Source organism: Megascapheus bottae, chromosome 5 (genome assembly GCF_031878675.1).
Source record: "Megascapheus bottae isolate mThoBot1 chromosome 5, mThoBot2.hap1, whole genome shotgun sequence".
Taxonomy (NCBI): Eukaryota; Metazoa; Chordata; class Mammalia; order Rodentia; family Geomyidae; genus Megascapheus; species Megascapheus bottae.
The window spans coordinates 81,280,302-81,351,160 of NC_143513.1; the positions used below are offsets into that span (position 1 = coordinate 81,280,302).

The following is a 70,859-nucleotide window of genomic DNA, read 5'->3' on the forward strand; positions in this document are numbered from 1 at the left end:
GTGGAGCACCGGCGCACGCACACCGGGGAGAAGCCCTTCCCGTGCGCGCAGTGTGACAAGCGCTTCACGCGCCTGGCCAACCTGACGGTGCACCAGAGCGTGCACGCGGGCGAGCGCGCCTTCCAGTGCGCGCAGTGCGGCGCCTGCTTTGCGCACAAGCCCAGCTTCCTGCGGCACCTGCGGGGCCACTCGCAGGAGAAGCGCTTCGCCTGCGGCCAGTGCGGCAAGAGCTTCACCTGCCGCTCCTGGCTCGTGCGCCATCAAGGCAGCCATGCCAGCCGGGCGGCCGCCACTTACGTGGCTTGCGAGAAGGGCGCTCCCAGCCACGAGGCCACAGGCCTCCTTCCAGAAGCCGCCACGGCCTGGGGAAGGCCCCCCAGCGAACCGCCCGCCACACCCCGGGCCGCGGGGACGGGGACACAGGACCACCGAGCACCTCCGGGTGGCGGGCAGCCCGGCGGCCAGGACCAGCAAGGACCCGGGCGGTCTCTGCACAGTTTCCTTTCTCGGGTGAAGATGGAGAACGCGGGCTAGCACCTGCAGAACGCGCTAGGGGAGTTGGTTCCGCTTGAATGGAGGCCGCCTCTCCTGCAGCCACTACTTAAGGAAGGTCAGGGGGCCCGGCAGGGTCCTCTAGGCTTCCGAGGGGAGGGCTGTTCTCAAGGACAACATGCCTAGGGCCTTCTTGCCGCATGGAGGCTCTGCAGGCCGGACCCAGGCACACTGGAGGGAGGGGAAGAATCCAGGGGGACTGGATTTCGCCTCTGTTCATCAAGAGACACCTCCTCAAGTGTCTGGAGTTTTTTGTTTTTTTTCGTCTTTCTTTTTTGCAGTTGTGGAGCTTGAACTCAGGACCTGGGCAGTGGCCCTGTGCTCTTTTGCTCAAGGCTAGTGCTCTGCTATGTTGAGCCACAGCACCACTTCCTGTTTCCCGATGGCTAATTGGAGATAAGTCTCACAGACTTTCCTGTCCAGGTTGACTTTGAACGTCCATCATCAGATCTCAGCCTCCTGAATAGCTAGGATTATAGGCATGAGCCACCAGCACCCAGCTGGGAGTTGATTTTATTAGACAATTCAGTGGGTTGAGAGTAGGCTTGCTCCCCTCTAGCCATGCGTGTGCTTCCAGCATGCCAAATGCATAGCTTCTGACGTGGACTCACATTGTGCCTCTCGGTAATAGCCAAGTCCATGCACCCATTAGGCACAGCCTTGGTGAGTTGTGACAAGATTCATGGGAACTCTCCCTGATCCCCCCTTCCCATTCATCAGGAGCTGGGGAAGGCAGTTTTGTGGGCACATCGTTCTAGAGAGCCTGACTGACTGGCCCAGCACGAGAAGCACTAGCCACCTTTTCCCTATGAGCCACCATCTTGTGAGTGTAACACTTGCCTTCTAGCTGTGGTTGGGGTAGGCAGGCAAAAGGTCCACCCAATGCCTCACCCTATACTGCTCATGGAAGTGAAAACAAAACCAAAGCCTGCTTCTATCTGGGTTGAGAGTGGCTATCTCCTTTCTCCTGGGGGCACTCGGAAACATGGGCCAGGGGCACGGGAACACCAAATATGGAGGGGAAGGAAGTGTGGGTGTTGTGTGCCAGCAGTTGAGTCCCCTGGGATACTTGGTGGCCCCTGTCACCATCTCAGTAGTTTAAGCTGTTGATCCAGAACAACTGGGCTGGTCAATTGAAACCCTACTATTTTGATAAACCTGAGCTCCTTCTTATCTACCAGATAAGATCCCCTAGGATTTCAGGGAAGTCTCCTGTCTCACTCTGGTACCTGGAGTGTGTGCCTGTGTGTTCCCAGGGGCTTGCTGGAGTGCCTGGCTCTGGACCTCCCGTTTCCTCCTGTGCCCTCACGGGGCACAGGTGCAGATGAGGGGAGCTGGGCTGTGCTCAGGGCACGTGAGATGGCTCCTCAGTGCCACCCGGCTTCCATGTCTGTTGGTTTTATTGAAATCCGTAATTTGCCACAACTCGAAACTTCTGTAAATAAGAAAATGCGTGTGAAGAATTGTAAACTCCCTCCTCCTGTGGTCGCCTTGGAGATTGCTCTTGTTTTGAAGCCATGACTACATTTGACTCTGGATTCTATTGTTTCGTTTTGTTCTTTTGGTCCATTGTGGGATTTGAACTCTGGGCCTGGGTGCTGTCCCTGAGCTCCTCAGCTAAGGCTACCACCCTACCCTTGGAGCCACAGTGCCACTTCTGGTTTATGGTGATTAACTGGAGATAAGAGTCACACTGTCTTTAGTGCCCAGGCTGACCTTGAACCGCGTCCTCAGATCTCAGCCTTCTGAGTGGGATTACAGGCGTGAGCCACAGTGCCCGCTGATTCTGGATTCTGAATTATTTTCAGCTCAGTTTGCTTTACAGTTAACTTTTTTTAAAGATGTACTGCATGGCTTGAAGCCCAGGGCAGGGTCCCAAAGGAAGGTGGGGTCTGGCTGGGCATGGGGTCAGGCTTTGGTGCATAGAGGACAGCGGCCTTCGTCTCTCACTGTGACCAACCTTGAGAAGTCACCTTGTGTGTATGGACTGAATAAAAACATTTTAATAAGTGGTGCCTTGCCCAGTTGTTGATGGGATGATGTCAGTTTCACCAGTGTTTCTTTTTTTTTCTTTTGCCAGTCCTTGGGCTTGAACTCAGGGCCTGAGCACTGTCCTTGGGCTTTCCTCAATGCTAGAGCTCTGCCACTTGAGCCACAGCACCCCTCCCATTTTTATAGTGGTTGACTGGAGATAAGAGTATCATGGTATTTAGTGCCTGGGCTGGCTTTGAACTGAGATCCTCAGATCTCAGCCTGCATGGTAGTTAGGATTACTTTCCTCTCCCCTGACCCCACTATGTTGCCCAGGCTGGCCTGAAATTCCTGGGCTCAACGATTCCCTCCCACCCCGCTCCCCTGGAGTTCTGGGAACAGCACACATCACTGATGCAGCTTAGATGTTTATTTCTTGGAAATGGATTCCCAGATGTAGATGACTGGGTCATTATGGCAAAGACAGATTGCCAGATTGCTTTCCAGAAGGGGTGTGCAGGACTGAGTATGTGGAGAGGTACTCTTACCAGTCTTGCTGTTTCACAGTGTCAGTGCTAGATGACTCACAAAAATGACAAACGCAGAAAACCGTGACAGCAAGCATCAACTCTCCATCTGAAGAGGTGTCCAAAGAGGAGCCTGTATTTTATTAACAGCCCGTCTCTCTCTCTCTCTCTCTCCCTCTCTCTCTCTCTCTCTCTCTCTCTCTCTCTCTCTCTCTCTCTCATCTCTCTCTCTGTCTCTCTGTCTCTGTCTGTCTGTCTCTCTGTCTCTTTTTCTCTGTCTCCCCTCCCTCCCTCCCTCCCTCTCTCCCTCTTTCTATGGTATTACTGTGTTGTCCTGGCTGGTCTTGAACTCCTGGGCTCAACTGATTTCCCATCTAAGGCTCCAAGTAGCTGGGAGCATAGCATGGTCATGTGCCTCATGACTGCTTCAGTGCCCAACAGAGAATTTCCATGGCGTTTGAACTCCTGGAAGGCAGCTTCTCTGATGTATTTATTTTGTATGGGATGAAATTTAATGTCTGCCACTCATAGCCAAGGTCAGTACAGCCTGGTGTAAAGGTAAACCTCTTAGAACTGGAGACATGGCTCAGTGCCAGTGGAGTCTCTTTTGGGAGATGGCAGTATTTGGAGGCAAAGGGGACCACAATCAGGAAACAATGGGAAAGTCTAGGAGCTTGACAAATGGATGCTGAGAAAACAGAATCCACAGCTGTCCACCAGAGGGAGCGATGTGATCAGATGGGGATAGACAAAAAGCTTTGCTCCACGATGTTTGAGTTGGAGGATGTGACAAGAGGCGGAGTATCCCGCCTCACCTGCAGGTCTAGCGTCCCCCCCCCCCCGCCCAGCTCCTGCAGATGTCTCTCCTGTTGCCCTTGATGCATCAAGAAAATCGTGTTTGGCTGGGTGTTAGCGGCTCACGCCTGTAATCCTAGCCATTCAGTTGGATGAAACCGGAGGCTCTCACGTGGAGATGGACAAATTAAAGAAACTCTTAATGCCAACTAGCCAGTTAAAAGGCCTAGGTTGGAGGTATCGCTCAAGTTCAGTGCACCAGTGTTGAACAATAAAGCCAAGCAAGAGCAAGAGACCCTAAGTTCAACCCTGGTACTGGTACATGTGCGCATGCATGAACACACAAAAACACATACAACCCAATAACCGCTGTAGATTCTGGATTTTGTCTCCACCTCTAATCCTGGACAGTGGAACTGTTGCTACCAATGCCCTCAAAGAGGACTCTGGGAGTGGACTGGTTCTGTCCAGTGTTCAAAGCACTCAACCACAGGGGTGGTGGTCAAGAGCTGCCTAGCATTCTCCTGGAGGGGCCTAAGAATGAGCTGTAAGGAAGTAAAACTTGATTCATCATCAACTCAGCTGAGGGAGGGAAATATGTCTTTGAAAGGGGGCACCCGGATTTGAACCAGGGACCTCTTAATCTGCAGTCCAATGCTCTACCCCTGAGCTATACCCCTTTTACTGACACCAATATGTAATTAGTAGTATATATGTGAACTCACATACGTACAGCTGCTCATTCTGGCCCTGCAGACAGTGGCTTGTTCTGTTTAACATGGTGTTATAACTAGCCCCGTTTTCCGAGACACCACTGGCTTTAGGCCAGCAGCTTGGAAGGTCAACACTGAGATAACCAAATCTGTCCCTGCATGCAAGCAGAAGATGAGACTCAGAAGACATTGCTCTGTTTTTATTTTTGTTCTCGCCTCCTCCTCTTCCATCTTTTTTGAGACAGGGTCTTACTAATGTAGTCCAGGCTAGCCTGTACTATGAGCTCTTACCATGCAGCCCAAGCTACAGTGCCCGGATCTCACAATAATCCTGCCTCGACGCCTGAGTGCAGGGATTACAAGCATGTACCACCACAGCAGGCTGACTGGGCCCTGTCCCTGAGCTCTTCAGCTCAAGGCTACTGCCCTACCCCTTGAGCCACAGCCCCACTTCCGGTTGTCTAGTAGTTAATTGGAGATAAGAGGCTCACAGACTTTAGAGCCTGGGTTGGCTTTGAACTGTGATCCTCAGATCTCAGCCTCCTGAGTAGCTAGGATTACAGGTGTGAGCCACTGCGTCCGGCCAAGACCGAGCCTCTTATTGCCAGCTTTGCAGCTGAGGTCATGTCACCGCCCACCTCTCCTTCAAATCCCACAGCTGCTTAAGACACTTGAACTTTCCGATTTCATTTTGTCTCCCTGTTATGTATTTGCTTCTTTCAGAGCAGGTTCACAGTGCCCGCTCACCAGGGGAGCCCACGCATGTCAGGCTGCATGTTAACCACTTGCCAAAGTCCAATGAGAAAGCGCACAACTACACAAAGCAGATTTACTATTTATACACGTGCTGCAAGGAACCACCCGAGCCTAGAACTGTGACGAGCTGGCTCCTCAAGACTCAGGAAAGCTGCTTAGGAATCTTAACTACACACATCTGCTTGCTCCACAACTGAGCTTCGTATCCCAGGGGTCACATGAGCTGAGAAGCTAAAGACCAAAGCATATGCCAGGCAGCGGTGGCTGACACCTGTAATCCTCAATCCTCAGGAGGCTGAGACCTGAGGACTGAGGTGCTAAGCCATCCCAGAAAGGAAAGTCTGTGAAACTGTCTCCAATTAACCCCAGAAGACCAGAAGTGGAGCTGTGGCTCAAAGTGGTAGAGTGCTAGCCTTGAGCAGATTAGCTCAGGGACAGTGCCCAGGTCTTGAGTTCAGGCCTCACAACCTATGAGGGGTGTTGCGAGGGAGGGCAAGAGAGGGGGGGGGGCGGGGAGAGAGAAGCACCTGGCCACTGGGAGTGTGAGATCAGGAGCGTGAGGCAGAGTTGGTGTACTTTATGACCTCGAGTGATAAAATGGCACAACGGTCTATTCACTGGAAGTGTTACTAAGTCCAGCACACATCCGAAGGAATTTGAGCCTCACATCTTTAAAGGAGAAATATCAAAGATTTGTAGATCTATTTTTAAATCATCATGGTCAGATCAATGTTGAAGAAATATACCTTAAACCGGGCTGAAACTTACTGAAATGGACTTGCCAAGCTGAGATTTCCAGAACTTGCTCTGTTGGTGGCAGGAGTGGGGCTAACTCTGAGGCTTCCAAGGGGAGTCTGCATGAACTGAATCTGCTTCTGTGTGCAGGGTAGACTGAAATGCAGACCAAAGGTAAACCACGGCTGGACCTCAGTAGCTCACATCTGTAATCCTAGCTACACAGGAGGCTGAGATCTGATGGTTTGAAGCTAGTCTAGATAGGAAAGCGTTGGGCCTACAGACCAAGTGAGAGTGCGGGAGGCCCTGAGTTCAAACCCTAGAGCTGGCACTGGAAAAAGAAAACGCGAAGCATGTTCAGCGAAGTTGAAATGCCGTTCTTCCTTGGCACGTGGGTGAAGATGCTTAGAGGACTCGGCCCCATACTAGGACTACAGGCGTTAGCCACCTCACCCGCCCCCCCCCTTTTTTTTTTTTGCAGTGGTAGCATGCTACCACTGGGCCAAACCAGGCCTCATGACTGTTATAGACATGGACTATCTCCTGGAGATGTCTTGAAGGCTTTGATGCTATTGGAAGCTAGCAGAACTCTAAGAAACAGGGCCTTGTGGGAGGCCCTAGGTCTTCGAGAATGTCTCTTCAGAGCAGATAGTGAGCCCCGTCCTTGTCTTATTTCTGTTCTGAGCTATGAGTCACTTCACAGCCAAGAATAGGTTTCTCCATGATGAGTTCTCACTGTGATCTGCTGTCTCTAAGACAATGGACTGAAAATGCTAAAACAGGGAGCCACCCCTGAACGGCTCTCTAACACTGGGGAGGCTCAAGCAAGCAACCCCCATTTCAGACCTCCACCATTTAGCTCTGCACAGAACACCCCAGGTCCCTAGAGGTGTGAAGTACTCACTAGGGCCAGAGTCTAGTCCGAGTTCTTCTTCCACTGAGTCACGTGCTCCCCACGGGTATGGCTGCTCCTCCTGCTTGATCCAGGACAAAATGTCATGTGCTGAGATCAGAGATTCTGCTGCTAGGAAAGAAGGCGGTCTTAGACGGTCACTTTCCCAGCATCCCACTGAGGGCTAAAACCCCTGCATGCAGAGGCTGCAGCTCAGCGGCGGTGTAGTCTGCAAATCTCTATGTGAGGAAATCCATCGTGCCTTTTTCAGTGAGTGAGTGTGTGTGTGTGTGTGTGTGTGTGTGTGTGTGTGTGTGTGTGTGTGTGTGTGCTTGGACTTGAACTCAAGGCCTCTCACTCTTCCTTGTCTTTTTTGCACACGGCTGGTGCTCTACCTCTTGAGCCACCCTCACATCCAGTTATTTTGCCATTACTCCCTTTTGGAAGGTGTTTATTCTGGCATTGTACCTTGAAAGTATATCACTTCCTTTCTTATTTTTCTAGGAGCCTGCAGCAAGAATTGGCCTTGAATCTCAGAAGAGACTGAGCTCTTGAGCACCGCTGGAAGTGATTCTGGGGAGATTTGGAGATGGACTACATTAGGACATGACCCTGAGCATCTGGGGGCCAGGAGTGGAATGATAGCATTTGAGTATGAAGTATTCCTCACAGGCTGTGTTTACGGGTCCCTGCCTGGTGATGGTCTGTGGGGCGGTAGAGCACCTGGCCGTGTCTCTGAAGCACACAGTTGACCTGGTCCCTGCCTGCTGTGAAGAGCTTTCTCCACCATGTGCTTCTCGCTGCCAGGGTGTTGTGTCCAAAAGCAAACCACAGTACTGCCACCAAAAAGGTCAAGTCAGATTTGAAAAAGAGACAAATAGAAGTTCTAAAAGAAGTAAGCCAGCCCAGGTGGTTCACACCTGCAATCCTAGCAGGAGTCTGAGGTCTGAGGATCATAGCTCAAAGACAGCCTGAGCGGGAGGCTTAATCACCAAAAAGCTGGAAGTGAATCTGTGGCTAAAGTGGTATAGTGCTTTCCTTGAGCAAAAAAGCTAAGAACAGTGCCCAGGCTCTGAGTTCAAGTCCCAGAAAACACACACTACACACACACACACACACACACACACACACGTATACATTAGTTAGAATTTAGTATGTAGATGAATTCAACAGTAGAAAAGTGAGCTAAGGAAACAATTCAGAGCCTCACGCCTGTAATCCTAGCTACTCAGGAGGCTGAGATCTGAGGAGCGTGGTTCAAAGCCAGCCCAGGCATGCAAGTCCATGAGACTCTGATCTCCAATTAACCACCAGAAAACCAGAAGTGGCTTGGTGGCTCAAGTGGTAGAATACTAGCATTGAGCTGAAGGGCTCAGGGACAGTGCTCAGGCCCAGAGTTCAAGCCCCACAATTGACAAAAAAAGAAAAGAAAAGAAACCATTAGATAAGAAATAACAGGGGCTGGGAGTTTGGCCTAGTGTTAGAGTGCTTGCCTGGCATACACGAAGGCCTAGGTTCAATTCCTCGGTACCACATACATAGCAAAAGGCCGGAAGTGATGCTGAGGCTCAAGTGGTAGAGTTCTAGCCTTGAGAAATCCAAGGACAGTGCTCAGGCCCTGAGCTCAAGCCCAGGACTGGGGAAAAAAAATTATAGGGGCTGGGAGTTTGGCCCAGTAGTAGAGTGCTTGCCTAGCATGCATGAAGACTCGGGTTCGATTCCTCAGTACCACATACATAGAAAAGCTGGAAGTGGTACTATGGCTCAAGTGGCAAAGCGCCAGCCTTGAGGAAAAAGCTCAAAGACAGTGAGGACCTGAGTTCAAGTTCCAGGATTGACAAAAAAAATTACAATGAAGGAAGGACAGAGAAATAAAGCAATAGACACAGGAGAGAGCGGGTAAGGAGCATGGAGAAGGGGTAAAGCTGTGTGAAGGTCTCGGCTGGAGTGTAGCTCAGTGGTAGAGTAGCTTCCTGGCATGCTCAAAGCCCTGGCTTCATCCCCATCACCACAAGGAAATAAACAAAAATGCATTTGTGCTTTTATTATTTATTTACTTATCGTCGGTCGTGGGCCTTGAACTCTGGGCCTGGGAGTTGGCCCTGAGCTCTCAGTTCAAGACTTAACATTACCACGTTGAGCCAGAGTGCTACTTCTGCTTTTTCTTTTTTCCCCCAGTGGTTAATTGGAGATAAGAGTCTCATGGGCTTTCTGCGCCTGTGCTAGCTTTGAACTTCGATCCTCAGATCTTAGCCTCCTGAGTGGCGTGAGCCACCATGCCTGTCTTAATTTGTGCTCTTAAGATGTGCACTTTGCGCTTTTAAGATGCTCCTGCTAGGCAAGGTGGCTCACACCTCTAATCCTAGCTACTCAGGAGGCTCAGATCTGAGGACCTGAGACTCTTATCTCCATTTAACCTCTAGAAAATGGGAAGTGGGGCTTGGCTCAAGGGTAGGGCGGTAGCCTTGAGCTGAAGAGGTCAAGGACAGCGCCTAGGCCAAGTTCAAGCCCTATGACCCCCCCACCCTGCTCCCGCCACACACAAAATGCTCCTAACAGAAGTCCCAGAAGAAGAGACCAGAGAAACACAACTGGGGTTCAGACACAAATCTTTAGATCCACAAAGCATTATTTTATCAGGACACAAAGACAATAAAGACAATCTTTTTTTTTTTTCCAATCCTGGGACTTGAACTCAGGATTAGGTCACTGTCCTTGGATTTTTCTCAAGGCTAGTGCTCTACCACTTGAGCCACGGCACCACTTCCAGCCTTTTCTGTTTATGTGGTTCCAAGAATTGAACTCAGGGATCATGCACAATAGGTAAGCACTGTACCATTAGGCCATACTCCTGGCCCCCAAAGACAATCTTAAGACCAATCAGAAAGTATGGTGTGGGGGTACATACTTATAATCCCAGTACTTGGGAGGCAGAGGTAGAGAGCTCATAAGTTCAAGAACAGCTTAAAAGACATAGTGAGACCTTGTCTCAAAACAATAACAAAACCAAAACAACCACGAAGAAAAGACAACCTCACAGGGGTATGTTAGATTGACAGCAGATTTTTGAACCCAACACTGGAAACCAGAAGAGAGTGGAGTATTTATAATTGTTCATCTCCATGCTCAGCACAGACTAGCACATCCAGCTGTGATGGTTACTTCGTTGTGTCAACTAGAATGGGCCATAGCTTGTTCAGCTGTGTGGTCACACATTATTCTTGTTATATCTCTGAGCGCACTGGATCAAATTAACAGTTAGATGGATTTCTCTAATATGGGTCTCCTATGGGATTGCTTCATCTAATCAGTGGAAGGTCTAAAGAAGACAAAGCTGGTTTTCTATTGCAGTAAGAAAAATTTCTCCTGTCTGATTGCTCATAGTGGGACACTGCTTTCCCCCCGGCCCCTTTCTGGACATAAATTGAAGTATTGGATTTTTCTGGATCTCATATTTGCTGGACCTTGGACTTAAAACCGAAATGAATCATTGGCCTTGCTGGGATGTTGTCTTGCCAAGTTACCTCATGGAACTTTCCAGCCTCCAAAATCTAACAAAGCATCTCCTCAAACCCATATCTTTATAGCAGGCAGATATTACAGATAAATGACTAGATGGCCAGATAGACTCTAGACAGACAGACAGATAGACCCAGCCATATCCTATTAGCTCTGTTTTTCTGGAAAACCTTTTTATTTTGGTCTTTTTTTCGGGGGGTGGGGGAACGGGCGGGAGCTTGGACTGAGGGCCTTAGCACAGTCCCTGAGCTTTTTGACTCAAGGCACCAATGATTTATGCCAGTCACTTGAAGGTAGAGATGATGATGATGATGATGATGATGGTGGTGGTGGTGGTGGTGATGATGATGATGATGATATGATGCTGGTAGGTTAGGATAGCTCCCCCTAGCATTTGAGTATGTGCCCTCCCCCGAGCTGAAGACAGAATTCAGGGCCCTGCTCTTCCACTGTGCTACACCCCCAAGCCCAGGACTACGTTCTTCTAGGAAGAGGAAAGTGGGACACTAACAGAGAGGCATGACTACACGAAGGCCTGGGAAAATGGCTGTCCACAAGCCAAGGAAGGAGCCTGTCCTGGCAACACCTTGCTCTCTGACTTCCAGCTTCCAGAGTTGTAAGGCAATAAATTGGTGTTGTTGGAGCCTGCTAGTCTGTGCTCCTTGCCTGGTGGAATGGGCTGCCCTCGGGTGACTGCTTCGCCTCCAGTCACGTGCACGTGCTTGAGTTTTCTCCTGAAGTTAAGCGTGTGATTGGGTTTGGCACAAATTGAGTTTTGCCCAACTAGGACAAAGAGAAAGAGAGCCAAGGAAGTAAGGGAAGAGCTTGGCCAGCAGATGACTGCTGCACGTTCATCCACTGCACTAACGAGCGTGGTGGGTTCCTGAGGCCGACTCGGACAAGTGACAGCATCTGCGTCCCAGGACCCTGCTCACAAATGGGGCTCCCAGCTGACACAGTTGGTCCCCAGTGCTTCAGGTCGGCCCTCCCTCCGCTCGGCTCCCTGGCTGGGTATGACATTCCCTCTGCTCTTCACCCTCTCTAGAGGGCCCTTAGCTTCAGAAAGGCCTCTGGCAGTCATCAAGGTATGGATGGAGGCCTCATGTCTGAAGCACCAGACCCCTCCATTTGCGCAAGCAACTGGATCTGACCTGGCTTTCGAAAACGGCCTAATTAGCTTCTCAGAGACTGATGCAGACCAAGCGACGATGCCCTGCCAGTTACCTGGGAAACCAAATTAGCCAACAGAAGGTTGCTTAGCGAGGCTGCAATCACAGTAAATAGAATTGGATGCTCTTGAGACTATTTTCTCCGGCTGTGGAAAATTATTATGAATTATTCTTGTTCCAAAATATTGTGCCCTCTCCAGAGGCCAAAATCACTCCCTAAACACACGAACTAGAAATTCCCTGGCTGCTCACTGTACCCTCAGTAGACCAGGGCTAGCATCCTGGTTCTGACCTGTTAAGTTTGTCCAAATGGAGGCGGGGGCAGAGGTCATGTAACTTTGTTTTTGGTTGTTATTGTTGGTCGTGAGGCTTGAACTCTGGGCCTGGGCCCTGTCCCTGAGCGCTTCAACTCTAGGCTACTGCTCTACCGCTGGAGCCACAGCCTCACTTCCTGTTTTCTAGTGATTAATTGGAGATGAATCTCCCATTCTTTAGTACCTGGGCTGGCTTTGAACTACGATCCTCAGATCTCAGCCTCCCAAGTAGTTAGGATTATAGGCATGAGCCACCGTGCCCGGCTTTGTTTTTTATTTTGTTTTTAATGAAGTAATATTTTCTTGTGCGCTAGCATCAGGGCTTGAATCATATTCTGGGTGCTGTCGCTTTTTTTTTTTTTTTTGCCGGTCCTGGGGCTTGAATTCAGGATCTGGGCATTGTCCTTGGGCTTTCTCAAGGCTAGTGCTCTACCACTTGAGCCACAGTACCACTTCTGGCTTCTTCTGTGTATGTGGTACTGGGGAATTGAACTCTGGTTTTCATGCATACTAGGCAAGCACTCTACCACTAGGCCAGGCCCCCCGGTCTCTCTTAGCTTTTTCACTCAAGGCTGGTTTTCTATCACTTGAGCCACATACACCTCAACTTCCAACTTTTTTTTGGGGGGGGGCAGAAAACATCAGTTTATTTTAATGATTTGCTTCCAGAACAAATCAGTTTCATGAATGCATTCTGCTTAAAAAGCACATTAGTACTCTCTTGTTAGTTCCAAATAAGCTGTTGGGGATCCAAACATTTCAGAAGAAAACAGTCAAGCTCTCATTATCAAATATATATATGACAAATATTTTTACATCTCAAATGAGATAAAAACAGTTTGCAGACAACCAATGTACTGTGAAGTCACAGCCCATTCCTCCTAGTCTGTACAGCACTGGTTTCCAATAGAATCAAGTCCCATCCACTTTTGTGTGATATTAACATCAATACTGGCATCCAGACAGTTTGCCAGGTAAATCAAATCCTTGTATTCTTTCGCAGGTTTACTTACAAACAATATAATTGGCAGATGTCTAAAAATGACATTCAGTGTATACCTGACAACTGAGTAAAGAAGAGACTAAAATCAAATAAATTGCCTACCCAAGCCAGTCTTCCATTTCTTGGGATATACACAAAATTTCCATATGAGAAAATAGGATACCACATCCAAAAGGCATTGCAAAGTCTTTATGTCCTCTGAAAATTTACTGTTACAATGTGTAAATAGCAAATTATCATATATTCATGCTTTTCAAAATTCATATAAGAAAGTTAACAAATTATCTGATACCAATAGCAGCAAATAACTGATTTACAAGTAAATTATTATGGTTCCTGTGTTAAATCACTGCTATTATTTAGTAATTATATCTCAATAAATTCTTTTGGAACTCATTTGGACTTGAGACAAAGGGCAGTCAATACAGAGGATTATGGCCTTGACAGAAATGAATAATTATCAATAATCAAGCTAATATTCATGGATACTATTGAAGAAAAAGGGCTGTCAACTTTAGAAACTATCACTGCTCTATACAACTTCCAACTTTTTGAGGGTTAAATGGAGATGGGAGTCTCACAACAGTTGCTCTCCCAGGCTGGTTTGGAACAGAATCCTCAGATCTCAGCCTCCTGGGTCCCTAGGATTACAGGTGCAAGCCACTAGTGCTTTATTCTGTCTGCTAGACTACAGAAGCCAAGTGTTTTCTTTGTTTCTCTTTCTCTCTCTCTCGATTAGGGTTAGAAGCCAGTCCCGAGAGATTCTTACCTCCATTAACCACCCAAACACACACACACACACACACACACACTTTTCAGCTCAAGGATACCACCCCACCTGGAGCCACCGTCCCACTTCCCATTTTCTAGTGATTAACTGGAGCTAAGTCTCCCATTCTTTACTGTCCAGGCTGATCCTCGGATCTCGGCCTCCTGAGTAGCTAGGGTGACAGCTGTGAGCCACTGCGTCCGGCTCCACAAAATGTATTTTCGAGACAGAGCTGAAAATATTGCATCAGAGTGACAACGTTTCTCTCTGCACATATATTTGGAAGTAGACTATCTGGAACTCTTTCACAGGTCTACAAATGTGGTAGAAGACAAATTAATTGGAAAATAATCATCTTTAAAAAGTATAAAATTAACTTTCCAAAGCATCCTTATGGGAACTGGAGACCCACTGTGAGGTAGTTAGGAAGTCTGGGCTCCGCTGGCCTCGGCCAGCTCAGGCGACTGGGTACGAGGTGCCCGCAAAGACATTAGGCCCACTGAAATGCTGGAATCTGGGTGTACCCGAATCTCTCAGCTCCTCGGGGTTCCTGAGCCAGCCTCCTCCTTTAATGCCTCTCTAGGCCTGACTTAGCCTCTAGCTAGTAAAAAAAAAAATAAATAACCCAAAAGAACGGAAGAAAAGGCGTAGGGGGCACCCGGATTTGAACCGGGGACCTCTTGATCTGCAGTCAAATGCTCTACCCCTGAGCTATACCCCCGCTGGGGCTGGCCCCGCCCTCTCGGCCCTTTATCTTCAAGTGGTCACCGGCCGGCGGCCTCGCACCCGGGCCTCCCGGCGCCGCCCAGGCCCCGCTCCGCGCCTCCCCCGGAAGTCGGACACGGAGAGCCCTGGCCTCCGCCATCTTCTGCCCGGAGCAGGGCTTCCCGGGGGCCTGGGCCTTCGGATCCTCGCCGGGCCGTGGGGAGGAAGCCCCGGCCGGACCAGCGGCTTCCGAGGACGGACGCCATGCTGGGCGCCAACGAACCCGAGTCCGAGGCCTTGGCGCAGCCCCGCGGGCCCAGGCCCCGCACCATGGCGGCCTGTGCGCACGGACAGGAGGCGGGCACAGCTTCAGGAGGTCAAGACGGATCCAGATGAGCCCCGCGGGGCGGGAGGAGCGGCTCAGGGGGTAGAGCACCCCACGGGCCTGGGGGCCGGGGCCTGAACCCCAGTGTCCCAGAGAAAACACTGGTAAAAATCCACCCACCCTCCAGCCGAACCCACCAACCACACACAGGCCACGTTTCGAGCCGGGGCACCAGCTCATGTCGCTGGAACCGGTGGTTCTTCCCCTTGAACCGCAGCCCAGTCCTGGCTCCTGGGTTTGTCTCCCCGGCTGCCTCCGGGCTGGCTTTCAAATGTGAGCCCTCAGCTCCAGGCCTCGGCCTTCGTAAGCCTCTCCCGGCTGTCGTTCAGGGGCGGGGAACTTGCTTACTAGGTGCTGTCTGGCGCTGGGTTTTACCCCCAACTCACCTGTAATGCTAGCACTCAAGAAGGCTGAGAGTTCCCTAGTGAAATCCTATCTCCAGGTATCTAAACAGACCTGGGGATGTGGCTCCATGGCGAGGCCCAGCCCAGAACACACAGATCCAGGCTTTGATCCCAGCCAGCACTGTGAAATTAAACAACTGAGATGCCTAATATTTAAGATTAGTGGCTAAGGAGTGCCTGGCACATCCACATGCCTATAAACTATGTGAAAAAGATCTGATACAATCCATAAAAAATGACGATTTACAGACTGAGAGTTTGGCCTAGTGGTAGAGTGCTTGCCTAGCATTCAGGAAGACCCAGGTTCGATTCCTTGGTACCACACACATAGAAAAAGCCGGAACTGGGGAGTGGGGAGCATAGCCTAGTGGTAGCCCTGTATGCCCTGAAGCTCTGGGTTTGATTCCCTGGAACTACACACAGAGAAAAAGCTGGAAGTGGCGCTGTGGCTCAAGTGGCAGAGCTCTAGCCTTGAGAAAGCTCAAGAACAGTGCTCAGGCCCTGAGTTCAAACCCCAGTACTGACAAAAAAAAGTTGTAATTTACATATCAAGTTAGGTTTCAGCTCTGTACATTAGAACTGTCCAGGAGAGCAGTGGAGAAGGAGTGAAGAGCTGGTTAATTAGCCCAGAAAATCTGGGACTGATACCCATTTTTAAGAAAAAAATGTCAGGAGGGGGCAGGAGTGTGGTTCATCATAAAGTGCCTGCCTAGCATGCACAAAGCCCTGGGTTTGATTCCTTGGTACCACATACACAGAAAAAGCCAGAAGTGGTGCTGTGGCTCAAGTGGTAGAGTAGTAACCCAGAGAAGGCTCAAGAACAGTGCCCAGGCCCTGAATTCAAGCCCAAGATTGGCAAAAAGGAAAATAAAAATCAGTTGAACTTAATGTGTAGCAATGATTGGAAAGCATGTTAAGTGATTCAGTGCTATCCCAAATGTAAAGACCGAGTACCAAGCAAAAAGCTTACAGGAAAACACTGGAATCTTTTTCTTTTTTTGCCAGTCCTGGAGCTTGAGCTCAGGGCCTGAGCACTGGGGGTAACCACGAGGCCAAACTCCAGGCCCCCAAATTTGGAATCTTAACAGCATGATTATTAGTGATTATGACTTCTGTACGCTTTCTGCATTTTCGCTGCTTATATGATTTCCCCAAACCCATGTGATTAAAGATCATTTTGTGGTAACACCAGGGTCGAGCTCAGGAGTTCACGCCTGCCAATCACTCTGCCCCCGGCCTCAGCCTTTGCCTTTGTTTTTCGTGCTGCCTTTCACACTTGCACATCGGTAGCCCTAGTTCCTCGGGAGGCTGAGAGCTGAGCCCGGGCAGGACAGTCCCCGAGACCAGCATCTCCAACGAGCCACCCCAAGGCCCGAAGCCGAGCTGCGGCTCAGGCGGTGGAGCACCCGCCTTGAGCCACAGGGCTGGGGAGGCTGGGAACCCGGGGGCCTCCACACACCCGGCCGGCCCGGCGGGCTCCGGGACTCCCGACGGGGTCTGCGCGGGACGAGCCCGGGATGGGGATCCCAGGCCGGGGCGCCGGGGCCGGCCTCGGGGGGCGGCAGGCCTGCGGGCTCCACGCGGGCTCCGGGCGCGCGGATCGGCCCCGCTCCACCACCGAGCGGCCCCGCGCCTGCCTAGAGCGCCGGCGGCGGCCCGGGGCCGGCGCGGGCCTCCCGGGCGGCCGCCAGGGGGCAGCGGTGTGGCCGCCGGCCCGGAGCCCCGGCCCTGGCCGGGCGCGGACGCCGACGCCTGCGCGGGGGAATGCTTAGAGCTCGCGTGCGTGTGTGAGCGGGGCGCGGGGGGCGCGGGGCGCGCGGCCGGGCTGAGGCTCCAGCTCGCCCCCCGCGGCTCCTCTTCCGGCCTTTCGACGGCTCCCTGGAGCGCGGGCTCCCGAGCTTGCGGCCCGGATCGCTCAGCCTCGCGAGGCCCCGGACTGGCGTGAGCCCGGGGGCCGGGAAGGCTCGTCTGCGGCGGGGACGGCGGCCCCGCGGGAGGTGCGAGTGCGGAGCCTTGCCGGGAGACGGGAGGCGCCATCCCGAGGGCCGAGGCCCCGAACCCGCCGGGCAGGGAAGGACTCCAGGGACGCTCGGGACCCCGGGACGCGGGCTCGGCTCCGGGCAGCGCCGGGCCAGCGTTCAGGCCCCGCGACCCGCACAACACAGACCCAAACCCAGCTTAGGAAGTAAAGCCGCTTCGCGGGGCCCGGTCCCCCCGTCTTGCGACCCCGCTTTGGCCCGGGCAGATGTAGTTAGTTACACGGGTACTGAGAGGCTAGGGGCCGGGGGCCCGGAGGTCGGGAGGCCGGGGTCGGGGGACCCGGGGTCGGCGGGGTCGAGGGGCCCGGGGGTCGGCAGGTCGGGAGGCCCGGGGGTCGGGAGGCCCGGGGTTGGGGGGTCGGGGGACCTATGGGTCGGGGGGCCCGGGGGTCGGGAGGTCGGGAGGCCCGGGAGGCCCGGGGGTCGGGAGGCCCGGGGTTGGGGGGTCGGGGGACCTAGGGGTCGGGGGGTCGGGGGGCCCGGGGGTCGGGAGGTCCGGGGGTCGGGAGGTCCGGGGGTCGGGAGGCCCGGGGTCGGGGGGTTGGGGGGTCAGGGGGTCGGGAGGCCCGGGGTCGGGGGCTTGGGGTTCCTGGGGGTCGGAGGCCCGGAGGTTGGGGGGTCGGAAGGTCCGGGGGTCGGGAGGCCCGAGGTCGGGGGGTTGGGGGGTCGGGGTTCCCGGGGGTCGGGAGGCCCGGGGTCGGGGGATTGGGGGGTCGGGGGATTGGGGGGTCGGGGCTCCCGGGGGTCGGGAGGTTGGGGGGTCGGGGGGTTAGGGGGTCTGGGGGCCCGGGGGTCGGGGTTCCCGGGGGTCGGGGTTCCAGGGGGTCGGGAGGCCCGGGGTCGGGGGATTGGGAGGTCGGGGGCCCGGGGGTCGGGAGGTTGGGGGGTCGGGGGACCCGGGGGTCGGGGTTCCCGGGGGTCGGGGGGTCGGGAGGCCCGGAGGTGGGGAGGCCCGGCGGTCCCGAGGCAGCCGGGCTCTGGGGCAGGCTGCGCGCCACTGCCTGGCCGGCGAGCAGGCACCTTGGCCGTCTCCTAGCCCCTCTCTAAGCCCAGCCAGAACATCAGGACCACGACGAGCTCCCTTCGGTGTGGCCGGGACTTTCTCACCATTTCATTCCGCACTCCACTCACGTGCAGCCCTGCTCCTCAGGTTCCTGGGGCCTCCTCGGTGGCAAAGGGAAGTCGGCAGCCCACCTGGAGCCAACAGGGAGCCAACCGGCAGCCAGGCCCGGTCAGGGCAGCCCGGCTTGGACCCCGAGGTTGGGCTGGGTTGGCCAGAACTGTCTGACCTTAGCCGCGTCCTGACGCAGAAGAGCACCAAATCAGAGAGAAATAGGACTGTGTGGCCTTTCAGAAAAGTTTTATTAAGGATCCAGGTTGCAATGGGAGGCAGAATTTAACAGCAGGTAACAGCGAAGCACTTTGGTTTCACACACTCAGGGTTAAATTCTGGCCATGTGACCTTAAACTTCTGCTAAAGCGGACAGAGATACCAATTCTGTGCAAAATAGAATGGAAACATTAACTTTGCTCAGTGCCTGGCACATAGTTAAGACTTGAAGGATCATAATGCTTATTGTCATTTACCTTAACAAAATTCAAAGCCAGGCACTGGTGGCTCACGACTATTCCTAGCCACTCAGGAGGCTGAGAGCTGAGGACCAGAATTCAAAGCCTTATTTCCATTTAACCAGCAGAAAGCTGGAAGTAGAAAAGGATGGCTCAAGCAATTGAGTGCCAATCTTGAGTGAAAAAGCTCAGGGGCGCCACCCAGGCCTCGAGTTCAAGCCCCGGTAATGGCACAAAAATAAATAAATAAATAAAATTCAGAGGTCTGCTTTCCAACCAGAAGTTTGCATGGACGATTACTATTGATAATACTAGTTCAAGTTTTTTCTGTTTCCCCTTTCCTTCCTTGTTTGCTTCCTTGCTTCCTGTTTGTTTGTTTTTTCCTGTTTAATTTTTTTTGGGGGAGGGGGCTTGGAAGTTATCCTTTTTAGAAATAAAAGAGCTGAGTTCTAGTTCTTATTTAAAAATACTCATTGGAAGAAACTCAACTAGAAATGATCAATGCAAAAGTAAAATACGTTAAAATATTTTAAGCCATTTTAATCGAGACTGGAACCAAAGAAGAACCTTCTACAGATGAATTGCTTCACCAGAAAGCAGAGGCCCTGGCCCGACTAGGCGTTGCCCTGGCAACAGTAGGGGCTGGAGGGCCTCAGTCCCTGAGCCCTTAATCTAAGTCGCTGCCATACAGGGCCTCAGTTAAGGTCTTCCTCAGCCACTGGCTACTTCAAACTGCTCCCACTGCAGAGGACGACCCTGCCGTCCAAGAGAACTGCCTCAAGCTCCCCCTGGGGGCTTCAGCTTTTCCAGACCCCCAAAGACTCAGTTTAGTGGAGGCCCAAAGTCATCACTAGATTCTAGGGACTGTCAAGTCACCAAGAGTGGTTTCTGATCCTCTTGCGTTTCTCCATGGAGCCCAGCACAATGCTTTGTCCATAAGTAATAAATACTAGAGGGAAGTGTTATGCCCGCAAACTTCCTGGAGGGGGTGGAGCCTGCTGCCTTTTGTGCCTGCACAAGTTGTGGACTGGGAGACTGGAGTAAAATGGAATTTAGAAGAGGAAATGGTTGTTCTCTTCCCAACCACCACACAGGTCCTATGGAGAGAAGTTTGAGGCAGGCACATGGGCTCTGGAGCTGAAGACATGAGTTCAATACTGGTTCCGCCAGTGATTTGAGGCTGCTTCACCTACTAAAAGGGTGTAATGGTACATTCCATATATCAGAGTTATGGAGAAACACACGTAAGGTCTTCAAATATAAGAAGTGTCCAACAAATGTTAATTTTTCATTCTGGGGCCAATGGTAATTAGCAAACCAGGAGTTTGAATGTCTGCCTAATTAACAGCATTCAAGCCAGGCGTGGTGGCTCACACCTATAATCCTAGCTATTCAAGAGGCTGAGATCTGAGGATTTCAGTTCAAAACCAGCCAGGGCACTAAAGTCTGTGAGGCTCTTATCTGCAATTAACCACTAGAAAACCGTAAGTGGCACTGTGCCTCAAGGGGCAGGGTCTTTGTGCATGCTAGGCAAGCACTCTACCACTAGGCCAGACTTAGGCCATTTTTAAGTTTTTGCTGGTACCAGTTTTGACCTCAGGACCTTGAGCTTGCTCAGCTGGTATGCTTAGCTGGTGTTCTACCACTTGGGCCATAGTTCCAGACTGGCGTTTTGGTGATTATTCTGGAGATGGTATCTAACCGACTTTTCTGTCTGGGCTGGCCTCAAACCACAATCTTTTGATTTCTCAACCTTCTGAGAAGCTTGGATTATAGGAATAGCCACTGGTGCCAGAGGGGTTCATTCGTTTTGGATATAACTGTATCTATTAAGTTTAATTAGCCAAGCCGGGTGCAGTGGCTCATGCCTGTATTCCTAAGCTACTCAGGAGGCTGAGATCTGTAGATCACAGTTCAAAGCCAGCCTGAGCACTAAAGTCCTTGAGACTCTTATCTCCAATTAACCAGAAAAATGTGGTTCAAGTGGAAGAGTGATGATAGCCTTGAGATGAAGAGCTCAGGGACAGCACCCAGGCCTAGAGTTCAAGCCCCATGACCACAACCCCCCCCCCCAAGTTTAATTAGCCATAAGGTAATAATAAAATTAGGAAACTTTTGAGTTCTTAGTACATGCCAATGTCTTTTTTCTTCTTCTGACATTGGGTCTTGAACTGAGGGCCTAGGAGATGTCCCTTAGCTTTTGCTCAAGGCTAGCATTTCAGTACTTGAGCACAGCTTCACTGCTGGCCCTTTGGTAGTTAATTTGAGATAAGTTTCATGGACTTTCCTGCCCAGGCTGGCTGGACCTCAGATCTCAGCCTCCTGAGGAGCTAGAATTACAAACACGAGCCACTGATACTCAGCTTCCAATGTCTTGATATATTGTTTTCTTTGTTCTCAGTCTCCTGAGGAGCTAGGATTATAAGCATGAACCCCATTGATTGATACTCAGCTTCCAATATCTTTACACACACACACACACACACACACACTTCTTTGTTATCTACTTAAGTCTCCGAATAGTCAACCTTTACTAACATCACTTAAAAGATAAGAAACCTAAACTGAGTGTCATTTCATGCCTGAAATCCTAGCTACTCAGGAGGCTGAGATCTGAGGATCATGGCTCAAAGCTAGCCTGGGTAGAACCCATGAGACTCCTATCTCCAAAATACCATTCTCAAAAACTGGAAATGGCTCAAGTGGTAGAGCACAGAGAAGCTCAGCGACAGTACCAAGCACCAAGTTCAAGGCCCACAACTGACCAAAACCAAAACAAAAAAACCCTACTAACCCATTCAAAACCAAAGTCCCACAGGCCTAAAATCATCCTGAACTTGAGTCTGCACACATGCTAGTGACCATCTTGCATTTGTTATTGAACTGATTGCTGACAGAGATTACAGCAGAGGACAGTGAGAAGCAAGATGGGAGTGGGGAGTTGAGATATGTGGAGAGATCATTTGTAGCACAGGGCATTGGCCTGGAGAAGAGGCAGCAGGGAGAAGAGTGAGGGCCAAGGAAGAGGACATAAAAGCATAGAGAACCCCTGGCAGCTCCGCTCTACAGAAGCAGAACCAGCCTTTTGCTCTTTGGTGTAATTCTTTTGGAAAACCACATTTTCTAGGAAAAGAAAGGGCCTTGGACACCACTCCACATGACCTGAGTGTCCTGGAAACATCATGTAGCAAGCCACTCTCTGGTCCTAGCCTCGGATTCCACCACAAACCACATGGCCTCCACCGAAGTCAATCCTTGACTCCAACTGAAGAGACTGCGCAACAACAGCCTTCCACCAAAAAGAAAAAAAAATGCCCATGCTCGGATCTCCTGGGGCTTGAACTACCCCGGTGCCCGGAAGGGCCGCGTCCTGCCTTCTCGGCCTTGACCCAGCCCCGTCTTTGGTCTCGCGGGCCACGGACCCTCCCAGCCCTCCGACGACGTCGGCTTCCTGCCCCAGACGTGCAGAGGGAGCACGGCTCGATCCCGCTCCGCAGTTTTCCGCGGTTGCTCATCCTGCATCGGAGTCGAACCCCACGCTCATTCCCACGCCAGCATCGGAGCCACTGTCACGCACCACGCCAGTGACCCCGGGGCCTGCCGCCGGGGGCTTCCCCTCCCTCCCGCTGGGGCACTCCAGTCCGTGGGCTCCGCGGGCTCCCAGCCGGGTCTCCCGAGGGCGACCCCCCTCCCCCCGACTCCGGCCGACCTCAGAAGGATGACGGGACAGGGCGAGGACCCGGCGACGGCTCCACGGCGCCCGGGGCGGGGGGGGGGGGGTTGCAGTGTCCGGCACTGCCCTTCGGGCACCCTCCCCTCCCCGACACCCCACTGTGCCGCCGCGGACGGCCCTGAAGCCCACTGTCCGGCCCTGCCCTTGGCGTCCCTGCAGGCGCGGCCTGGGCCGGGCGCGGCTCCCCTCCACCCGCGGGGGTCCCTCGCGGGGGTCCCTCACCGCGGGTCAGGGCCCAGCCGGGAGGAGCCTGTGACCTGACTCTACGCTCAGCTCCCCCCCTTCACGTCCAAGCAAAAATGGCAAACAGGCAACGCTCGTCTTTTTAAAAAGTACTCTATTATTATCAAATAGAACCACAGTATCCAAAAGGTAATTAGAAAGTTCTAGCCCCCCTAAGCGGCCCTGCTCGCCTTCCCGAGGCCGGTAGCCAAATCATGCCCCCCGCGCCGAGTGATTTCATCCATTTTATTGTCGAGGAAATGAACAGCCAGGCCCCCTCTCCCCCACCCGGGCCTCGCCAGGCCGTGTCCGGGGAGCGGGGAGGGGCGGCGGGCTCACAGCGGAGGGGCTGGGCCGGGCTCTGAGCGCCCACCGGGCTCGGGCGGGTGGGGCCGGGGGACCGGGCGGGCCGGGCGCTCACTCGCCCGCTCACTCGCCCGTGTGGGTCCGCAGGTGGTACTTGAGCGACTGCTTGTAGCGGAAGCACTTGGCGCAGTGCGTGCACGGGTAGGGCCGCTCGCCCGTGTGCGCGCGCTGGTGCTCCAGCAGGTGGTGCTTCTGCGTGAAGCGCTTGCCGCACTCGGCGCAGTGGTAGGGGCGCTCGCCGGTGTGGATGCGCCGGTGCTCCAGCAGGTGGTGCTTGCGGATGAAGCTCTTGCCGCACTCGGGGCAGGCGTGCGGCCGCTCCCGCGAGTGCACGCGGCAGTGGTTGGTGAGCTTGGACTTCTCGCTGAAGCTCTTCTCGCACTCGGGGCACTTGAAGGGCCGCTCGCCCGTGTGGGTCCGCTGGTGGCGCAGCAGGTGCGACGGGCGGCTGAAGCTCTTGCCGCACAGGCTGCAGATGAAGGAGACCTCATGCTTGCCCGCGTGCACGCGCTGGTGGATCACCAGGCTGATGTGCAGCCGGAAGCTCTTCTTGCACTCGGGGCACGTGTAGGGCCGCTCGCCCGTGTGCGTGATCTGGTGCTTGGTCAGGCTCGACTTGTGGCTGAAGCTGCTGTCGCACTCGGGGCACTTGTAGGGCTTGGGGCCGCCGCCGCTGCCCGAGCTGGGCGACTTGGGGCGCGGCTTGAGCGTGTGCTTGGGGCCGAAGGCGGGCCCGCGCTCGGGCGAGGTGTAGCCGCCGCGCGCGCGGTGGATGCGCTGGTGCAGCGTGAGCTGCTGCTTGTGCCGGAAGCTGACCTCGCACTCGGCGCACTCGTACGGCCCCTCCTTGATGTGATTGCGCTGGTGGATGATGAGGTTGATCTTCAGCCGGAAGCTCTTGCCGCACTCCATGCAGGTGAAGGGCCGTTCGCCGCGCCGGTTCCGCTGCTGCTGGCTCGACGCCCCGCGGCCCTCGCCCAGGTGGTGCCGCTCGCCGTGCGCGTGCGCGTGTGCGTGCGCGCGCGCGTGCATGGGCGGCGCCAGCCTCTTCACCGCCGGATTGCCCCGCTGCAGGGGTGGGGGGCTGTCCTCGCCGTCGGGGGACATCTCCTCGGGCAGCGGGGTCTGATACATACCGGCCTCGAACCTCCCGGACAGCTGCCCGAGGGACTGCAAGTGCTGCGGCAACTCGTCCTCCTCCTCCTCTTCCTCCTCCTCCTCCTGCTCCTCCGTCTTGATCACGATCCCCTCTGCTCCAGGGTGCAGAGAGAGAAGGAGGTTAACCGCGTCTGGAGCCCCAGCCCCGGTGACCGCAGCAGCAGCACCTTGCCCTGCCCGTGCGTGCCGCATCCGCAGTATACTCCTTCCCACGGGCCTTTTGGACCCTCTCACTCGGTGGTCACGGTCCCCCGCCATGGGGCTGGACGCGGAACCCAGCGGACCACGAGCCTGCTCCTTCCCGGGGCCAGTTAGATTCCTCTTGGGGAGATCTGGAGAGGGGCGGCACCCAACTGAAAAGGAAGGAGCCTGGGGAAACCTCTGGGGGGTGGGATGGGGGTGGGCACACGTCTAGCCAGCCTGAATTTGACGTAGTCACAAACCTACCAAGTACGTGGCCCAGTAAGAACCCACTTTCCATAAGAGTACCCGAGATTGGGCCTCTGAGACGCCCTCCTAGAGATTTCTACACCGGACCCTGCCAGGCTGTCAGTCTTTCCTTCCTGAGCACCTCGGGATCTGGCCTCACTGTGCCTTCTCCCACTCCAGCGGTTCCGTATCTTCCTTGGTGACTGCTCAGCTTCTCCCCAGGTCCAGTTGACATACAAGACCTCCAGCTTCTTCCCTGCCGCTCAGAGATGCCTGGCTGCACCCTGCAGTCACACACCGCCAGCCTTGAAGCTGGGATTATGTGAGTTCTTTCCATAAAACCCACTGCTTGCTCTTTAGAGCCTGGACAAAACCAAGTTCTACAGTGGCCCAGGCCACTAACTTGGGTGAAAACAGTGGCCTAGGGGTGCCTTGCATTTATTTGGTGCTCCCTAAACTCTTCCAATTGGGGAGCTCACCCATGTGCCACTTGAGAAAGCCACTCACTTCCCTGCAATCTGAATGTGAGATGAGGCAGTCTGCATTTACAGACTTCTTACAAACAAGAACTTTTCAAGCACTTTCACACCTGTTCTCTTTTCATGAGACAATAACTTAGAAGATGAAATCAAGTGGGAATTATCTTCATTCCGAATAGACATCAAATGATATTTCAAAACAATAAAAAGTCATGGCCTATCCAAAGTTAGCACTTTAAGCACTATCATCACCCATCACCAATAGGACACAAAGGCAGGTACTGACTAAAAGCTTGCCAAGGCCTTGTTCAGACTTCAGAGACCGCTTGGCCACAGCATGTCCATGGCATCTCTAAAGCCTGGAAACTACAGTATTAAAAATGGGACATAGGAGGGCTAGGAGTTTGGCCTAGTGGTAGAGTGCTTGCCTAGGATGTACGAAGACCCGGGTTCGATTCCTTGGTACCACATACATAGAAAAAAGCTGGAAGTGGTGCTGAGGCTCAAGTGGTAGAGCTCTAGCCTTGAGAAAATCCAAAGACAGTGCTCAGGCCCTGCTCTCAAGCCCAGGACTGGCAAAAAAAAAAAAAAATGGGACATAGGAGACAGGCACTGGTGGCATGTGCTTGTAATCCTATCTATTTGGAAGGCTGAGATCTAAGGATTGTGATTTGAAGCCAGCTGGAGCAGGAAAATCTATGAGATTCTTAGCTCCAGTTAACCTCCCAAAACCTAGAAGTGGAGCTGTGGCTTAAAGTGGTAGAGCATAGCCTTGAGCAAAAATCTTCAGGGACTGTCAGGAGTGTGGTGGCATGCATGGTAGAGTGCTAGCCTTGAGAAAGCTCAAGGGCAGTGCCCCAGAACTGGCCAAAAAGAGAAGTTCAGGGACATCGGCCCCACTCTGAATTCAGACCCCATGATCCTCCCCACCAAAAAGAAAGGGACAAAGGGCCAGGTGCCAGTGGCTCACACCTGTAACCCTGGATTCCCAGGAGGCCGAGGACTGCAGTCCAAAGCCAGCCTGGGCAGGAAAGATTGTGAGATTCTTATTTCCACTACCAAACAAAAGCTGGAAATGGATCTGTCGCTTAAATGGTAGAACTCTAACCTAGAGCAAAGGAAGCGCAGGGATAGCCCCCAGGCTCTGAGTTCAAGCCCCAGGATCCGCACAAAAAAAGGGACACAGGTGTGCTGAGTCAAGGCGTCCTCAGCAATGCGGGTTCTGCATATCAGCTCAGAAAGGAGAGGAGAGGCCACAGTGGCCGGGGACTGGTCAGCCTGGCAATCTATCCTGAAAACAGACCTGGCAGAATGGCCTGAGCCTTAGAAGGGCTACGCTCTCCTTACACATCCACATTGCTTTGTTCTTAATGAAGTAATAAAAGTGAAACATTTGGCTCCAACATTTGGCTCAGAATTCCACAAACTGTTTAGGAGTTTTCCAAGGTTCTACTAGAATTAACAGAAATGTTCAGATGACAATCTGGAATTTATATTGTGATGCCTCCAATTTAGCATACACTCAGAATGCCTTATGTCTTCCCATTATTCTTTCATGAAAGACAATGTAGTATATGAAAAAGATTTCTGAAGTAGCACTGTTATTTAAAAATCAAAAATTAGACCAATTGACCAAGGATGCCCATGATATTTTATTAAGGCAAATTATAAGCTGGGTATGGTGGTTCAAATCTGGAATCCTAGCATTTGGTTGACTAAGGGGGATGACTGAGTTCAAGATTATTATAAGTGATTGTGTCTGCCAAAACTTATACACACATACAAAAACAACACACACACCAAACCTCAACAAATGAAATCCTCTATAATTTTCTTTAACTACAGATAAAAATGAAGAAAAGAATTAACATAGTAGTTTGAAGCCATCTGGTAACATAGGTTACCAGATATGGACACATTTCTTTTCTTTCTTTCTTTTTGGTGGGTCATGGGGCTTGAACTCAGCCTGGGCTGTCCTGAGCTCTTCAGCTCAAGGCTACTGCCTTACTCTTGAGCTAAGCCCCACTTCCCATTTTCTAGAGGTTAATTGGAGACAAGAGTCTCAGATCCTTTTGTGCGTGAGCTGGCTTTGAACCTTGATCCTCAGATCTCAGCCTCCTGAGTAGGCGTGAGCCACCAGGCCCGGCTATGGACACATTTCTAAACGTGGATAGTAACACAATATCTGATGGTTAATGTCTCCCACATACACAAAACACCTAAACAAAAGAGAACTCCATTGAGTTCTGTTGATTTAAGTTCAAATTCCTATCTTATACATTTACTTTTATTTTGTTCTGAATATAAAATAAGCTGAGTGCCAGTAATTCACACTTATAAGCTAAGACCTGAAGGATGAGGTTCAAAGCCAGCTCAGACAAAAAGTCTTCAAGATTCGATCTCTAATCAACCAGCAAAATGCTGGACAGGCTTTATGGCTCAAATGGTAGAGAGCTATCCATAAGAGCAAGCCAATGGAGAACATAAGACCCTGAGTTCAAGCCTTGGTGCACATGCATGAATGCATACTAAAGAAATTAGTGTGTATGAGCAAAAGCTCATTTAGTAAGTCCAGAATAATACTCTTTCTAAAACTGAATGAGTATAATGCAAGAAGAGCAATCTCAGGTTTATTTCACTTGCAAGTGAAACTGTAAAACTGTAATGAAATTTTAAGTTCGATAGTGCATTTTAAAAGTCCATGGTGTGTGGGTGCTTGGGTAGGGACAGAAGGGGGAAACTGAGGGAAAGTGAAGGAGAGGCGAACATTGCTCCCCAAAGAAATATACTCATTACCTGACTTATGAAATGGTAACCCCTCTGCACAACACCTCAATAGTAACAAAAATTCTATTTTATATATATATATGTATATATATATATATATATATATATATATATATATATATATGTTATTGTTGTCGGTGGTGATGCTGGGCCTGGACGTTGACCCTGAGCCCTTCAGCTCAAGGCCACCGCCCTACCCCTCGAACCACAGTGCCACTTCCCAAAATTCTATTTTTTTAAAAAAGTCCGTGATAGACACCAGGCACTGTGGCTCACACCTGTAATCCTGTCTGTCTGTTCAGGAGGCTGACATCTGACGACTGTGGTTCAAAGTCAGCACTGACAGGAAAGGCTATAAGACTCTCATCTCCAGTTAACCACAAAAAAACAAAAGTGGAGCTGTGGATTAAATGGCAGAGCCTCATACTAGCCTTCAACAAAAAGGCTCAGGGATAGAACCTGAGCCCTGAGTTCAAGTCTCAGGAATCTCTTGACTCTCACTCTCTCTCTCTCTCTCTCTCTCTCTCTCTCTCTCTGTCTCTGTCTCTCTCTCTCTCTCTCTCTCTCTCTCTCTCTCTCTCTCTCTCTCTCTCTCTCTCTCTCCCTCTTTCTCTCTCATTTCAGGAAAGATGTCCTTGGATTAAGCACATAGCTACTGCACGCTGTCTGTGCGCTTGCAAAGACCAACAGGGACCAAAATGACACTGAACAAGTTAATTAACAAAAAGGATGACTATAGTCCACCACAAAAGACTGCATAGAATCAATCTAAAAGCATTCTTGCTGGGTGCTGGTGGCTCACACCTGTAATTCTAGTGACTCAGGAGAGACCTGAGGATTGCAGTTCGAAGCCAGTCCAGGCAAGAAAGTCTATGAGATTTATATCTCCAAATAGCCACCAGGAAACTAGAAGTGGCACTATGGCTCCAAGTCATAGAGTGCTAGACTTGAGTGAAAAAGCTCAAGGTGGTGCCCAGGCCCTGAGTTCAAGCCCCACAATGGAAAGAAAAAACAAAACAAAACCCTAAAACAACAAAAAAAATGTTCTTCAGGGCTAACACCCTCCAGCAGTAGGGAACTCCAATGTGATAAGCAACAAGGACATGTTTCGAGAAGGGAAGCCAAGCTTTGCCACTAGGGTGTGTCCTGGACAGCTGTGTGACCTGCCTGCCTGTAGGATGCAGCAGCAGGACAGACAGGCGAACCCCAGACCCTCGGGAACCCTCACTGTACCAGTCCTGCGGTGGTGATGGATTCTACTGACTGCTGAGCCCCTGCAGGGGGCCCCGGCCGGGACTCACTCACTGCTGTGTGCCCATCAGTGTCCAGCTGCCTCCCAGAAGGAAGGATCTCACCTGGGCTTTGTCATGAGGCAGGGTTGCTGTGAGCCCCCCCACCCCCACTCACCCGTGCAGTTTCTCTGCTCTACTAGCATCTGCTTGAGCTCGCTGAACTCACTGGAACCTTCCGTGGACTCTTCCAGGGCATTCTCCTGTTCCTGCATGTCCAGGTCTGGCTGCTCTCCGCAGGGGTCTCCCAGCTCTGAGTCCTGAAAGCCATGTTCCTCTACTTGTCCCATCAGGGGCTCTGGTGTCTCCAAACTCTCTGAGCCTTCATCATTAGTCTGCACTTCTATCTTAATCACGATGCCATCATGTGCTGAGGAGGAGAATACAGAACACAGTCACGTCACCTGCCGAGGTGCCTGCAGCCCCAGAATTCACATCCCAACACTTCCTTTTGTAGAGACCCTGAAGAAATAGCTGATGGTGACTGGACAGAATTTTCTGGATATTTTGTAGCCTGAACTCCAATATGTAGTATAATCAAGTAAAAAAGATGCTGAATTTATTCTCCACAAGCTCCACAATTTCTTTTTCTTTTTCTTTTTCTTTTCTTGTTTGCTTTCGTGAACCCAGGCCCTGGGCTTTGTCCCTGAGCTTTCTTTGGCCAAGGCTAGCACTCTACTACTTGAGCCATAGCCTCTCTTTCAGCTTCTTTCATGCTTAACTGGAAAAAAGAATCTTACAAACTTTCTTGTCCAGCTGGCTTTAAACCCCTATCCTCAAATCTCAGCCTCCTGAGTAGCTGGGATTTCAGGTGTGACCTACCAGTGCCTGGCTCACAATTTCTTGTTCCCTTTCCCAGGTCAGGCAGACAAAGCCCACAGTGAGTCTGCTGGCTCACACATCATTGTATCCTTTGGCCCGTTCCCCGAGGAACCAGACAGACCAGAGGAAGACCTGGTTCACGCGCTGAATACATCTACATATATGCTGAGCATTTGGGATGTTTTGAGCTAAACAGCATCCTATTATACATACTGTCTTAAGGTTTGTGTGACTTATCTTGCTCACAGATGTGCAGGCATCTTCCCATGGAAGAGAGTCACCATGTCACATCACGGTATTATTATAACATATCCCCCCCCACAGAGCAATCATTTTCTTTGCCTTCTCTTTTCCTCATTCCCCACCTCACCGTTAGGTCCAGATCTGAGATCTGAGTATTCCCCTCTATGCTCATGTACTTATTCCTTTGTGTGTGTGTGTGTGTGTGTGTGATGGGGTTTGAACTTGGGGCCTGGGCACTGTCCCTGAGCTCTTCAGCTCAAGGCTACCACCCTACCCCTTGAACCACTGCACCACTTCTGGTTTTCTTGTGGTTAATTGGAGATAAGATTCTCACGGACTTCAGTGCCTGGGCTGGCTCTGAACCACCATCCTCAGATCTCAGCCTCCTGAGTAGCTAGGATAACAGGTGTGAGTCACCGCACCCAGCTCATGTACTTATTCCTGACAAACATATGCATTTTTAGGATTTTATTTTTTGGCCATTAATGGCAATTAAAATAATGTCACATGTATAGTCCTCCTCTAGGTTCAAATATCTTGTAGAAATTTCTTTAAACAGAGCTGGAGGCATGGCTCAAGTGGTAGAGTACTCCAGTACCATTAAATAAATAAACAACACATCCTTTAAATGATGCATATATACTACAGTGAGGATAGTATTATGCTTTACGCAATCATTCCCTAATACATAAACATTACAATAAACATCTTCTTAGATTCCTATCTACAAAGTGGTGGTTTAATTTTCATGAGATTTTCAGTAGTGAAAAGATTAAGTATTTAAATTGTGGTGGATGTTATCAGCCTGGTTTCCAGTAAGGCTGTGACAACTCATCTCTGCACACAGCTTGCAGAGCAGTGCTTCTCCAAGCCCTGCCAGTGACAGACATTCTGCTTTCAGTCAAACGTAGAGTGATAACTTGGTGATACTTTAATCACACTCCTCTGATAGGCTGGTTGACTATGACTTCTTTGTTAGTCCTTAGATTTGATTTCCTGTAACTGCACATGACTATGTCCTGACTCAATTCCAATTAGGCTGTTTTATCAATTTTTCCCCTCTGAGACCAGGACTCAAACTTGGTGTCTGATGCTTTCACTTGCTGGCTGGCATTCTACCACCTGAGCCATGGCTTCTGTCTTATTATCAGTCTGTAAAAATTTGATTCTTATTAAAGCTTATCAAGCTCAAGGCCTATGAAATCAAGTCAGAGTACTATTTTTATTTTGGTCAGCTTGAACTCTGGGCCTGGGTGCTATCCCTGAGTTCTTCAGCTCAAGGCTAATGCTCCACTACTTTGCGCCACTTCTAGTTTTCTGGTGGTTCATTGGAGATAACAGTCTATGGACTTTCGTGCCCAGAGTGGCTTTGAACCACGATCCTCAGATCTCAGTTTCCTGAGTAGCTAGTATTAGAGGCATGAGGTCTCTCAGTACTAGGAGCTGTGTCTGGCTCCCAGTACTGTCTTTACATTGTCAAAAGCACATCCCTGGGGCCAGGAGTTTGGCAAGAAGAAGAAGGAGAAGGAGGAGGAGGAGGAGGAGGAGGAGGAGGAGGAGGAGGAGGAGGAGGAGGAGGAGGAGGAGGAGGAGGAGAAAGTAAAGGCCTTTGGATAGACTCTAAAAGATCGATGAACCAATCTGGGCCAAAGAAGACCTTAGCTGAGATGGAAAATCCATGACCCGTGAAAAGAAAGGATGCGCTTTTTGTTTTGTTTTTCTTTTTCCTGTCCTGGGCTTGGGCTCAGGGCCTGGGCATTGCCCTTGAGTTTTTTCAAGGCAAGAGCTCTACCACTTGAGGCATAGCACCACTTCTGGCTTTTTTCTATGTATGTGGTACCAAGGAATCAAACCCTGGTCTTTGTGCATGCTAAGCAAGCACTCTACCACTAGGCCAAACTCCTGGCCCCCCCTCTCTTCTTATTTAGACCTTCATAGGCCTTCAAAACTCCTGAAATTTATTTTTGCTTTGTATATGGTATGAGGTGGGAATTCACCTCATTTTCTTACACAGACCCGTATCAAGACAAACCCCTTTATAAATAGAAAACCATTGGTTTTTTAGTTAAGGATATAAGTGTGTAATGTATTAACATCCATCCATTCATTCACTATTAACAGATATTTACTAAGCACCAGCTATGTGCCACTCAGTGTTTTCATAGTTTAGGGATTTATCAGTGAACAAAATGTGTAAGGCAACAAACACAACAATAAATCACATTGTATGTCAGAAGGTGCTCAGTGCTGGGGTGGAGAGAAGAGGAACCAGGAAATGAAGGAAGCAGACATAGCCCTGCTGTGTAAGGCCTCCTGCTCCTCTGCCCTGTGTACTATTTCTCAATCGAATGTGGATCACATCACTGAGACTTTGCAGCTCAGTAAGCTGAAAGTCATGCTCTATGACCTGAAGCAGATTCTTCCTGATGCTTGTCAACTCTTTCCTTCGCCTTGCACAGCTCTCATGGTCCCACAGCCTTCAGGCAGACCTGAACCACTAGCCTTCAGAATTAGGAGTTGCCCACCCACTCTCAGATACCTGTATTTGATTCATTAGCTTAAAAAAAGGAGGATGGGGATGGGAGCCAGGAGTTTGGCCTAGCCTAGCAAGCATGAAGACTGGAGTTTGATTCCTCAGTATCACATACACAGAAAAAGATGGAAGTGGTGCTGTGGCTCAGTGGTAGAATGCTAATTTTGAAAAAAACAAAAAAAAAAAAACCAAAACCCAAGCATAGCCAGGTGTGGTGGCTCAGGCCTGTACTGCTAGCTACTCAGGAGGCTGAGATCTGAGGATGGAGGCTCAAAGCCAGCCTGGGCACTAAAGAACCTGAGACTCTTATCTTCAAGTAATCACTAGAAAATGGGAAGTGGGGCTGTGGCTCCAGGGGTAGGGTGATAGCCTTGAGTTAAAACTCTCAGGGCCAGTGCCCAGGCCCAGGACTGTTTTGGTTTTTTTTTTTTTTTTTAAAAGGTGGCTCATACTTATGATCCTGGCTTCACAGTAGGCTAAGATCTGAGGACTGAAGTTCAAAGTCAGCTCAGGCAAGAAAGTCTGTGAGATGGCCAATTAACTAGTCAAAAGCCAGAAGTGGAACTGTGGCTAAGTAGTAGAGTGCAATCCCTGAGTAGAAAAGGCTAAGGGACAGTGCCCAGGCTCTGAGTTCAGGCCCTAGGACTGGCAAAGAAAAGCTATCCACATTTACATGGTTGGCTTCCTCCAGCTGGAGCTCAAAGCTAACACCTTTGCCCTGACTACTCTTTGTAAGTGTGTGAGCAGAGAGCTTGGGTGACAGTATTTGTGTGCTGGTGAGACTGGCTGCCCCCATGAGCTAGTAGTAATGCTGATCCTGAAAAGTAGATTAGAGAAAGTCAGTTAACACAAAGCCTTGACCTTGGCCCCTCCCCTTGCTTCTTCCCTTGCTCTGTGATTTTTCCCACTCTCCCTGCCATGATCAGCCAACTGCCATGCTAAGATGTAGCCAGAAGGTCCTCAGAGGAGCCAGCAGAAGCTAATGCCATACTTGGGGATCTCCAAGGCTGTGACCTAACTGAACGTATTTTCTGTATAAAGTACCATATTTCAACGACATATAACTACCTTGTCCCTTTTTCCTAATCTCAGGGGGAAAAAAGCAAGGTCCCTATGGCTCCATTAACTTAAATCTCCTGCTTGATTCTTTGGCCTTGCCATGCTTCCCTTTGGAAACCTCACGCCCTCTCCACAAACACGACTTCCCTGAGATCACAAACTCCTCAACTTACCTACTTACCCACGTCCTAAAATAACTTATTAAAATTATGTCCCCTTCGCAGCTTTTTCAATAAACATACAAAATGGACCAGTTATTGCAAAATATATAATTTCTGGAGCATTATAAATATTGATATTTTGAAATAAATTCTTCCCTCATCCCTAATGTCACCAATGGAATCTTAAACTATTTTAAACCCACAATTACTCACTTCAAAACCACATAAACAAGTCCTCCTTTGAAAGCTGGAATTTCTCTATCATTCCTGTTCACCTTGAACTTCTGTTTCCATTCCTACTTTGCCCAGGGAATTTGTCCTAATAGAACATATTTTTATGCTTACATGCTCTTGACTAATCACCTCATCTGCCACAAAAATGTGCATGTAAAATTGAGAGTTCAACGTTGCTTTCATTTCTAATAACCACGACGCTCTACATGTTAATTTTTTCCAGCTGAAGTTATCCTTAGTGATTATGACTACAGAATGAGAATTACCCAAGGTGAAAAACAAAAAAGTTTTAGAAATGTTCCCTCATAACGCTGAATAGGATTTCCCCCTAACTTTGTTCACTCATCTGAGGATGAACACATAACCGTGTACAATAGGAGTTCAGGATCAATTCTATTCTATTCTTCATTTGTACCAATGCGAGCCTTGGAGAAGCTTGGTCACACGAACAGGTAGATGGCAGGAGCTGGAAGGAGCTCTATTACACAACTGTCAGTTGATTCTTTGAAGCTACTCTGAATTATATGCAACAGAAATTAAATTGTTCTTAAGAGTCTATTAACTGATAATTAGGATCTCTTTCAGTGTTGTTAAAAGCAAACTTTTGCAAACAACTTAATAGATACTGCCATCCAGGCCCCAGAGCAAGGCCCTAACATCTGGATTGGCTGTGTGGAGGCAACCAGGAAACCTCCTGAAGGTTCCAGGGAGGGCCTGGTGGGGCAGAAGGTGCCTTCTGTAAACAGAGGAGAAAGAGAAGATAAGGACCTGCGTTTCAGGGACCACATGTGTTGGATGTTCTTGGCTGATGAGAACAGAAGAGCCTTGAAATGGAAGCCACAAAGCTATTACCTCCTATTCCTCTAAGAGTCTCCTGTGCCCCAGGCCCTAAGGGCTGAGCTTCAAGTCCAATGCTGGCTACCACCTGCCCTACTCCGAGGCCACTCCGTTGCTTTGACCCTCCAAGTGTCTCACCCAGCTCTCAGCAGAAGGGCTCTATTCTAGGGCATGTGCTCCCCTTTCCACACCCCTCCACTGGGGACAGGCCACCAAAAGGCCACCCACCCCAAACAACATGTTCTCTCCCCTCCCCACAAGCCTCCTCTCCCATCCACTTGTATGGTATGTCGCGGTGCTGGGGATTGGCCAGGCATGCCCTCTACCACCCAGCTAGATCCCAGCCCAGCAAACAACTTCTGAAAGGGTACTGACACGAGGACTAGGTGGCGCACGTCAGTAATCCTAGCTATTCAGCAGGCTGAGATCCAGGATGGTGGCTTGAAGTCAGCCTACGCAGGACAGTCTGGGAGACTCTTATCTCCAATAAAGCACCAAAAAAAACAGAAGTGGAGCTGTGGCTCAAGTGGTATAGCACCAGAGACAGCACTCAGGCCGAGATCCAGGTCCAGGATCAACACACACACACACACACACACACACACACACACACACACACACACACACACACACACACACTACTGTATGAACAACTACATTGTGTTTATAAACATTTACAATTAAAAACATATTGGGGCCGGGAGTTCGGCCTAGTGGTAGAGTGCTTGCCTAGCATGCACAAAGACCCAGGTTCTATTCGCTGGAAATCGTTCTGAGGCTCAAATGGTAGAGTACTAGCCTTGAGAAAGCCCAAGGACAGTACCCAGGCCGTGACCAGGACTGGCCAAAAAAAAAAAAAAAAGCCAGATATACATATTGTGGGAATATATTTGAATAAGTATTCTCACATGTAAAAGGGGAGGGGTATAATTTTTTATATTTGTGCCAGTCCTGGGGCTTGAATTCAGGGTCTGAACACTGTCCTTGGCCTTTTTCCTTAAAGCTAGCACTCTGCCACTTGAGCCACAGCACCACTTCTGGATTTTTCTATGTATGTGGTACTGAGGAATCGAACTCGGGTCTTTGTGCATGCTAGGCAAGCACTCTACCACTAGGCCAAACTCCTGGCCCATGGTCTTAACTTATTTTTAAGACAGCATTTTTCTATATATCCTACACTGGCCTTAACTCAGAATTCTCTTGCTTTAGTTTACCAAGTGCTAGGTTTACAGGCATATACTGCTATGCCCTGCAAGAGAAATAAATGCAATGAGGAGAACTTAAAGGGGCAAATACCTAACTTTATGCATCTCACCCCAAACATAAAGAATGAAATCACACTAGCACTAAACTAGAAAAAAGCCCAGGCCCATGAAGATGTCCACTGAGCCAAGGAACAAGCTATCCCCAGACCTCTGGGAACTCAGATATTCTTTCTGGAGAATGTGTGATTATTCACACCAATCATTCAATGCACCCAGTCTACACCAACTATAATTTTTGGCTGAAAATTATTTTAAAAAGGCTTTTGTAGCTTATTTTGGCCACAAGAAATTCACTTAATTTGTCCCTGATTTTAAATCTCTGTAATCAAACTTGTTCATATGAATTATTGTGAAATGGGAAGAATCATGCAAATCAATTTTAGATGTTTTGTGGGCTGAATTTAATAGTAAATGGAGTTGACATAAAGCTATATTTGGAGATTAGTTAAAACAAAAACCTTTAGAAGTTTTCTTTTTGTTCTCTCAAGGTAAAAGGGTATCGCAGGTTTTCAAGGAGCTCAAAGGCTCCAGGCCTGTGATTACAATGTTTACTGAATAAAACACCCTGATTAAGTATTTTGTCCTAGATATAAAACATAGACTCCATAAAGAAAATGACTGATGGACCAGACGCAGTGGCTTATGCCTCTAATCCTAGCTACTCAGGAGGCTGAGATCTGAGGATCAAGGTTCAAAGGCAGCCCAGGCACTAAAGACTATAAGACTCTTATCTCCAATCAACCACTAGAAAATGGGAACTGGGGCTGTGGCTCAAGGTGTAGGGCATTAGCCTTGAGCTCAAGAGCTCAGGGACAGCGCCCAAGCCCAGAGTTCAAGTTCCAGGACCCACCAAAAAAAAAAAAAAAAAAAAAAGACTGATGGACTTGAATATACTGATGAATTTGAACACATAAAAGCTTAAAACTTCTATACTATATACATGTAGATATATTTTACATAAAACAATCCCCAAACCAGGAAATAATTACATAGCTATGACAGATATGAGCTAGTATCCTTGATGTTTGCAAATACTTTCAGATCCATAATAAAAAGAAACAACTCAAAAAAGAACAAATAAAAGGTAATTCACAGAATCAGACGTAGTAATCAATTTTAAAAAGTATCAGTGTTTTTTTTCACCCTCTGGTCAAAGAAAGGCATGAGGCCAGGCACCGTGGTTCAAGCTAAAATCCTAGTCACTTGGAAAGCAGAAGGGAGGGATCAAGCGCTTAGGCCAATCCCAACAACAACCCACAAGAGCCCTTCTCAGCCAGTGGCTGGGCAAGGTGCTTGTCAGCCCAGCTACGCAGGTGGCTGAGATCGCGAGGCCTGTGCTTCCAGAGCAGCCCGGCAAGAAAAGACAGAATGTTCACAAGACTGCATCTCAATAGAGAAAGCAAGTGTGCATGTGGCCTGCACACTGGCCATCCCAGTTCCAGGCCAGGTGGGGCAAAAATGAGACTCTCCTCTCAAAACGACCAAAGAGTGTGCTGGACGCAGGCTGAAGCGGTGGAGCAAAGAGCAAAGACAAAGCCCTGAGAACTGCCAAAGGGGAGAAGAGCCATGAAACTACCGTTTATACCCATTACTTCAGCAAAGAAGATAAAACTAACAGGATCTACTATTGGCACAGGTGTGGGAACAAGAATTCTACTTAGAAGGACTATGAACTGGCACAAATGTTTCAAAGGCATTTGCCAATATCTATTTAATGTTTAAGTGACCCAGAAAATCCATTTCTAAAAAAGATTCAGACAAGCCTACAGAGTCTATTTATAAGGTTCTCAATGGATTCACAGAACCCTGTGAACACTGAAAGGCCCGTCAGTTGGGGTATATTTAAGTAAGATAAAATCAATAGTTAAGGGGGTGGGGGGAGGGAAATGGGGACCAAAACATGAGAAAAGGTATCAATGTTTGTGAAGTAATGCACCTTCTGTCTGGTGAATATAATGTAACCCTTCTATTAATTACAATAAAAATATATGAAAAAAAAATCAATAGTTAAAATACTGAAATCTACTACCAAGAACAACATAAATTTATATATTCAGACATGTAGATGTCAAATACATTATTGAAAAATGTTGCTTTTTTACTTTTATATTGCTTGAGTTTCTTTTACGAGTATTATTTATGTATTACTTAGCTCCTAAAGGATGTATATGCACAAACACATTTGTGCTCTTCCAAATGTGTGCATACAATATTGGAAGGCATAGACTGCTAAGAATTTTCAAAATTAAAAACCACTGTTGTCGGGGCCAGGAGTTTGGCCTAGTGGTTAAAGTGCTTGCCTAGCGTGCATGAAGACCCGGGTTCGATTCCTCAGTACCACATACATAGAAAAAAGCCAGAAGTGGTCTGAGGCTCAAGTGGAAGAGCTCTAGCCTTGAGAAAGTCCAAGGACAGTGCTCAGGCCCTGAGCTCAAGCCCAAAACTGGCAAAAAAAAAAAACCAAACAAACAAAAAAAACCCACTGTTGTCACACTACCCATCTGTATCAGCCAAAGCAAAGCTATAATGAAGCTAGGCGCCAGTGACTCATGCCTGTAATTGTAGCTGCTCAGGAGGCTGGGATCTGAGGATCTTGGTTCAAAGCCAGCCCGGTCATGAAAGTCCATGAAATACTTATCTCCAATGAACTCCCAGAAAACCAGAAGTAGTGCTGTGGCTCAAAGAGGTAGAGTGATAGCCTTGAACTGAAGAGCTCAGGCCCAGAGTTCAAGGCCCACGACTAACAAAAAAAAAAAAAAAAAAAAAGAGAATGACTGACTGGTTGACACTGGCTCGTCAGCCTTCTCTCACCACACTTTCTGGGAGGTCTTAAAACTTACTATGTGATTTTAGAAGAAACACACAAAGACCCTCACCAAACTTTAAAAGTTATACATGTAGGGGCTGGGAGGTTGGCCTAGTGGTTAAAGTGCTTGCCTAGCATGCATGAAGACCCGGGTTCAATTCCTCGGTACCACATAGAGAAAAAAACCAGAAGTGGTGCTGAGGCTCAAGTGGTAGAGCTCTAGCCTTGAGAAAGTCCAAGGACGGTGCTCAGGCCCTGAGCTCAAGCCCAGGACTGGCAAAAAAAAAAAAAAAAAAAAAAATTACACATGTAGAGGGCCGAGACTGGGCACTCTCCCTGGGCTCTTTTGTTCAATGCTCGCACTTTACCACTTTCATGCATGCTAAGGCAAGCACTCTACCACCAAGCCACATTCCCAGCTCTCAATTTCACTCTCGTATTTAAATAAAATAGTCTGGCCAGATATTCCCTTGAAATTTAGAGGCCCCGCTGGGCCAGCAGCACAGCCAGATAGAGTGCCTAACCTGCATGAAGCCCTGAGTTCAATTCCTTGCTAACACCCCCAACCGGAAGTGGTGCTGTGGCTCAGGTGGTAGAGCGCTAGCCTTGAGAAAGCCCAAGGACAGTGCTCAGGACCTGAGTTTAAGCCCCAGGATTGGAAGAGAGAGAGAGAGAGAGAAAGAGAGAGGGGGGGGGGCGCAGAGAGACAGAGACAGACAGAGGGAGGGAAAAAAAAAAAAGGAAAGAAATTTAGAGGCCCCAGGCTACTATCTTAGAGCTCCGGATGTTGCTGAGAGGTCTGATTATTGGTGTGAACCTGTTTTTCTTGTCTGGACGCTCCCAGGATCTCTTTTGTCCTCAGGTGCTCTGAAATTTCCTGCTGAACTATCTAACCAGTAGGTCAGTTTTCATCCATTGTTCTGGGCCGCTGGTGGGTTCTTTCAATCTAGAAAATTATGTCTTTAGGTGCTGGGAGCTTTTCTTAAATCATTATTATTTTTTTGATTCTAGTACTGGAGCTTGACTCAGGGCCTGGGCCTTGTCCCTAAGCATTTGTGCTCAAGGCTAGGGCTCTACCATTTGAGTCACAGCCTTGGAGCAGTCAGGTGGTTTATTACAGACTTTCCTATCAGGACTGGCTTTGAAACGTGATCCTCAGATCACATTAATATGTTAAGGAAATCCTTAACATATTATTATATTAACATTAACACAGTATATATAATATTAATGTATTACATACATTATATATAATATAAACACATTTTTCTCCTCTCCACATGATCTCTGTTCCTCTAAATGTTATTTTTCTTTCTCATTGGTTTTAATCTATTTCTCTATTTATTTGCCTCTCTATAGACCTTTTCTCCATGTCTTGGGGTCCCTGGTCATCCATGCAGAATTAAAAGTGGGCACTTAGAGAGTTGGGACACTTATGAATATGGGTGGCACTTGCCATCCACATTTTGGGGTGGGGTGTCTCCATGTAGGACATTTTGTCTAGGTCATTTTAATGGGAAACGTCTTGGACTAGGAAAAAAACAAACTGTTCTAATACCTGCCCTAAGGGTTTCATTCTGGATGTCAGCCACGCGACGGGAGTGTGCACCTCTACTTATTCTTGAGTGCTGTAGGGTCCCCACTCCCGCTCATGCCTATGCAGAAATCCTTTCTCACCTTCTATAAGAATAAGCTTTCGGACAGGAGCATGGCCTAGTGGTAGAGTGGTTGTCTAGCATGCACGAAGCTCTGGTTCCATTCCTCAGGACCACACACATAGAAAAAACCGGAAGTGGTGCTGTGGCTCAAGTGGAAGAGCTCTAGCCTTGAGAAAGCCCAAGGACAGTGCTCAGGCCCTGAGCTCAATCCCTGGGACTGCATTGGCAAAAGAAGTAGGAGGAGGAGGAGGAAGAGGGGGAGGAGGAGGAGGAGGAGGAGGAGGAGGAGGGAGGGAGGGAGGGAAGGAGGGGAGGGAGGGAGGGAGGGAGGGAAGGAAGGAAGGAAGGAAGGAAGGAAGGAAGGAAGGAAGGAAAAAAAGAAAAAAAGAAAAAGAATAAGCTTTGGTCATCTGCCAGGATTGGGGAGAGGCCAATGTCAGATGTAAGGGTGGCATAGGAGGTTATTTAATTTAATTTCTTTCCTTCCTTCCCAACTCTTCCTCCCCCTCCCTCCCTGCCCCTCTCCCCGTCTCTCTCTCTTGGCCTCACAATCACCTAGCTGGCTTGGTGGACTGAGAAGCCACCACTTGGTCAGCCCTAGTCAGTGTCTTTGAGGTCACTCTGGAGATGGAGCTGTCTGGACTGCCGGGGCTGGCTTTTACCATCCCTCAGATGTAGCCTCTGGTGTAACAAGATTACAGGCATAGCCAGCAGCACCCTGCAAATTGCAAAAGATGCCTGACTAATCTCTGATTTCAGCCTCACCTTTATCCCCATTTCTCCCGTTTTCAGACACCTCAAGTGGGTCTTAAGCAGGATGTTCTGGTGGGGTGAGTGCGCCATTTCTTCTCAACTTCTCCCAGCACCAACTTTAGACTGGGCTTTCTAAATCAGTAATCACTTGGCCAGCCACCTGCTTCCAGACTTCCAGCAATCTTTGTTGCTGTCATCTCCTTGTCTATCTTCCTGTTTTTTTTGTTGGTGGTGGGGCTTGAACTCTGGGCCTGGGTACTGTCCCTGAGCTCTTCAGCTTAAGGCTACTACCCTACCCCTTGAGCCATAGCGCCACTTCCAGTTTTGTGTTGCTTAACTTGAGACTATAGTCTCATGGACTTTCGTGCCCGGGCTGGCTTTGAACCGTGATCCTCAGATCTCAGCCTCCTGAGTAGCTAGGATTACAGGTGTGAGCCACTGCAGCTGGCTATCTCCTTTTTTTCTGCCAGTCCTGGGGCTTGAACTCAGGACCTGAGTATTGTGCTTGGGATTTTCCTCAAGGCTAGCACTCTACCACTTGAGCCACAGCATCATTTCCGACTTTTCTATGTATATGGTACCAAGGAACCGAACTTGGGTCTTTGTGCTTGCTAGACAAGCACTCTACCACTAGGCCAAACTCCTGGCCCATCTCTTCTTTTGTTTTTGTTTTTAACCAGTCCTGGGTTTGAGCTCAGGGCCTGAGCACTGTCCTTGGACTTTCTCAGGGCTAGCACTCTACCACTTGAGCCTCAGCACCACTTCCGGCTTTTTGCTATGTATGTGGTATCGAGGAATCGAACCTGGGTCTTCGTGCATGCTAGGCAAGCACCCTACCACTAGGCCAAACTCCCGGCCCCTGCCATCTCTTCTTTTAAAAGTCCTTTTATTTGGCCGGGAGTCTGGCCTAGTGGTTAAAGTGCTTGCCTAGCATGCACAAAGACCCTGGTTCGATTCCTCGGTACCACATATAGAAAAAAGCCGGAAGTGGTGCTGAGGCTCAAGTGGTAGAGCTCTAGCCCGTTTTCTAGTGATTAACTGGAGATCAGAGTCATAAGGACTTTAAGACTTTAGTGCCCCAGCTGGCTTTGCGTGTTGATCCTCAGATCCCTGCCTCTGGAGAAGCCAGGATGACAGGCGTGAGCCACTGAGCCCGGCCTCAACCTCAAGTCTTTTATCATGGTTGTTTTTTTTTTTAGAAAAAAACAAACTTGTGCCAGTACTAGGGCTTGAACTCAGGACCTGGGTACCTGAGCTTCCGTGCTCAAGGTCAGCACTCTGCCACTTGTACTACTGCTCCATTCCCAGCTTTCTGAGGTCAACTGCAGGTAACACTGAGTCTCATGGCCACGGCTGGCTTTGAACCAAGATCCTTAGATTTCGGTCTTCTGAGTAGTAAGGATTCAAGTGTTAGCTACCAGTATTTAGCTATGCATTAGGCTTGGAAAAATACTTATACTGAGGCCAAGAGCATAGCCTAGTAGTAGAGTGCTCGCCTAGCATTCCCCAAGACCCAGGCTCGATTTCTCAGTACCACATATGCAGAAAAAGCCAGAAGGGGCGCCGTGGCTCAAGTGGCAGAGCACTACCCTTGAAAAAAAAGTGTCCAAAGACAGTGCCCGGGCCCCGAGTCAAGAAGCCCCAGGACTGGCAAAAAAATAAAAAATTAAAATTAAAAATTAAAAAAAACTTACATTGAATAAAAAAATCTGCGCTCCTCAGAAAATTTTACTAAGCAATGTTTTAGTATGTTTCTATTTTTGTCTATATTGTTTACGTCATTCTTCTCAGTGCTACTTCATGAACCACCCCTTCCACCTATATCATCCCTATCCACTTTGTAAACAGAATTCACCACTGGAGTTTGAACTCAGGGACTTGCTTGCTGGGCAAATGTTCTTTCACTTGAGCCACATCCCAGATCAATTGTTTTTTCTGGTTTTTCTGGTTTCTCCTACTTTTTCTAAATCTTATCCTGGTGGTTTTCAATCCTGGTTGCACTTAAGAACTATACTGGAAATGAAGATAAGAGTCTCACAGATTTTCCTTCCAGGGCTGGCTTTAGAACTCAGATCTCATCCCCCCCCGAGTAGCTAGGATTATAGGCATAAACCACCAACTCTCAACTTCTGGTAACATTTTAAAAAATGGGAAAATAGGAGATTTCATGTTTGAAATGGAACCATGATACTTGAGGAGCTGGGTGGAGATGGAGGGAGACCAGTGGAAGGGGTGGCTGACCAAGAGGCACTGTACAAAAATATACTCAATATATATCTATATACTCAATAGATTCAATATGCAAAGGTAATAAGAGAAGAAAAAGGAAAAGGAAAACAAATAAACAAACAAACAAAAACAACCGGGGCTCCTTCCTGACCAATATATTCCAGATCCCAAATCTGTCCTAAGACAGGCTGTGCAGTGGGTGCTTGTGTCTTGTCACGTCTTCCTCTGCAGACCAGGTGCATCCATGTACATCACCGCTGCTCAGATGTCCACAGACACCAGAGCGAGAGCCTCTTGCTCAGAGTTGGAGCACAGTTGCAGCCTATACTAAGTTGCTTCCTCAACTCCTCTTGATGTCTTGCTGGGATCTCAAAACAGTGTTCAAAATCAAATTCTGATTGTTTTTCCAAATCTACACCGCATGTAGAGTCCCAGAAGCTGGGAACCACCTCTGGCACCTTTCTCTCCCTCAGTTGCTAAGTCATGGTTTACAGACAAAAGGTATCAGGCTTGGCCACTGGTCACACTGGGCCATGCCAAGGTCTTCTACCTATTATTCAGGTTCCAGTAAACCGTCCACCCTTCAGTGAGGCCTTTTCTGGCCTCCCAAGCCCAGCAGAACCCGTGCAGCAGTTTGAATGCTTCTGTTCCAAGGGGACCACAGGGCTTTTATACAGCAAGATTTGGCTGGTCTCTACGAAGGTATAAATCTAAGGGCCAGGATCTCTAGGTCCTGCTACAAAAAGCATCTGATGGATGAAGCTAAATGAAAGGATCTCCAGGATATGGAAACAAGAGCTTTATCTTGTGTGATGGTTGTTCTTAACGTTATTTCTCTTCTCTTTTGTTGCCCTTTGGTTAATCTCATATTGTTAATATACCTGACTTCGTTACCTAGCATATTGCATATACATTCATTTGTTTATTTGAAATAGGAAAGGGAAGGAGGGAAAACTATAACCCCTCTATACATTACCCCGACAATTAAAAAAAAAAGCATCTGATGAACTAAATGACCAAATTATAAACAGAGGGCTGGGAGATTGGCCTAGTGGTAGAGTGCTTGCCTAGCATGCATGAAAACCCGGGTTCGATTCCTCAGTACCACATACATAGAAAAAAGCCAGAAATGGTGCTGAGGCTCAAGTGGTAGAGCTCTAGCCTTGAGAAAATCCAAGGACAGTGCTCAGGCCCTGAGCCCAAGCCCAGGACTGGCAAAAAAAAAAAAAAAAAATCAATCAAAAAATATATAAACAGAGCTATTTTATTAAAATCCTTAATAAATATGCTAGCTCAGGCCATGTTTTCAATTTTCACTCCCATGCTATGGACTGTGAAAGGATGTTATTAGGACAAATGTGTGTGTTTAAAATATTTAAGTCATGGGGCTGGGAGTTTGGCCTAGTGGTAGAGTGCTTGCCTAGCATGCACAAAGACCGGGGTTTGATTCCTCGGTACCACATACATAGAAAAAGCCAGAAGTGGTGCTAAGGCTCAAGTGGTAGAGCTCTCTCCTTGAGAAAATCCAAGGACAGTGCTCAGGCCCTGAGCTCAAGTCCAAGACCGGCACCAAAAAAAAAAAAGAAAAAAATATTTAAGTTATGTGTTACAGATAAAAAGCATCAAAATGCTTTCTAGAAAGACTGAAATGGGGTTGGGGGCTGGTGGCTCATGATATAATTCTACCTACTTGGGAGGTTGAGATCTGAGGCTTGTGGTTCAAAGTCATCCCAGGAAGAAAAGTCCATGAGACTCTTCCCTCCAAAAAGCCGGAAATGGTATTATACTGTAGCTCAAATGGTAGAGTAGTAGCCTTGAGCACAAAAAGCTGGGGACAACACCTAGGTACTAAGTTCAAGCCCTCAGACTGGCATTAAAAAAAAAAAAAGAATGAAACAATGTATACTTGAATGGCAACATCTGGTTACTAACTTGTCAGGGTCTCTCTCACTACTGCAAGGCCAAGAGCCGGAGCCCCTCTTGTAAGTATTTTGAGAGCAGCACTAATATCTGAATCTTCTTTGGATCTCTTTGCTTTTAGGAACCTAAGTCATTCAACAATAGTTGACGGCATGGATTTACTTTGCCAGTTCATAAAATTCACATTTTGGTATGTATTGAATTCTGAATATTTTTTTTTAATTTTTTTTTTTTTGCCAGTCCTGGGCCTTGAACTCAGGGCCTGAGCACTGTCCTTGGACTTTCTTAAGGCTAGAGCTCTACCACTTGAGCCTCAGCATCACTTCTGGCTTTTTTCTATGTATGTGGTACCGACAAATCGAACCCGGGTCTTCATGCATGCTAGGCAAGCACTCTACCACTAGGCCAAACTCCCGGCCCCAATTCTGAATATTTTTAATTTTCAAGACTTCCTCCCTTGATAACACACCTAGGGTTGGCTTTGCTCTACTTTGCTAAAGAGAAGACACAAGCTACCGTGGCTGGGAAGAGGGCTGATACTTACCGGCGTTAACCAGTTAGGGCTGTTAGTTGAACATAGCACATGGTGTAAAACCCACTCTATGGAGCAGTGGCGCCATGTTCCTGCCCTCTAGGTCAATTAGGCTCCAATGGCCTCCACTGAACCAGCCATGTAAGAATGCACCTTGCAGAAGGAGCTCAGGCCCAGAGTAGAGTAGGTGGAGACATTTGTTGGGTCTACTCTATGGAGGGCCATTTGTGATAAAGATGAGAAAACTAAAAAGATAAGTGGGGGAGAAGGTCGGGAATCAATGCTCTCCATCCTGAAGCTTCTAAGAAAAAGATACCAGAGTAGCATCTGCACTTCAAAATCAGCTATCAGTTATGCTTCATGATTTTTTTTGTTTACCACAAATCATCTGTCCCAGATCCTTACTTTATGCCTCTGAATCTGTCTTTCCTTCTCTAAAAAAATTTTGCTAGTTCTGAGACTTAAACCCAGGGCCTGGTGTGTGTGTGTGTTAGTCGTGGGACTTGAACTCTGGGCCTGGGTGCTGCTCCTGGGCTCTTCAGCTCAAGGCTATGGCCCTACCCCTGGTGCCACAGCACCATTTCCGGTTTTCTGGTGGTTACTTGGAGATAAAGAGTCTCATGGACTTTAGTGCCCAGGCTGGTTTTGAACCTCAATCCTCAGATCTCAGTAGCTAGGATTACAGGTGTGAGCCACCGTGTCCACTCTAGTAGTAATTCTTTGTACTAATCTGACCCTGTTTGGTAACAGAGATTTTGAAAAGATCAATGCTAGGAAGCGCAGAAGCTGGAATCAAAAAAACACAGGCAGCCTGATACCAGTTTACCTGAGGCACATGGCTTTCTTACTTCCTGGCCAGACACTGTCCTGCTGGAGGGCTAAACGATAGGGTGTTTCCAGTCTCTTATTCTACTGACACACGGCACAAGAAAGGGTGTGGCCTTTCTCTGGAAAGCTCTAGGAGGTATAAGCACTCGTGTTCTAACCCATGAATGCTTTCTTTGTATTTATTTCCTGCTAAGAGTGAGGTGACACTGGATCATGTCAAAAAATTCTGAAACAATGAACCTCCTAGCATTTCTATTTATCAACAACCGGGGCAATGGTACCCAGCCACCAGAACTCAGGGGTAACCACAGGGATCCAGGCAGGTCCCGGCGCCTGCAGGCCTCCTTCCTGCACGGCTTGCTCTCAGGCCCTCGTCAGGTACACCCTGGACTGTGACTCCCCATGCTGGGTTCTCCTGATGCTGAAGACCACTCGGCCATCCATTCACCACTCACCAGCACTGGGGTCTGTGGGCGTCTCGCCCTCCTCAGAGTCCTCCTGTTCCTGCATGACTGGCCTCTCTCCACGCTCCATCTGTGACATGAGGTCTGGTTTGGAGATTGCATAGTCTGGGGGAAGAAGGAAAAAGCATACTATAAAATGAGGTTGTTCTACGGCTCGTCAGCAGCATCTGTGACTAGCGATGGATGCCCTGTTGGTGGCGCCTGCCAGTGTTGAAACATGAAGGGCTAGGTAGCCTGCCAACCTTTCTTTAGTGTCTACTGTGTGTGCGCGCGCACAGTTCTCACAGATGCCAATGCTGGTCTGTACGACAAACCCACACAACATTCAAAATTTTATAAAGAATTAGTTCTGATAAAACACCAACTCCATAAAACAAAATACGGATAGAATTCCTAATATTAAAAAGTCAACAGGGTTGGGGGTATAGCTCTGTGGGACAGCATGTGACTCGGCATGCATGAGATCCAGGGTTCAATCCCCAAGACTCCCAACAAATTTAAATGTCTTTGGGAATAAAGGTAAATCTAAAGAAACAACAAAAATGTAACATGTGGCTACAGGTAAAAAGCAGGCTGGGAATGTGGTGTTGTGGTAGAATGCTTGCCTAGCATTCATGAAGCCCCGGGTTCCATTCCTTAGTACACATAAACAGAAGAAGCCAGAAGTAGAACTGTGACTCAAGTGGTAGAGTGCTAGCCTTGAGCAAAAAGAAGCTCAGGGACAGTCCCCAGGCCCTGAGTTCAAGCTTCTGAACTGGCACGTTCACACACGCGCGCACACACACAGACACACACAAAAATTAAATAGCAAAGATATCAATAGGTAACCCATAGAAGAAATACAAATGGCCAACAAATACATATAAAAAATGTACAAGTTCAGTAATCATCAACTGAATGGGGGAAGGGGGCTTGAACTCAGGACCTAGGCACTGTCTCTTAGCTTTTTTTGCTTAAGGCTACCACTTGAACCCGGGTCCAGTTCTGGGTTTTTGATAGTAAACTGGAGGTAAGAGTCTCAGACTTGTTTTTCTCAGGCTGGCTTTTTGAAATGCAATCATTAGACCTCAGCCTCCTGAGTGAGTCACTAGGGTTACAGGTGTGAGACACCCGCCCATCTGATCTATTGTTCTCTATCAAAAATAAAAATAGCTGGGCACTGGTAGCTCACACCTATAATCCTAGCAAGACTCAGGAGACCTGAGGGTCGTGATTCAAAGCCAGACTCTTATCCCCAATTGACCACCAGAAAACTGGATGTGGTGCTGTGGCTTCAAATAGTAGAGCACTAACCTTGAACAAAAAAGCTCAGGTACGAAGCCCTGGGTTCAATTCATCAGTACCACATACACAGGAAAAGTTGGAGGTGGTGCTGTGGTAGAGCTCTAATGTGGAGAAGGCCCAAAGACAGTGCTCAGGCCTGGAGTTCACGCCCCAGGACTGACAAGAAAGAAAGAAAGAAAAAAAGAAAGAAAGAAAGAAAGAAAGAAAGAAAGAAAGAAAGAAAGAAAGAAAGAAAGAAAGGGAGAAAGAAAGAAAGAAAGAAAGAAAGGGAGAAAGGGAGAAAGAAAGGGAGAAAGGGAGAAAGGGAGAAAGAAAGAAAAAGAAAGAAAGAAAGAAAGAAAGAAAAAGAAAGAAAGAAAGAAAGAAAGGGAGAAAGAGAGAGGGTGGAGGGAGGGAGGGAGGGGGAGGGGGGAGGGAGGGAGGGAAGGGAAGGAAGGGAAGGAAGGAAAGAAAGGAAAAAAGAAAGAAGGAAAGAAAGACAGAAAGAAAGGAAGGTTCAGGAATAGCACCCAGACCCTGAGGAGTTTGAAGCCCACAACTGAGAAAAAAAAAAAAAAAGTTCATATTTAAAACAGAAAAACATCAGATGGTCAGGTATGAGAGATGGCATTTTCATAGGTGACTGTACAGATAAAAATATACACTGGCTCAGCCTTCTAAAGGTTCCTTGGCAATAGCCTTAAAATTGCCAATGTAAGCTAGGCTCACATCTCTAATCCTAGTGGTTCAAAGCCAGCCCAGGCAGGAATGCTCCTGAGACACATACCTCTTATTAAAAAGCCATAACCACTTATGAGCTCAAGTGGTAGAGTGATAGCTGTGAGCAAAAAGGTTTAGGGACAGTGCTCAGGCTTTGAGTTCAAGCCCCAAGACTGGCACATACACACAAACACTACAAATGTGCAGTGTTATTGCACACGCACCTTCTCCAAATCTCTCAGGTAACAGCACAATACACAAAGGCTGTCTATCACAATATTTGCAACAGTGAGAAAACTGGAATCGACTCTTGTTTACCAACAGCAGCAAGGTGAAGAGCCCAAAGTCTGTCAGAATACCCTAAGGAGACCCACAGAGATCTCGGGACCAGCTGTCCATGCCTCCCATTAGGTGGAGTAAGCTGATGGTATTAACCTCCCCCCCACCTGCCCCGCACTGTGTGTGTTCAGTAGGTCATGCACCCTGTTTTCACCTGTACAGAAAAAGATGACAAAGAACACAACTCAAAAGGTTCATGGTGGTATTCTCTGGTGAATGGGGGGGGGGTGTCTCTTTTTAGTCTACATGGCTGATTTTTCACAATTATGCATTAAAACAAAATTTAGAAAAGGAATAAAGTTATCTTATAGAAAGATATGTACAAGCAACTTAGCAATTCTAACATAAATCCAAATTTCTATCAGCATTTTTTTAATGCTTAAACAAACTGAGTCTGAGTAGGATACATTGTTATACAAGTGTGAAAATGTTATAATGAAAGCCCTCTTGTACAACTAATGTATGCTAATTATTATACATATGGCAAAAGAGTTCTCTGTAGCAGAGAAAAGGATACATAGAGAAGCACATTTTCCAGAGTCTTGTCCCTAAATATTCTTAATAAAAACCTTCAGACTTTGGGGTACAACAGACCTGTGTGCTAAGATCTAGGGTGAGCCTGTGAACTCTTTGATCACAGCTTCTTCATTTGCACAGTGAGGATGTGACCTGCGAAATGTAAGGCTTGATAAGTGACAGTGTTCAGTCACCAGAATGAGAAAACAGCAGGGCTCCCCCCTGTCTAAGGTTCTTCACAGCAGAGCAGTGAGGACTTGTACACAGTGAGCACTTGCTATATCTTCCTTTCTATTTTTTCTCCTTCCTAATAACTGGCTGAACAAATGCATTTTTCTTTTTTTTTTTTCTTTTTTTCTTTTTTTTTTTTTCCAGTCCTGGGCTTGAGCTCAGGGCCTGAGCACTGTCCTTGGGTTTTTCTCAAGGCTAGAGCTCTACCACTTGAGCCTCAGCACCACTTCCGGCTTTTTCTAAGTATGTGGTACCAAAGAATTAAACCCGGGTCTTCGTGCAGGCTAGACAAGCACTCTACCACTAGGCCAAACTCCCAGCCCCACTAGGCCAAACCCGGCCCCATACAAATACATTTTTAAAAAGGGATCCATGAGTGGCCGGGAGTTTGGCCTAGTGGTAGAGTGCTTGCCTAGCCTGCACGAAGACCTGGATTCGATTCCTTGGTACCACATACGTAGCAAAAAGCCAGAAGTGATGCTGAGGCTCAAGTGGTAGAGCCCTAGCCTTGAGAAAATCCAGGGACAGTGCTCAGGCCCTGAGCCCAAGCTCAGAACTGGCAAAAAAAAAAAAAAAAAAAAAAAAAAAAAAAAAAAAGGGGATCCATGAGTAATACTCTGATGAGCAGCTGCTCAGGGGCTTCTCCACAGCCAGGTCTCTGCATATAAGGTATTCTGGCCTGTCCCTTAAAGATGTAAATGGGTAAACCAAGGCATTTGTTTTAATTTTCTGTGTTCTCTCTAAAATTAGAGTTGGAGTCTGACTGGAAACTATGATCCCAAACTGTCTTGTCTTCCTCTGTTGGCTCTCTCTAAATCTATGAGTGGAGTGGCTTCTCACCAGTGCCAGGCAGCCCCTCTTCCTTACCCATGGAAACCAGAGACTCGTAATTGCCCCGCATCACGTTCTTGTAGAGCTCCTTCTGCCACTCGGACAGGTTTCCCCATTCCTGCTCCGAGAAATGGACGGCGACATCATCAAACGTGACAGGGACCTGAAAGCACACAAAAGAATCAACGTGGATGAGCCGCTTGGTGGTCACAGGTTGTCAAGTCCCAAGACTTATGGGATATCACGCCCAGCTCTGCCCAGTCCTGGCTTGGGTAGGGAGCTCATCTTCCCCAGTACCTCCAAACATACAGGACAAGCCCTGCTGCTCCCTCTAAAGCATGGTCTGGATCAGCAGCAACACTAACATCAGGAACTTGCTGGCAATGCCACCTTTCGAGCCCCACTCTGGACTTTCAACTCAGCCTGCCTTGTGAGATCCCCAGGGCTTCATGGACAAAACCAATGCTCACAAAGTGCTGGCCCACCAGAAGGTCCTTCCACGCCCTAACATTAGGCTGTGAAATGGGGCAGCAGCAGAGAGGAATGGGAAGAAAATCGGTTTACACACACACTTGGTCAGAGGTGTCTAAGATTAAGAATGGTTGTCTAGCTTTTTGTATGTCTGTACTGCTATCGAGACTTTTCTTTTTTTCTTTTTTTGCCAGTCCCGGGCCTTGAACTCAGAGCCTGAGCACTGCCTTTGGGCTTTCTCAAGGCTAGAGCTCTACCACAGCACCACTTTCCAGCTTTTTCTGTGCATGTGGGTCTTCATGCATGCTAGGCAAGCACTCTACCACTAGGTGAAACTCTCAACCCTCGGTATTAAGACTTAAACTCAGAGCCTTGCACTCTCAGTTGGCTTTTTTACTCAAGATGGTTCTCTACCACTTGAGCCATACTTCCACTTCTAGCTTCTTGCTGGCTAACTGGGATAAAGAGTCTCAGACTTTTTACTCCTGGATTTTTGTTGTTGTTGTTATTGTCGGTTGTAGGACTTACTCTGGGCCTGGGCGTTGTCCCTGAGCTCTTCAGCTCAAGGATACCACCCTACCCCTTGAGCCACAGTGCCACTCCTGGTTTTCTAGTGGTTAATTGGAGATAAGAGCCCCTCAGACTTTAGTGCTGGGCTGGCCCTGAACCATGATCCTCAAATCTCAGCCTCCTGAGTAGCTAGGATTACACTCGTAAGCCACCACACCTGGCTCTCTTGGACAGTTTGAATGCAGGTTCTCAGATCTCAGCCTCCTAAATAGCTTAGGATTATAGGCATGACCTAGGAGTGCTTGGCTTTTTAAGGACAACTCTTTAAAACTGCTGCACACTCTCCCATTATACATTAAATCATCTGTAGACTACTTATAATATCTAACTCAATGCAAATGAAACATAAGTAGTTGCTACACTGTATGGCTTAGGGAATAATGACAAGAAAAATGTCTGTACGTGTTTCGTGCAGATGCAATTTCATTTTCTCAAATATTCTTGATTTACAGCTGCTAGAGTTAGGGATGCAGGACCTGAGGGTATGGGGTGTCGACTGTAAAGGCTCTGCACTGTGTTCTGGCTGGCCTTTGCTGGCCTCCACCCCTCAGACATCCTGAACCTGTGTACTGACCCCTCTTCTAAGTGGAAAGCCTGGTCCCTGGCTTTCCGTGTAGGCCTGGGCTTTTTTATCAACAAGAGAAATCATACACTTTGGGTCCATCCTGTGGTTGGTGAAACAAGGATGGAGACCAGGGATCATGACATTTTTCTCTTTCTGAACCATCACTTTCCCTTTCTTTCAATGCCTTAACCATGCTCCGATTCTGACCATTTCCTTGGAAGGCCCCGGCTGGGATAGGTGTACCTTGGGGACTTCTCCGTTGCTGCCAGGGGGCAGCCGCAGAATCCAGAAGTTTCGGTTTTTCAGCAGGTTCTCCATGTTCTCCAGGCGCCGCTGCAGCAGCCCGTACTCCTGCAGCAGGGTCCCCAGCACGACCCACTTGCTCTCCAGATGGTTTGCAAACTCCACGGCGGTCTTTTCGCAGTCGGCTATCTTTTTTTCATTTGTCCCTGTCCTGCCTTCTAGGGTCAAGAGCCTCATGGCCTGGGCTTCCAGTTTCCTTTCCACTGCTTGGACGGCAGCCCACACGGCCAAGCGCGTGATCTCTGCCGTGGGGAGTGGCTGTTCTTTCTGGGCTGCAGGAGAGGTCTGGAAGGGGGTGTCCTTTTGGGAAATGGGGCTTTGGAGCAGTGGGTCCATGTCGGTCTCAGGACCTGTGGGAGAAAGAGTCAGTGGATCTTTCTCGGGGACTTCAGGGGAGTGAAGTGGGGCTTCCTGATGGTGGGTGGAGTGAGTCAGTAGGGGGAGTTCCTGTTCAGCCACTGAGGGAAGATACTGGGGGTCCTCTTGGGGAACCAGGGGCCCCTGGTGATGCGTGTCTTGCTCAGAGATGGCAGGATACAGGAGTGAAGGTCCCTTCTGGAGGGCATGCAGTATCTGGCCAGAAGTCTCTTGTTTGGGAGCACTGGAAGTCTGGTGCAGGGAGCCTTTCCGGGGTACAGTGGGAGCCAGAGAAGGAATTTCTTTGGGGGAAAGAATTCGGGATGGGAACAGAGTTTCACGGGGGAGTCCAGCAGGGGCCTGACACAGGGCTGCTTCTTGTGGAAGTGTGGAGAACGACAGAGGTGATGAGCGCTGGTCCTCCATGTCCAGTCGCTGGACCTGTGTTCAAAGAAAGACAGGAAAAGACAAGATTGAAGGGCACAGCCTCCAGCTGGCGAATGGATCGCCATGTTGAGCATGAGTGCTCAAAACTTCTCTAGTGTTTACAGCAGCAAGACACCAACATGAATCTCTCCCTAAGAGCACAGCACTGCTTCAGACAATCATTATTTTGAACAAATAAAAAGATGGCTATGGCATCTTCTGTGTTCCATAGAGCCATCCTATTTGTCACAGCACATAACTCACAGCTATCATCTTGTGAGCGGTGGCTGGGGGAGAGCACTGGATGTGGGTTCGATCACTTGGCTGTCAGCTATATTGACACCTATGACTGACTGCCAGTGTTGACCTGTCCTGATTATTTGACCTCTGTTTTTAGGGTCCTCATCTATAACGCCTGCAGAAGCTTTTGAGCATGTGGGGACTGGCGTCAGCTCCAAGTAGAAACAGATAAAGACAGACAATTTCAGTCTTCAGCAGGGACCCAGGGCTTCAGAGCAGATGGTCCACTGTGATGGGGCTATTCTGCCTGGCCAGGTTTCTCCCTGTGCTTCTGATGTGGGGAATGAGAGAGAAAGAAGAAAAGCTTGGAAGGATGGAAAGCAGTACATAAGCCATCCAGTTTTGAGACTTGGGCCAAGAAGTAGTAGAGACAAGAACCAGAATAAAGACCATAATAAAGATTTTTTTTCTCAGCGTGAGCCAATGGCTCACAACTATAATCCTTGTACTCAGGAGGCTGAGATCTGAGGATGGCAGTTTGAAGCCAGCCCTAGCAAGAAAGTCCATGAGACTTTTATCTCCAATTAACCACCAGAAAACAGGAAGTGGAGGGGGGGGAGGGGGTGATAAGAGCACTAGCCTTGAATGAGCTTAGAATAATACTCAGGCTCTGAGTTCAAGCCCTATAACCAACCAAAAAGTTTTCTTTGGGATTCTTTGCGCTCCATTTCTTTAGCCTGCCAAGTGGAGAGCACTCTGGAAACATCGGGAAGATGAAGCAGCACCTTCGGTGAGTGACCAATTCTGCTATTAGAATCTTTACCAGAACAACTCTTGTCCTTCTCTTCACATTCTTCCTTCAATTAATCTGCTTCACTCTGCTTGCTATACCAGTCATCTTGGAAATAATGAAAATGTCCATGGTCTTCACTTGAAAGCATATCCCTAATGTCCACTCTGCCACACAGTATATGCACAAGGAATTAATGAGTTTTCAACAAAAATTATTGAGATAAGTAATAAGTTCCTTTAGTTATCTACCAGAGATGTATCTAAATTGTTCCATATCTTCTGTTTCTTTCATTTGTTCATTTACTCATGGATAAATGGTTTATGAAAACAGCATGATACTTTTAATTGAAGGGTGAAGATTCAAGACCTTGTTCAGTCAAAGAACTTTGAGAAAGTATGACCTAATAGCTCTGTGATATGAGAGCTAATTAGTCAGGGATTGTTACCAATTATTCAGGACTTATTATGTGCCATGAGCACATTTTAAAATGATAGCATTAAAAATTATCTCATTACACCCTATAAAATAGGTACTAGTAGAACTGCACTCTATCCTTAGCTCATGAAGACACTGGGGCAAGAAAAAGAGAGGGCAGGTAACCTATGTTAGGTCCCACAGCGGCCTGGCTTGGCTCTAGGGCCTCCATGTTGCCTCGGTTTTAACCGTTCAGAGAGGCAGCTGGTAGGTCTGTGCTCAGAATTAGAGGTCTGAAAGTCAAACGGACCCATAGGAGGTTTCTCATGGCTGGTCCAGTGAGTGGGAAAGGCTCTGCCTCTGCACCCATCAGCACTGGACCCCTCGGAAAACCTAATAAGCATTCCGGGTAATTCCTTAAAAACAAAACCAAAAAGGACAGAGAGCAGAGCACCAGTGGCTCACACTTAGAATCCCACCTACTTTGGAGGCTGAGATCTGAGTCTGAGATCTGTGTTCAAAGCTAGCCTGGGCTGAATAAGGTTGTGAGACACTTTTTTTCCAATTAACCAGCAAAAAAGCTGGAAATAGGGCTATGGATCAAGTGGTAGAGGCTTAGCCTTAGACAAAAAAGCTCAGGGACAGAGCCCAAGCCCTGAGTTCAAGAGTAAGGACCAGGACACTAACACACACAACAAAACCCCATAAAGGCATATATGCTAAACTCTATAGTGAAGGATTTCAAAGACCTCAAACATGAAGGCTGAACAACAGCTTTCAATACTCGTAGTGAAGGCAGGAATAGACTGCCTCTTAGGAGTCCACAGGTAAAGGGAGTAGTATAGGGAGAGGGATTAGGGTATTTGCCTACAACAAGTAGGAAGAGAGGAAAAAAGAAGGGGAAAAAAAAAAAGTCCCTGAAGGCCAGGTTAACCTCCCAGAATAATACTGGGGTTTAACTGATACAATGGAAAAAGGCTCCGGTGCAGTAAATAAACCCAGCAGGCAGGACATCTTGACTCCCTAGTCTAGTCAGAGCCCAAAGGAAAGTACTATTTCTTTGCTATCTATTATGAGAGGGTTACTCTCCAGGGAGGGCTCTGGAGGACTGGAGAGGGAAGTAGAGGCACGGGGACAGTCCCCACCCCCTTCTGCTGTAATTTCTTCAGTCCCAGTAAACCTGTGGCCCGTGATTCTAACCTTCAGTAAACCTATCTGAACCGAATGACTGAGCTCAGATTTTCAGCCTGCTAGGCAGGGGGAGGGCTTGACTTCTTCTGAACCACACATTTCCTTCCCCCATGTGGGTCTCCGATAATAATTCATGTCCTAGTCATAACAACTCGCATATCCACGGCTATCTGATGTCCTTACAGAGCGGGGCCATTTTCCTGCAGCCCCCAGGATGGGTCACCTCGAATTCTACACCACCACAAGGCTCTAGAGACCTGAGCCCACTGACAGATACGGCCCGATCTTCGTTGTGTTTCCCAGGAGTTTCACGATGGCTATTATTTTAAGAACTGGGGGCTTTAAGGAAGCCCTACACCCCCTTTCCGAGCCATCCAGGAAACGGAGGCTCCCTTGGCAGTACGCCTCACCAGCCCAGCCAGAGCACCTCCAGGAGCAGATGTGGGGGAGCGGGCGCCTGAAGACTTGGGAGGAGGGTCGGCATGGGGGGGCGCCCCAGACCCCATCCATCCGGACCCCCGAAGTTTGGCTCCTGGCCCTGCAGATGCAGAGGCCGGCGGCTGCCGCCTAGACCGGCTCCCGGCCCCCCCCCACCGCCGGGGACACTGGGCTGGGTGATGCCTGGCCTTCCCCTCCTCCCCCGACGGGCCGCGGCTCCGCCGGCCCCGAGCCACCCTCCCGGAGGAAGGCCGGGCCGCGCCGTCCCCGTCCGGGCCCCGTCCAGGCCCCGTCCAGGCCCGCAGCCCGCCGGGCAGGCCTGCCCGGGGCCTCGGGCACCGTGGTGCCGATGACTCGCCTACGTGACCTTGGGGCGGGCAGGGCAGGTCGCCGCCGGGTGTCCGTGCCTCAGTATCCCCGCTCTGCGAAAGGGGAGAGCCGCGTCAGCGCCGCGCCCGGGGCCGCGAGAGGCTCCGCAGGGCCGAGCTCTGCGGAACAGGCGCCGGCGGCCACCCCGACGGGACGCAGCGCCGGCCCCGCAGCGCGGCGAGCGCGCCGCCGGCGCCCCCTCCGCGGACCGCGTGTGTCCCGGGCCCCGCGGCCGCGCAGCCTCGCACGGACGGCGGCCGATCCCCCGGCCGGCCGCGGCCCCCGCCCCCCCACCAGGGGCGCGCGCCCTCCCCTCCGGGCGCCCCCTCCCCCGCCAACGTCGCAGCGCCGCGTCCCTTACCGAGACCCCAGGCCGGGCCGCCGAGCCGGGGACACGCAGGCCGTCCCCGGGGCCCCGAGGCCGCGCGTCTGTGTGCGCGCGGGCCGCCCTCACCGGAGCGGGGGCCGCTTCGGCCATGGCCCTGCGCTGTCCGGCCCGGCGCCCCGCGAGTCGCTGCCGCCGCCGCCGCCGCCGCCGCCTTAGCCGCGCGCGGCCCCACGCAGGCCCCGCCGCCGGGTCCTCTCGGCGGGCGGCGCGGCCCGGCCCTGCCCTCCCCGCACGGGGGTGCGCGGCCGTCGGGCCTCGGCCTGCGCGGGGCGCGCGGGGCGAGCGGGCGCGGGGCCGCCGAGTCCGGGCGGCGGCGGCGGCGGCGGCGGCGGCGTCGGAGCGGGGCGCGCGGCGGAGCGGGCGGCCCGGCGGGCTGCGTCCCCCGGCCGCGAGCTGGGCCCCGGCCCTCAGCAGCGGCCCCCGGCCCACGCGCCGCCCCTCTGCGGCCGCCGCGGCGACCCCGGCTCCGGCTGCGAGCTGCGCGGCCGTCCCGGCGCCTCTTCAGCAGGGGAGCTGCACCGCCGCTGCCATGTTGATACAAACTGCATCCTGGGAGGCATGTCCCTCTCAGGCCGTTTAAAGAGAAACACTCCGAGGCTCGTCGGAGGCTGCCGGAACCCAGACAGCTCCATCTACAGCCGGTAGGAGCGAACAGTGAGCGCCAGCGCCGCCAGGCAGCGACGGACACGCCCTGAGGCCGCGCCGGCCCGTCGTGGCGCCGGGGCCTCCCGGGCCCCTGGTCCACCGCCCCCCGCCCGCACCCCTCCGGCCGCTCACCTGGGCTCCCCGCCGGCCCGGCCCTCCCGGGCGGCCCCGCGGGTGGGCGGCCGAGCGGGGCTGGGGGCGCGCGGCCCCGGCGACGTGCTGGTGCGGCGGCGACTCCGCTCCGACAGCCCTCCTCCGCCAGGCCCGGCGCCCTCGCCCCCGGGGCCGGGGCCGGCGCTCTCCACTGCCGCGCTCACAAAGGGGCCGGGGAGAGCCGGGCCGCCCGGGAGAGCCCGAGTTCATGTGACCGAGCGAGCCAGCCAGACAGCGCCCCGCAGCCCGGCTCCCGGGGTGCCGAGGGGGCGGGGGGCCTGCGGCGTGGATTCCTGGCGTCGCCCGGCGCCGAGGCTGCACGAGGCCCGTCAGGGAGGGACTTGCCTACGTTCAGTCGCGAGTTCGAGGCCCCCGGATCCATCAGCGATGGCCCACAGGGAAGGGGAGCGCCTCCCTCCCTCCCTCCCTCCCTCCCTCCAAGGGGCCTCCCCCTCTCCAGGACAGGTTCGCTGAAACACGTGTTTATTTACTGGCTGCCAAGAAGGTGGCAGGATCTGAGGATAAGGAATTAAAAACAACCCAAAAAAGGGATCCCGATCACCGAGGCTCCAGAATACCTGGACGCCCTGGGGCCCAGACGGGCGGAGCGGAGCGGAGGGGGAAGCCCAGGGCCTTCGCAGCCGCGCACACCCGGGGCCGGGGGTGAGGACGCGTGGGGAGCCGTGTCCGCCCCGCACACCCGGGGCCGGGGGTGAGGACGCGTGGGGAGCCGTGTCCGCCCCGTCCTGCCGCAGCACGCTGTGCTTCAGGGATCCTCAGGGCTGGGGATGCGCGTGAACAGTGCATCCGGTGCCTTCCGTGTTTCTTGCCGTGTCGTATTCCACGGAAGGCCGTGCAGTGCAGAACGCTTCCCTTTCCCACGTCCCGGGGGTGACAGCCCAGGCCGTGCCAGCCGCGTCTGCACCCGGGGGTTTGGAGGGGTATTGGGGGGGACCAGGGCGCCCTCCGCCTTCCCCGGCTTTCTGCCTTAGAGAGGGTGATCCACGTTTACTGTCCCCCGACCACGCTCCGCTTCTGGTTCTCACCAACCCCGAGAAGGGACCAGAACATGGACAGTTCGTGTCCGCGTTTCCTTGATGAGGGAACGTAAGCATCTTTTCGCATTTGCAGGACTAACATTGGATTTCTTCCCCCTGTGAATTTCCTCTGCCAGTGTTTTTGTTGTAAGGTCTTTTTCTTGTTGTTATGTAGGTGTCTGTAATTTCTATATACCTATATATCTGTAATCTCAGCTACACGGAACTCAGAGTAAAAGGATGGGAATGCCTGCCCCAGGCAAAAAGTGGAGACTCTAACAGACAAATACAGCAAAGGGATGGGGTGTGGCTCACATGGTAGACCAGCTGCCTACCAAGCCTGAGGCCCTTGAGTTCAACTATCTGGACTTTAAAGATCTTTCTTTCTGTATACATACACACATACCCTACATATTAGCCCGGCCACCAACGCTTTGATGTAATTACTGATATGATGGCATTTATTTTTAAATATCCTTACTTTTAATTATATATTCACATTAATTATGTGTTCTTATGGGGGGTACAGTGTAGTGTTTAAATATCTCGTTACATACATGCAGCATACAATGATTCAATCAGGGAGCCTGGGACCTTACAATCTCTGATGATAGGATGCAGGGCCTTAACCATGGCAAGTACTCTGCCAATTAGGCTCCATCCCTATACAAAATATCCAGTTAACTGCTGGATAGTTACTTTACTATTCTATTGAACACTAGAAGTTATTCTTAACATATTTGAACTGATGTCTGCTGTCTCACTGGTTATTTTCTGTATGTTCCAATGTCCAGTGATAATTAGGACATCTTGCCAGTTTTATAGGCTGAATATCTATATATCTTTCTTATCTATATCTAGATAGATATAGATATATATATAGTTTTTGTTGCCAGTCCTGGCACTTGAACTCCGGGTCTGGGCACTGTCCATAGGCTTTCTCAAGGCTAGTACTCTACCACTTGAGTCACAGAACCACTTCTGGCCTTTTCTGGGTATGTTATACCAAGGAATCAAACCCAGGGCTTGGTAAATGCCAGGCCAGCATTCTTTTTTTTTTTTAAATATATGTTTTATTTTATTTATTTATTTATTTATTTATTTATTTATTTATTTATTTATTGCCAGTCCTGGGCTTAAGCTCAGGGCCTGAGCACTGTCCTTGGACTTTCTCAAGGCTAGAGCTCTACCACTTGAGCCTCAGCACCACTTCTGGCTTTTTTCTATGTATGTGGTACCGAGGAATCGAACCCGGGTCTTCATGCATGCTAGGCAAGCACTTTAACCACTAGGCCAAACTCCCAGCCCGCCAGGCCAGCATTCTATCACTAGGCCACACTCCCAGTTCCTATTATTATACTTTTTTTTTTTTGGTCAGTCCTGGGGCTTGAACTCAGGGCCTGAGCACTGTCCTTGGGCTTTCTTGAGGCTAGCACTCTACCACTTGAGCCACAGCACCACTTCCTAGCTTTTTCTATGTGGTACTGAGGAATTGAACCCAGGGCTTCATGAATGCTAGGTGAGCACTCGACCACTAGACAAAATTCCTGGCCTAGTATTCTACTTTTTAAGGTACTTTTCTCCATTCACTTATTACTTATACTTCATTTTATATGGTTGTCCCAATTTTCATAATAGATACCTTTATTTTTTTCTCAAGATAGGATCTCACTATATATCCCAGGCTGGCCTCAACTCTGGATGCTTTTGCCTCCCAAGTGCTGGGATTACGGTGCGTGACGCCATACCTAGCTATATCTTTAGTTTTTAACAGGCCAGTTCACATCAACTATACCACTTCGTGTCAGGGACAATAGATGCAGTAGGTTATTTTCTTTCTTTCTTTCCTTCCTTCTTTCTTTCTTTCTTTTTTTGCCAGTCCTGGGGCTGGAACTCAGGGTCTGAGCAATGTCCTTGGGCTTTTTCAAGGCTCTACCACTTGAGACACAGCACCACTTCCAGCCTTCTATGTATGTGGTGCTGAGGAATCGAACCCGGGTCTTCATGCATGCTAGGCAAGCACTCTACCACTAGGCCAAACTCCTGGCCCTCAGTAGGTTATTTTAGCATCTAATTGTTACAATATAGTTTATATTTATACATTAGTCCCTTAATATCCATAGGAAATTGATTCCAGTAATGTGTACATGTGTGCCAGTACTGGAGCTTGAACTCAGTCCTGGGAGATGACCCTTCGCTTTTCATTCAAAGCTGGCACTCTACCACTTGAGCAACAGTTCCACTCCCAGTTTTTTGGTGGCTAACTGATGATAAGGATCTTATAGACTTTCCTACCATGGATGGCTTTGAACCACGATACTCAGATCTCAGCCTCCTGAGTAGCTAGGATTACAGATATGAGCCACTGGTGCTCAGCCAAATCTCTTATATAAAATAGCATAATATTTGAATATAATCTTCTCCCATATATTTTCATATCCTTCCATATATTTTAAGTCACTACTAAATTATTTATAATCTTTAAAACTATATGGTCTGATATGAAGAATAAAATGTCTATATAAGTTCAATGTATTCATAATAATTTTCCCATATATTCAATCTGAGGTTGGTAGAATGTGCATCTGCAGAATTCTAGGAGATAGAGGCTAACTTTAGTTTCCTCCTTACTCCTGGCTTCAGTTATCCATGGTGAACTGTGAACTAGAAATAGTAAATGGAAATATTCTGAAGTAAACAATTCACAAGTCAAATTTTGTGCCTGAGTAGGAGATATGTCACTGTATTCTTCTTAGGACATGAAATATCCTTTTATTCTGTGTATCCACATCATATATGTTACCTGCCCATTAAGAATCAATAATTATTAACTAATTATCACCAACTGAGGCTTGTTTGGGGGGTGTCAGTTGTGGGGTTTGAACTCAGTGCCTGGACTCTGAGGGCTTTTTTTTTGTTTTTGTCAGTTGTGGGGCTTGAACTCTGGGCCTGGGCGCTGTCCCTGAGCTCAGCAGCTCAAGGCTACCACCCTTCTCCTTAAGCAACAGTGTTACTTCCGGTTTTCTAGTGGTTAATTGGAGATAAGAGTCTCAAGCTGGGCGTGATGGCTCTCTCCTATAATCCTAGCTACCCAGGAGGCTGAGATCTGAGGATCAAGGTTCAAAGCCACCTTGGGCACAAAAGGACTTGAGACTCTTATCTCCAATTAACCTCTAGAAAACATGAAGTGGGGCTTGGCTCAAGGGTAGGGTGGTAGCCTTGAGCTGAAGAGCTTAGGGACAGTGCCCAGGTCCAGGGTCCCAGCCCTATGACCCCCCCCCCAAAAAAAAGTCTCACAGTCTTTAGTGTCCGGGCTGGCTTTGAACAGAGATCCTCAGATCTCAGTCTCCTGAGTAGTTAGGATTACAGGCATGAGCCACCCAGCTTCCTGAGTTGTTTTTTTTTTTTTTTACCTCAAGGCTAGTGCAGTACCACTTTGAGCCTCAGTTTCACTTCCAGTTTTCTGGTGGCTAATTGGAAAGAAGAGTCTCATGGACTTTCCTGGCTTCAAACTGGGATTTGACTGAGGTGGCATTGATGATGATGATGATTGATGATGATGATGATGATGATGATGATGATGGTGATGGTGATGATTTTTAAAAAGGGTTACTTACAAGTAACCCTTATTTTACTTCATAATGGCCTCAAAAACCAGAATATTGATGATGGCATTTTCTTGTAATGTATTGTCATAATTATACTGTTTTGTTAACAATCTCATATTACCTAAGTTATAGTTAAACTATATCAAAGTTACATATGTATAGGAAAAAAATGTAATATATGTAGTTATCTCTGTGTTCATGGGATTTCCAGATGCAAACAACTGTGGATACAAATATCTATCTATCTGTCTGTCTATCTATCTATCTATCTACCTATATTTTTTAGCATCAATACTGGGACTTGAACTCCTGACCCAGTTGCTGTCCTTTACATTTTTCACTCAAGGTTAGTGCCTTACCACTTGAACCACAGTTCCACTTCTGGCATTTTTGTGGTAAATTGGATATAAGAGCTTCAAGCTTAAATAGCTTCAAATAGAGACCCTTAGCTATCAGCTTTCTCTGTAGCTAAGATTACAGGGGTGAGCCAGTGACGCTCAGCTTCCATGAGACTCTTATCTTCAATTAACTGACAAAAGGCTGGAGGTTGAAGAGTAGTTCAAGTGGTAGAGCACCAGCTTTGAATGCAAAAGCCAAATAAGACCGTGACACCCTGAGTTCAAGGCCTACTATGGGCCTGTGTGCCTGTGTGTGCATGTGCACACACACACATTCACACACACACACACACACACACACACACACACACACACACACGATTTGAAGAGAGAGTTATAGCTTACTGGCAGAGGGCTGACCTACCTAGCATACATAAAGTCCTGGGTTTGATTTTTAGCCCTGCAACTGGAAGGGAGAGGTGAAGAGGGAGGAAAATAATCTGAATAAAATAGGTTATTTGGAATTTGGGGGGATTTGCTTTATAGTCAGTTTTTATAAATGTCTGAAAGAACATAAAATCTCTGGAGAAAGCTAGCTAAATATGGCTTTCAATTTTTTTTTTTGCCAGTCCTGGGCTTGAGCTCAGGGCCTGAGCACTGTCCTTGGACTTTCTCAAGGTTAGAGCTCTACCACTTGAGCCTCAGCACCACTTCAGGCTTTTTTCTATGTATGTGGTACGGAGGAATCGAACCCGGGTCTTCATGCATGCTAGGCAAGCACTTTAACCACTAAGCCAAACTACCGGCCCCATGGCTTTCAATTTTCTATTTTGGTTTATTGGTTACTTACAGAAGTGTGTGCAAATATCCCATTTTCAAATATTGGGCTGATAATTTTGTCAGCTTTTGTGGTGTGTGTGTGTGTGTGTGTGTGTGTGTGTGTGTGTGTGTGTGTGTCCTGGGGCTTGAACTCAGGGCATTGGTACTGTCCCTGAGTCAGAGCTCTAATTGCAGCCTTTGGTGGTTAATTGGAGATCAGAGTCTCATAGACTTTCCTTACCAAGTTAGCTTTGATCAGCCACCCTCAGATCTCAGCCTCCTAAATAGCTAGAATTACAAGCGTGGACCACTGGAGCCCAGATGCTTTATATATTTTTAAAGTCAGATTGTTAGGTGCATAGAATCTTACTTTTCTCCCTAATATTTGACCCTTTTTAATGCTAGTAATGCCTCTCACATTAAAAACCCTTTCTGGTTCAGTCTGAAGGTTAGGGCATCTGTGTAGCCTAATGCTAGGGTTCTGAGTTCAAACTCAAGAACTACCAAAAGTGTCCAATAGAATTAGTGTTCTGCTTCTTTTGGGCTGGTGTTTGCCATGATGAATTTTGAGCTACTTTGTGTATTTAATTTTGGGGCTCTCTCCTGGAAACTGTGTGACAGGATCTCAGCACCATTTTGCTCGCATCTGGGATTCAAGGCTAAGAACAAAAGATATAAGATACCCTACATTTTTATTTCATGTGGCCAGAAGGAGACAGAGAGAAGGGGGCACATCTCAGGACTGGCGGAGCACTGACTCTACTCGATGACACATGAAGTGCAGAGTTGGTCCCCTTTTTCTGCCCGGGGTGGGGGGTGGTCATGGGGCTTGAACTGTGGGCCTGGGTGCTATCCCTGAACTCAAGGCTACTGCCCTAACCTGAACCACAGCCCCACTTCCAATTTTTTAGTGGTTAATTGGAGATAAGAGTCTCACGTTCTTTAGTGCCCAGACTGGCTTTGAACAGAGCTCCGCAGACCTCAGCCTCATGAGTGGCTAGGATTATAGGCGTGAGCCACTGCTGGCCTGGCAGTCCTGTCCCTTTTGATGGAGCATTGGAATCAGAAGGAGGACCTCAATTCCCTCTTCCACTGCAGAGAAGGTGTCTGTTCCCTGCCCCTGGAGGATGGAGCTCAGTGAGACACAGAAACAGGTTCGGGTGTAGCAATCTCTAAAGGCAGCCTCAAAGCAGCACTGAGGAAGGAGATGGGTCTCTAAGGGGTAACGTGGCTGCTCATCTGTGGGTTGCCCCAGAAAGTGGGGCAGGAATTCCCAGCTTCTTCTCTGGGAGTGATTATCCTCCTGGCCTCCTAGAAACACTGTACAGCCAGCTGCTGCTGGCTCACATCCGGAATCCTGGATACTCAGGAGGCTGAGATCTGAGGATTATGGTTGGAAGCCAGTATAGGCAGGAAAAGCACATGAAACTCTTATCCTAAAACACACACACACACACACACACACACACACACACACACACACACACACACACTGTACAAAGTAGGTGCCCACAGGCACTGGTGGGAGCAAAGCTTAAACCTCTACTTTCTTTAGAAACTCTCTAAGTCTGAAAGGAGGCTTCACCAAGGCCTCAGCCAGGAACTAGGAGGGGAACCAGGAAAGAGGAAGAGGGACAGAGGGGCTGAAAGAGCAGCCTCCTGCCTCCTGCCCTCCCAGACATCTAGACTGAGGCTTCATGGAGCAGGGACACATAGCTCAGGTTGTTCAAATACAGTTTGGACTGAGATGGGAGTGAGACTTCGCTGATAACAAAATGTGACATTGGAATTTTAACAAGATATCGTATGATGCCAAACAGCCAGTAAGAAGGGAAGAGATGACAGTATTATGATAGCCCCGTCACTGGAGAAAGGTAGAAGGTCTATTTAAGCCCCAGTAAATTAGGCCTCTTCCTATACATTAAAAGCACAGAGATGGATGTGAAAATGTCTTTTTCAACTAGAGAGCCTGGTACTTTATAGTTTTAGTAAATATGGCTACATTTGGGCTCTTTATCTGTAATTTTATTTTGTGGTTTATCTGTCTTCCTTCACTCCCATTCTCTTCTGTTAGATGAAACACACTTCTTCACATTCTTTTCCTCTGCCAGGATTCTTTTAGTGGTGGGTGTGAATGAACATTTTAACTATGTACAGTGGTCTAGGTGCTGGTTGCTCACATCCCTCCCTATTCAGGTGACTGAGATCTGAAGATTGAAGTTTGAAGCCAGCCCAAGTAAAAAAAATTCATTGAGCTGCTTATCTCCAATTAACCAGCAAAAAGCCAGAAGTGGAGCTGTGGCTCAAAGTGATAGAGCACTAACCTTGAGCAGAGAAGCTCAGGACACTGCCCAGACCCCGAGTTCAAGCCTCAGGATCAACAAAGAAAACTAACCAACCCCAAACCAAACAAAACCAAAGGCAAATAACAACAAAAAACCCTCGAACACTTATATTCCCTTGTTTTCCTAATTGCTTTGTAGATGAGAACATCTGATTAAATATATGGGAGGTAATTCTAGTCTCTGCTGTTAACATATTTTCACCCATCAGTTTCTTTCTCTGTCCTCTATTCTGGGTACTTTCTTCAGCTATATTTGATTTAGCTAGCCAGCCCCCCATATTTGTGAGTTTGAATAGAAAACATTCCATCTGTATTGAATATGTTCGTATAGACTTTTTAGGGATCATTTCAATAAACATTATTTTATGTGATCAGAACAGACAGACTTTTATTCTTGTCGCTATTCCCAAAATAATACAGGATAACAAGTCAGGTGCCAGTGGCTCATGACTGTAATCCTAGCTACTTGTGAGGAAGGGATTGAGAAGACTGTGGTTTGAGTCCATTTCAGGCAGAAGAGTTTGTGTGTTCCCTCTCAGCCCACTGTGCTGAGCACAGTGATATGTCTGCCCTCTTAAGGGTGGCAGGATCACAGTTCTAGGTCAGCTCAGGCAGGAAAGTTGGGGAGACTCCATCTCCACAGAGGTAAGTGGGACATGTGGCACACATCTGCGATCCCAGGTGGACTGTCACTCAGGTATGTTCTCAGGTAGGAGTTAATATTCTATCCTGAAAATAGCAACAGACAGACAGACAGACAGGGTTGGAGGTTTGGCTCAACAGTTAGAGCAACCACTTTCTAAATCTGAAACCCTGAGTTCAAGTTTTAGGACCACAAATATAACAATTATTTACATAATACTTACTTTTAGGTATTACATGCAATCTAGAGATTTAAAGTATATGGGAAATATGCACAGGCTATGTGGAGTTACTCAGCATCTACAGATTTTGGTGTCTGCTGGGGGAGCAGGGCTGTAAAAAGAATATGAATGCTGGATACATGTAATCCCAGCTTCTTAGTGGCTGAGATGTGGTAGATAGCAGTTCAAAACCAGCCTGAGCAGAAAAGTCTGTGAGACTCCATCTCTAAGTACTCAGCAAGATACTAGATGACTGTACTTGTGTTTTTAGAAATGCCATTTGTTTTTTTAAACGATACTTTCCCTTTTAGATTAACTTGATTTTTCTTGAAGTTTGATTGCTGTTGACTCAACTTTTCCCATTCTGATTTTTCCACTTTTTGCCCTGTTAGTCTGATATAATAAAACTGTATAGTGCTCACATTCCCTGTACCCATATGAGTTTGAGTTGTTGGAATTCTTGATCCTATTATTTGTGTTCTCTTTAATGATGAGTTGTTTCCTTTGGTTCTGTGACGTGTGATTGTGAATTTATATTGAACAGGGCTTGAGGCCTGGATTGTGGGCTGTTTCCTCCTGATTTTAAATTTGCTTCAGCCAGAAACCTCAAGTGCTATCACTGTTTTGTTGTTGTTGTTTTTGTTTCTTTGTTTTTGTTTTCTTTGTTTTGCCAGTCCTGGGGCTTGAACTCAGGGCCTGAGCACTGTCCTTGGGTTTTTTCAAGGCTAGAACTCTACCACTTGAGCCACAGCACTCCTTCTGGCTTTTTTCCCCCCTATGTATGTGGTACTGAGGAATTGAACCTGGGTCTTTGTGCATGCACTCTACCACTAGGCCATACTCCCGGCCCCTCATTCAGTTTTTATGTCAGTTTATCAGACTGTCAGATAATGTACATTTGAACTCTGAACTTGTATGAGGGATTAACTGCAGTTTTGAATTCCCAAGGAAGAGATAGTCCCTGTCATCTGTGGCAGCTGTGTGGATATACCATTTGCTTCCCACTTCAAAAGCTTGCCACCAGTCATGTGCTGGTGGCTCACGCCTGTAATCCCAGTTACTCAGATCTGAGGGGATCCAAGTTTAAAGCCAGACCAGAAAAACAGGTCTATGAGACTTGTGGAAGTGGATCTATGGCTCATGTGATAGAGCCCCAGCTCTGAGTGAAAAAGCTAAAGGACAATGCCAAGACCCTGAGTAAAAGCCCCCTGTAACAGCTCAAAAAATAAAAACAACAAAAATAACTTGGGCTGAGTGCTAGTGGCTCCCACCTGCAATCCTAGCTATTCAGGAGGCTGAGATCTGAGGATTGCAGTTCAAAGCCAGCAGAAGCAGGAAAGTCCATGAGATTCTTCTCTCCAATTAACCAGCAAAATAAACCTGGAAGTAGCTCTGTGGCTCAAAATGGCAGAGCACTATCTTGAAAAAATAAACTCAGGGACAGCACCAGGCCCTGAGTTGCAGGCGACCAGAGCTCTAGCTCTGAACACCCTTGAGAACTGCCTGGTTTGCAGTCTTGGATTGGGCAGTGTAGGCATGGGTTCTGCCTAACACAAGGCTCCTCCAATGGGCAGTATTTGCTTCATACATCTTTGGCAGACTGGCCATCACTTGGCCAGGTTTGCATCTGCTGTTGCCCCTTCCCAATCTTACTTCCTCACCTCCTTGCGTTCACAGGTATTAGACAGGAAGGGGCCAGCAGCACCCTGCCTTCTCCTTCTTTGGTCATCTCCAGCAATAATTTCTTTAACTTCTTGAATTGTGTGTATGTGTGTACACACGTGCGTACATGCACAAAATCACCAGTACTTGAACTCAGGATCTTGTACTATTGCTTAGCTGGTTTGTTTGTTTTTGCCAGTCCTGGGCTTGAACTCAGGGCCTGAGCACTGTCCTTGGGTTTTCTCAAAGCTAGCGCTCTACCACTTGAGCCACAGCGCCACTTCGGGCTTTTTCTGTGTATGTGGTACTGAGGCATAGAACCTGGGACTTTGTGCATATTAGGCAAGCATTCTACCACTAGGCCAAACTCTTGGCCCTTGTTTGTTTGAGCACACTTGGCACTCTACCACTTGAGCCAGACTTCTAGTCTGGTCTTTTGCTGTTTAATTGAAAATGGAGGCTTATAGACTTTGCATTCTGGGCTGGCTTTAAACTGTGATCCTCCAGATTTCAGCCTCCTGAGTAGCTAGCCTCCTGCGCCAGGCTACCTCTTACATTTCACTGTACTTTTATTTTATAGATTTAGCATTTGCTTCCCAGGGGCCCAACTTCACATCACATTTTGGTGCTGGGGTGTGCTTCTGAACTACACATTTGCTGATGAGGCCTTCAGTGGAGTGCCAGTTCTTACCTCCTGGATCCCTAGCCAGGTTGTCTGCTTATCCCACTTTTTTTTTTTTTTTTTTGCCAGTCGTTGGGCTTGAGCTCAGGGTCTGAGCACTGTTCTTGGGCTTTCTCAAGGCTAGAGGTCTACCACTTGAGCCTCAGCACCACTTCTGGCTTTTTCTATGTATGTGGTACCAGGTCTTTGTGCATGCTAGTCAGACAAGAACTCTCCTACTAGGCCAAACTCCTTATCCCGCTTATTCCATTTTTAAGTACGGGGAGCTATTTCTGTGCTTGTAACTTGGAAGTGTGGTTTTGTCAATGCAGGCTTTTCCTTTTTGTGTATAAAGGTATGTTTATTAAATCTTATCCTGAATTTCCTGATGTTTCTATCAGTAGTGTGTTTGGATCATAACATTTACAACATATGCAGTTATTACTTTTGACCCAAAATCTTTAAAGCAAATCACTAACATGTGTATATTTATTTAATGTTGAGAGTTCTTATAATTTTTTCAATAACCATGTATTAAATTATACTGTACTCTAGGTTAAAAGAAACGACAATTACACCAAAATCCAGCACTCATTTTTTTTTTTTAAGCTGGCTGTCATGGCTTGTACACTTAATGCCTGCTGTTAAACTGATAGCTTTTATAGACAAGCAGAGGAGGA

General features: G+C 48.8%; 2 protein-coding genes and 1 non-coding gene across 3 annotated transcripts in view; 1 reads left to right on the forward strand and 2 right to left on the reverse strand.

The window, feature by feature from the left end:
- LOC150063759 (zinc finger protein 212-like) overlaps window positions 1-2,565 on the forward strand; it is an 11,088-nt gene extending 8,523 nt beyond the window's left edge. Inside the window, exon 5 of the mRNA XM_090333504.1 lies at window positions 1-2,565. This exon is cut by the window's left edge and continues 557 nt beyond it. Within this exon, the coding sequence (XP_090189630.1) occupies window positions 1-534 (534 nt within the window). The 3' untranslated portion in view covers window positions 535-2,565.
- An 11,799-nt stretch (window positions 2,566-14,364) lies between these two features.
- Trnac-gca (transfer RNA cysteine (anticodon GCA)) lies at window positions 14,365-14,436 on the reverse strand. Its single transcript has one exon. It is a non-coding gene; the product is annotated as a tRNA-Cys (tRNA).
- An 8,765-nt stretch (window positions 14,437-23,201) lies between these two features.
- Window positions 23,202-58,172, reverse strand: Znf777 (zinc finger protein 777). Its single transcript, XM_090333488.1, has 6 exons — window positions 58,023-58,172; window positions 53,374-54,231; window positions 51,561-51,687; window positions 47,616-47,729; window positions 29,399-29,650; window positions 23,202-24,388 (listed from the first exon to the last, which is right to left on the reverse strand). Exons 1-6 carry the CDS (start codon window positions 58,137-58,139, stop codon window positions 23,202-23,204), a joined length of 2,655 nt encoding a protein of 884 aa, XP_090189614.1. The 5' UTR covers window positions 58,140-58,172.
- Between the last annotated feature and the right edge of the window lie 12,687 nt (window positions 58,173-70,859).

Bases quoted from the DNA above. Each gene is read 5' to 3' on its own strand.
- Znf777 (XM_090333488.1), bottom strand. From the start codon at position 58,139: ATGGCCGAAGCGGCCCCCGCTCCGGTGAGGGCGGCCCGCGCGCACACA. The intron at 51,688-53,373 runs GTACACCTATCC...GTGTGCTTTCAG, and splicing joins GCAACGGAGAAGTCCCCAAG to GTCCCTGTCACGTTTGATGA. The intron at 29,651-47,615 runs GTGAGTGGTGAA...TCTCCTCCTCAG, and splicing joins GCCCACAGACCCCAGTGCTG to CACATGATGGCATCGTGATT.